The sequence below is a fragment of the Oncorhynchus gorbuscha genome, linkage group LG26, assembly GCF_021184085.1.
Source record: "Oncorhynchus gorbuscha isolate QuinsamMale2020 ecotype Even-year linkage group LG26, OgorEven_v1.0, whole genome shotgun sequence".
NCBI lineage: Eukaryota > Metazoa > Chordata > Actinopteri > Salmoniformes > Salmonidae > Oncorhynchus > Oncorhynchus gorbuscha.
Window position 1 is genome coordinate 14591808 of NC_060198.1, and position 60948 is coordinate 14652755.

Genomic DNA, 60948 nt, shown 5'->3' on the forward strand with positions numbered 1-60948 from the left:
CAGTCCCTCAGACAGGCTGGGAACCAGGGCTGCTACAGCCAACACCACCAGCAGCTCCAGCTTCATGTTGTCTTTGGGTGATCTGTTTAGAATGGTATGGAAAGATATAGGATACAAATATACATGATTATCCTACAAAGAGAAGCTGTAAGGCTGTTCTGAAGAGTTGAAGAGTTCCATTCCAAAACACTATACAACACATTCGGAAAGTACTCAGACCCCTTCCCTTTTTCCACATTTTGTTACAGCCTTTCCCTCAATCTATACACAATAACCCATAATGCCAAAGCGAAAACAAGTTTTTAGACATTTTTGCAAATGTATTATAAATAATAAACAGCAATACCTTATTTACATAAGTATTCTGACCCTTTGCTATGAGACTCTAAATTGAGCTCAGGTGCATCCTGTTTACATTGATTATCCTTGAAATGTTTCTACAACTTGATTGGAGTCCACCTATGGGAAATTCAATCAATTGGACATGATTTGGAAAGACACACACCTGTCTATATAAGATCTCACAGTTGACAGTGCATGTTAGAGCAAAAACAATAAACCATGAGGTCGAAGGAATTGTCCGTAGAGCGCCGAGACAGGATTGTGTGGAGGCACAGATCTGGTAAATGGTACCAAAAAATGTCTGCAGCATTGAAGGTCCCCAAGACCACAGTGGCCTCGATCATTCTTAAATGGAAGAAGTTTGTAACCACCAAGACCCTTCCTAGAGCTGGCCGCCCTGCCCAACTGAGCAATCGGGGAGAAGGGCCTTGGTCAGGGATGTGACCAAGAACCCGATGGTCACTCTGACAGATCCCCAGAGTTCCTCTGTGATGGGAGACGTCTGGAGGAAACCAGGCACCGCAAATCACCTGGCCAATACCATCCCTAAGGTGAAGCATGGTGGTGGAAGCATCATGCTGTGGGGATGTTTTTCAGCAGCAGGGGCTGGCGGACTAGTCAGGATCGAGGGAAAAATGAATGGAGTAAAGTACAGAGAGATCCTTGATGAAAACGTGCTCCAGAGCGCTCAGGACCTCAGACTGGGGCGAAGGTTCACCTTCCAACACGACAACGACCCTAAGCACACAGTCAAGACAACGCAGGAGTGGCTTCGGGACAAGTCTCTGAATGTCCTTGAGTGGCCCAGTCAAGAGCCCGGACTTGAACCCGATCAGACATCTCTGGAGAGACCTGAAAATCACTGTGCAGCGACACTCCCCATCTAGCTTGATAGAGCTTGAGAGGATCTGTAGAGAAGAATGTGAGAAACTCACCAAATACAGGTGTGCCAAGCCTGTAACGTCATATCCAAGAAGACTCGAGGCTGTAATGGCTGCCAAAGGTGCTTCAAAAAGTACTGAGTAAAATGTTCTGAATATTTATGTAAATGTGATTTTTCCATTTTTAGTTTTTGTATCAATTTCTAAAACCTGTTTTTGCTTAGTCATTAGAACAAGGCTGTTAACCTAACAAAATGTGTAAAGTCAAGGGATCTGAATACTTTCCGAATGCACTGTATAAACCAATTCTTCACATTTGTGTTTTTTCATCAGAAATTATTGCTTACAGTATATCCATTTTCGGAAATGTTGGTAAATGAGCTTTTATTGTTTTAAAGAACTTATGAAAAAGATGGATGTTTTTTCACCGTCTAATCATGGTGCGGTGTTCAATGACAGACGTGTATTTGTTTGAAATCTATCACTTGACGGTTTCATTTCAGAGAGGCAAATAATCATCTTTTGTTGCAAAATGCTATATATCCTTCTCACAGGAATAAGTAGTACTGCTGGGGTTTTACACAGTCAAATGTGATAAATAACTACATTTAAAAAAAATAAAGATCTGTACAAATTATATATTTGTGACGTCAATATATAAAACAAACTTAATAAATATGATAATAGGAGATCTGTATGTAAAATATTTACATTTCACCATTTAGCAGATGTTCTCATCCAGAGCGACTTACAGTTAGTGCATTCATCTTAATTAAGATAACTAGGGGAGACAACCACGCAACACAGTCAAATATACAGGATACAAACATTCAATTCCAGCTTAACAGTATGTAGCATTTTTGCAACAAAACCCATTTGAATACACATCTCAAATCTATTAATAAAACATCTGAGAACAGTAATATTTTACACACACACACATGAAGGTACCTACAGGATATAATTTTGGAATGAAACTCTTCAAGTTCACGAGACGCTTTACGTTGTTGTAGGCAAATAAGATGAAACCTGAGCAGATAATTTGAGGATTTTTCAACCGACACTCCTGTATGTTTCAAAATGTATTGTCAATTGTACGCATAGTGTATTCCCCATAACCAATGTATTTCAAAGCTATCACCGCGAGGGATGAAAACATGTACCTTTTCATTTATTCTTGTATTTACATTCTAAAATGTATATTTATTTAGGTATTTACGTTTGTATATATCTGAGCTAGCAAATCGGCGATGTTGTGAGAGACCTCAATTACCAAAACACACATTTTCTCAAAGTATTTCCATATTTCTCAAAGTACCTCTACAACCATAATATTTACTTTTTTTTCACTGAACATTCAACATACAATAACTCAATACAGGTCAAAACAATGAGTCCGTTCAATAAAAATGCCCTTACCAGTCGTTCAGGTAAGCGAGGAACAGTGTTCAGTGGAAAATAACACAGCTGATCAAGCTGTACCTACTCCTCTGTGTCTGACAGACAACACATCAGAGTTTTTATACGGGAAGGATGGGTAAAGCAGGACGGGTAGCCAGGTGAGCCAATTCTTCACATTTTGTTCTCAGGCCATTGGGTAATAACCCATCACGTCAGCAAAGTCATGGAAAGTACAGTATGTACACAGACACTGTAGATCTTAATTACAAAGGTGGGAGTGAAGCTTAGGCATTAAAGGGCAAGTCTGCGTTAGCATAATGAATGAGGAGAACAATGACATGAAGATGATGCAAACTCTAACCATCACTTTAAACCAGGATTGGTAAGCAGTAGTGGGCTACACCTGACAGGATTCTTGTCATAATTGACATTACTATCCATCTGTGTTTGTGGTTTAGGTTACTAACACTTTGGTCCATCCAAGACCAACTGTGACCTGTTCAAATGAACTTCACACAATCAAACATTCCACAAACACATGATCCGATGATAGTACTGTGTATTACACAACTGAACACAATGAAAACACATGTTTGCAATGTGTACCACACTAAGCATACATGGTTAACCAGTTAGCTGGCATTTCAATTTTTTTGTATAGTCATTGTGATCACCTGATTATGTCAATTACTGTGGGTGTCGAGATGAGAACTCAAGACTGAAGCTATAACAACGTGTAAAATGAGCCCCATCCTTCCTGCCATTTAACTCACAATACCATGAATGGAAAGCATAACCAATCAAGCAAGTACTTAAGATGCCATCCTCTTTTCTTTGTCTTTCTTTGCGTTTTATCAACAAAGCGTTGAGAAATGTGATTCTGTATGCAGTAACCAAACACTATGGCCCCCCTACACACTCAGATTGTACAAATGATGTGTAACTCACTTGAGACAACGGGTGTGTAAACATTTTTGTGCGGACAAACTCTCCATTGTATCACAAACACACTGTCTCAAACGCGTTGTACAATCTGTGTGTACACGGCCTATTTTTCAGACAATCCAGGCTCATGTCTTCCTATCAGGTTCACTGGGTTTGCGTAATGTCCTGAGCTGATCAGAGGATTTCGGTAGTCGCTTAATAAAGGCACATATGTCACGTTTGCTTGTTGAATAGTTTCAGTCTTTGTTGTTACTCCATTCTTTTTTTAAAGTGCCAAACATTCAATGGCCCAAGGGCCATAACATTGTACTTCCTTATAGTTTTGATCTTTTGTTTCACACCAGTATCATCCCTCCAAATAATGATTGTTGCCCTAAATGAGTACCCGAAGAAACTTTGCAATGACAGGAATGTTTCGTTTTGTGACAACTTTGATTTGCTGTGGGAGCAACTAGCACTTTTTAAAAGAGACAAGATTCACCCTAACCGCAGGGCTTCCAGGATTATTTCCAGCAACATCGCAAACTGTTTTAGAGACTGACAGACAGGGTCTGGTAGTGCTCCACCCTAAGCAACATCAAACTGTTTTAGAGACTGACAGACAGGGTCTGGTAGTGCTCCACCCCAAGCAACATCAAACTGTTTTAGAGACTGACAGACAGGGTCTGGTAGTGCTCCAGTCCTCCCTGGCAGACTAAGCAACAGAACTTGGAAACCATATCAACTCCCGTAGAAATGGCTCTATAGTTATTGTGAGCAGTGGCGGATTTAGGTATAGGCGACATGGGCATCTTGCCGGGGGTGGCAGGGGGCGCCCACACAAAAAAAATTGGAATGGTGTCATTTACGCCATCGGTTTTCTATCGCTCATTTGCGCGTCACGTCAATGATATCATGTTACCGTGTGGGACTGTGGGTCAATTAACCTTGTCGGAGTGGGCACCCTGATTCTAGTTTGTGAGCTAGGCAGGCTACTGCCTGGGAAGATCTCCCACTCAGAAGTACAAGATGGGGGGGGGGGTTGACCTCAGGTCACCCCACTGGAAGCCCGAGGTAGGGAGAGTGGGGGCATCTATCTAACACAGTACTAATGCAATTACTCTGGCTCCCCAATGGTGGAACAAACTCCCTAACAATTTGTACAGTACTAATGCAATTTAGTCAAAGTGGTTGTTCCACTGGATGTCACACTACGAAATGCTACCAAATAAACCACAATTCATTCATAATACTGTGAATATATAGTTTCACAGACATATAGCTTTTTCTGGTTTGTGCCGAAATCATTAAGAATAATATAAAACCAGTCAGCACACCACCAAGGTAAATTGGTTTCGTCTTGGGAGGGAGCCATGCAAGCTAGAACCGCCACTGATTGTGATTAACCTCAAATCAAATCAAATCAAATTTTATTTGTCACATACACATGGTTAGCAGATGTTAATGCGAGTGTAGCGAAATGCTTGTGCTTCTAGTTCCGACAATGCAGTGATAACCAACAAGTAATCTAACTAACAATTCCAAAACTACTGTCTTATACACAGTGTAAGGGGATAAGGAACATGTACATAAGGATATATGAATGAGTGATGGTACAGAGCAGCATACAGTAGATGGTATCGAGTACAGTATATACATATGAGATGAGTGTGTAGACAAAGTAAACAAAGTGGCATAGTTAAAGTGGCTAGTGATACATGTGTTACATAAGGATGCAGTCGATGTTGTAGAGTACAGTATATACATATGCATATGAGATGAATAATGTAGGGTAAGTAACATTATATAAGGTAGCATTGTTTAAAGTGGCTAGTGATATATTATGTTCCTCTAAATCCGCCTTCTACAGAGTTTATACAAACTGTCATCTTCTACCATTCTGATAGATTGGAGACTTTCAGAAAACATGGTTGTAACGTTAATTTATTTGTCGTTCCGTTGGTTACCTTGAGACTGATGCCCTAGTGGCAGAGTGGCCCACACATTGAATATGGCGCTTTTAAATGTTAGAGCAATCACTCGAAAACCATTATTGTGAATGACCTCATTACTGAGTGCAAAGTTCATTGCATGTTTCTCACTGAAACATATGAGTCTTCAGATTGTAGTGCCGCCCTTAATTGAAGCCTCCCCCGGACTACAGCTTTTCATACTCAGAAAAGGGAAAAAGGGTGGGGAGACAGCCACTATTTTCACTAATGCTCTCAGCTGCAAGGACATTTAGTTTGGCGACCGAGTCTTTTGAGTATCATGCCGGCTGAATGCATGACGCGGGATGGGAGCCTGTTGAGCCAACCGAGGAAAGAAAACCTCTCGAGCCAGCGAAGGCGTGGAAGCCTGACGAGCCAGCTGAGGCATCCCCGGTTCCTTAGGCAGCCGGACCCGACGTCACCAAACAAAAACACTGGGAGAAGAGAAGCAATTATAGAGAGTGAACATGTAATGGGCACAAAACAAAACACAGACAGCATCTGGACCGGGAAACAAAGCATTAATGCGGACACAGGGATCAAACTGAGGAACAGAGAGGGGTCAATCAACAAAGTGAAGGAGTCCAGGTGAGTCCAATGAAGCACTGATGCGCGTAACGATGGGCAGCCTGGCGAGGGGGAGCGGGAACAGGCGTGTCACTGATGAACATTGCCAAGGTGCAGCTGTTTCTCTCAGGCTGATACAGAGACACTCATATATGCCTTCATCACAAGTCGGCTTGACTACTGTGATGCTTTCCGGTCTGGGTGCCGTTGAGTTTTAAAATACATTCTAAGATTCTATTTGGTTTCGAAATTAATCCACGATTGTGCACCCCAATACATGCCAGTTATGTACCCAGTAGGTCCTTGATGTCATCTGGCACTGGTCTTTTAACTATCCCAAAGCCAAGTACCAAGAGACATGGTGAGGCAGCCTTTAGTTGCTATGCCCCCAGCCTCTGGAATAGCCTGCCAGAGGACCTGATGTGGCTGAAACTGAACATATTTAAAGGGGATCTATAAACATATTTTGGTTCTACTTTTCATCCTTTAGTTTTGGTTAGTCTTTAGTTTATCCTCTTGTGTAGTAAATATTTATGTTTTTAATTTTTTTTTTTTTTCTGTTAAGCACAATGTGCTGCATTCATGTCTGAAATGTGTTTTATAAATAAAGATTGATTTGATTAACGTTTGCTGAGATTTTGGGATTTAATTACACTTTCATAAATGTACTGACACCTACTCATTCAAGGGTTTCTTTATTTTTGACATTGTAGAATAATAGTGAAGATATCAAAACTATGAAATAACATATGGAATCATGCAGTAACCAAAAAAAGTGTTAATTTTCTTCAAAGTAGCCACCCTTTGCCTTGATGACAGCTTTGCACACTCTTGGCATTCTCTCAACCAACTTCTTGAGGTAGTCACCTGGAATCCATTACACTCTGATGTAAAGGACCAAATCAAGAGATGAAAAGAGAGGTAGTGAAGTAGCTCTAGTCGAGTGTGTTACGTGTGGGTTGCTGATTCTGAGATTCTAAAGCATAAGCAAACCTCACGTAACACCATGGTCCAGAGCTAGTAGTGAAGCAGCACTGAAGGTAGAGGTGGAATGTCTGGAGGTCGAAACTCCTCGGGTAGTCTTCATAGTGTTCACGGTAAGGCTCCGGAGAGTAATCCAAGGATGCAAACCTTACTCTGCTGGGTAAAAACAGATGTGACAGAATGGAATAGAGTAACAGAGTTCAGTGTTTTGAATAAGACGCCTCTAGTTGCTTTACATAGAACCATATACCACTGCCTTCAAAATAGATTTACACCCCTTGACTTTCACACAAACGTGTTACAGCCGGAATTTAAAAGGATTAAGATGATATTATAGGCATGTTTGTAAATTCAATCTGGAGTGCCAGAGTGCACTCAGGACATTTGTAAATTGAGAGCTTTTTTCTCTCGGAGCGTTCAGAGAGCACACTGGACGCTCTGGCTGAGGAGTAGAGTTGGTCCAAACGTTCTGACCCCACAACGGTAGTCAAGCACCCAAGCTAACTGGCTAACGTTGGCTACCTTGGTAGTTACTTTCAGACACAAATGCTAGAACACCTCACTCACCCTAGCAGAGCTGGTTTCGGCTGTTTTCATGTTATCCAGAGCGTTGGTGACTAACTGTGCTGCTGGCAATAGTTTAATTACGCTTTTTTGCGCCATTTACTAACAGGCCATATTCAACGGGTGTTGAGCCTTTGTAAAATCATTCGTTATGGCAAGGCTAAAGAAGTTCAGAAGTAAAAATGTGCTGAACAAATCACATAATAAGTTGCATGGACTCACTGTGTGCAATAATAGTGTTTAGCATGATTTTTGAATCACTACCTCATCTCTGTACCCCCCCCCCACACACAGTTATCTATAAGGTCCCTCAGTCGATCAGTGAATTTGAAACAGATTCAACCACATAGACCAAGGAGGTTTTCCAATGCCTCGCAAAGGGCACCTATTGGTAAATGGGTAAAACAAAAAAACAGACATATATCCCTTTGAGCATGGTGAAGTTGTTTATTACATTTTGGATGGTGCATCAATACACCCATCCACTACAACTAGTCACTTGCCAGCGAGGAAGGACACTGCTCAGGGATTTCACCATGAGGCCAATGGTGACTTTAAAACAGTTCGAGTTTAACGGCTGTGATAGGATATAACTGAGGATGGATCAACAACAGTGTAGTTACTCCATAATACTAAGCTAAATGACAGAGTGAAAATGAAGCCTGTACAGAATACAAATATTTCAAAACATGCATCCTGTTTGCAGTAAGGCACAATAAAACTGAAAAAACATGGGCAAAGAAATTAACTTATTGTCCTGAATATAAAGTGTTATGTTTGGGACAAATCCAACACGTCATCGAGAACAACTCTTTAAGGACTTGGGGGTATTTTAGGATAAAAAGAAAAGGAATAGAGCTAGGCACAGGGAAAATCCTAGAGGAAAACCTTGTTCAGTCTGCTATCCAACAGACACATTCACCTTTCAGCTGGACAATAACATGAAACATAAAGCCAAATATACACTGGAGTTGCTTACCAAGACGACAATAAAAGTTCCTGAGTGGCCTAGTTACAGTTTTAAACTAAATAGGCTTGAAAATCTATGGCGAGACTTGAAAATGGCTGTCTAGCAATGATCAACAACCAACTTGACAGTTTAATTTGTTTTATTTATTTCACCTTTATTTAACCAGGTAGGCTAGTTGAGAACAAGTTCTCATTTACAACTGTGACCTGGCCAAGATAAAGCGTAGCAGTGTGAACAGACAACACAGAGTTACACATGGAGTAAACAATAAACAAGTCAATAACACAGTAGAAAAAAAGGAGTCTATATACATTGTGTGCAAAAGGCATGAGAAGGTAGGAGAATAATTACAATTTTAGCAGATTAACACTGGAGTGATAAATGATCAGATGGTAATGTGCAGGTAGAGATACTGGTGTGCAAAAGAGCAGAAAAGTAAATAAATAAAAACAGTATGGGGATGAGGTAGGTAAATTGAGTGTGCTATTTACTGAAGGACGATGTACAGCTGCAGCGATCGGTTAGCTGCTCAGATAGCAGATGTTTAAAGTTGTTGAGGGAGATAAAAGTCTCCAACTTCAACGATTTTTGCAATTCGTTCCAGTCACAGGCAGCAGAGAACTGGAAGGAAAGGCGGCCAAATTAGGTGTTGGCTTTAAGGATGATCAGTGAGATACACCTGCTGGAGCGCGTGCTATGGGTGGGTGTTGCCATCGTGACCACTGAACTGAGATAAGGCGGAGCTTTACCTAGCATGGACTTGTAGATGACCTGGAGCCAGTGGGTCTGGCAACGAATATGTAGCGAGGGCCAGCCGACTAGAGCATACAGGTTGCAGTGGTGGGTGGTATAAGGAGCTTTGGTAACAAAACGGCTGGCACTGTGATAAACCTCATCCAGTTTGCTGAGTAGAGTGTTGGAAGCCATTTTGTAGATGACATCGTCAAAGTCGAGGATCGGTAGGAGTCATTTTTACTAGGGTAAGTTTGGCAGCGTGAGTGAAGGAGGCTTTGTTGCAAAATAGAAAGCTGATTCTAGATTTGATTTTGGATTGGAGATGTTTGATATGAGTCTGGAAGGAGAGTTTACAGTCTAGCCAGACACCTAGGTACTTATAGATGTCCACATATTCTAGGTCGGAACCATCCAGGGTGGTGATGCTAGTCGGGCGTGTGGGTGCCGGCAGCGAACGGTTGAAAAGCATGCATTTGGTTTTACTAGCGTTTAAGAGCAGTTGGAGGCCACAGAAGGAGTGTTGTATGGCGTTGAAGCTCGTTTGGAGGTTAGATAGCACAGTGTCCAAGGAAGGGCCAGAAGTATACAGAATGGTGTCGTCTGCGTAGAGGTGGATCAGGGAATCGCCCGCAGCAAGAGCAACATCATTGATATATACAGAGAAAATTGTCAGCCCGAGAACTGAACCCTGTGGCACCCCCATAGAGACAGCTAGAGGACCGGACAACATGCCCTCCGATTTGACACACTGAACTCCATCTGCAAAGTAGTTGGTGAACCAGGCAAGGCAGTCATTAGAAAAACCGATGCTACTGAGTCGGCCGATAAGAATATGGTGATTGACAGAGTCGAAAGCCTTGGCCAGGTCGATGAAGACGGCTGCACAGTACTGTCTTTTATCGATGGTGGATATGATATCGTTTAGTACCTTGAGCGTGGCTGAGGTGCACCCGTGACCGGCTCGGAAACCAGATTGCACAGCGGAGAAGGTACAGTGGGATTCGAGATGGTCAGTGATCTGTTTGTTGACTTGGCTTTCGAAGACCTTAGATAGGCAGGGCAGGATGGATATAGGTCTGTAACAGTTTGGGTCCAGGGTGTCTCCCCCTTTGAAGAGGGGGATGACCGCGGCAGCTTTCCAGTCCTTGGGGATCCCAGACGCTATGAAAGAGAGGTTGAACAGGCTGCTAATAGGGGTTGCGACAATAGCGGTGGATAGTTTCAGAAATAGAGGGTCCAGATTGTCAATCCCAGCTGATTTGTACAGGTCCAGGTTTTGCAGCTCTTTCAGAACATCTGCTATCTGGATTTGGGTAAAGGAGAAGCTGGGGAGGCTTGGGCGAGTAGCTGCGGGGGGGGGTGGAGGTGGAGCTGTTGGACGAGGTTGGAGTAGCCAGGAGGAAGGCATGACCAGCCGTTGACAAATGCTTGTTGAAGTTTTCGATTATCATGGATTTATCGGTGGTGACCGTGTTACCTAGCCATAGTGCAGTGAGCAGCTGGGAGGAGGTGCTCTTGAGGGATTTCTTAAATAATGTGTAGGTATTGTACAATCCAGGTGTGTAAAACTCTTAGACATACCCAGAAAGACTCACAGCTGTAATCGCTGCCAAAGATGATTCTACTTATGTGAATTACACATTTCTGTATTTCCTTTTCAATACATTTGCTAAAAAAAGGACGTTTTCACTATGTTGTTGTGTGTAGATGGGTGAGAAAAAAATATCTGTAATCCATTTTGAATTCAGGCTGTAACACCACAAAACATGGAATAAGTCAAGGGTATGAATACTTTCTGAGGGCACTGTAGAGCCTATACATTCAAGTTGCTAGCCACAGTATATACTGTATGTAGTAGGCTACATTACTTGTACAGTTTATTATGTAGCTACACAATTTACCGGAAATCTTTACACAGTGTCTTTGTTTATAAACCTAACACCGAGCCAACACACTTGTTATTCTGAAAAGTGATGAAAGCATATCGACGTGGAGAGTCTACCTGCTAGTAGGCTAGTTGTAGATATTCATATAGTACCACTACCCAATAGCAGTCCGAGTTAATGGTTGTGTCCCAAATGGCACCCCTTTCCCTGGTTGGGCCCTTGTCAAAAGTGGTGCAATATTAGGGATTTTTTTTTTTAAAGCCTACTTGTTAGAAGTTATATCAAATATTTAATGTAAATGAAAAATTAATGTAAATATTTTTTGGTACAATTTGTGGTTGTATTGTTTCTACAACTTAAAGCAATTAAACATATTGCTGCCAGTTGTACAGTGTCTTGTTGAAAAAGAGTAAAACCATTCTCTCTCTCACCTCAGTGTTGCTCCAGGTTGTCTTTTAAACGAGCCAGTCCCCCTACATTGTGTCTACCACCCTCAACCCTGCCACCCTCAACCCTGCCACCCTCAACCCTACCACCCTCAACCCTGCCACCCTCAACCCTACCACCCTCAACCCTGCCACCTCAACCCTACCACCCTCAACCCTGCCACCCTCAACCCTGCCACCTTCAACCCTGCCACCCTCAACCCTACCACCCACAACCCTGCCACCCTCAACCCTACCACCCTCAACCCTACCACCCTCAACCCTGCTATCCAAGAGATGCTATAGCGGTTGATTGTATTCACAAAAATCAGCTACTAGGCATTTTAGAACTTTGGCTAGAACTCTTGAATCAACACAATTCTAAAGACGGTCAATGGAATTTTGAAACCAACAGTAAGAAGTAGATGGTCAAAAAAGTAATAAATACAAAATAAACTTCTATATTGACCGGAAAACAAATTCATTATTCCACAACTGTTTTAACATAATCAGAATGAATCTAAATGTACATGTTCAATACAGGTTAGGTCTCTATCAACTGGTTATGTTAAATAGTGGTTAGGCCTATAATCATTTGTATTCCCTCCTATTAATGTAACGGTTCCGTAACCACAGACGCTGGGAGATGGGAAGCAAGTACAGGATGAGGATTTAATAATAAACAGCCATGAAACTAAACAAGAACAGAGTCTGGACAAGAGAAACAAAACAACATCAACACCAACAGGGAAGTGAAACTGAGAAAGTGACAGATGTAGGGAAGGCAATCAATGATGTGATGGAGTCCAGGTGAGTCCGATGAAGCCCTGGTGGGCGTAAAGGTGGTGACAGGTGTGCGTAATGATGAGCAGCCTGGCAACCTCGAGTGCCAGAGGGGGAGCGGGAGCAGACTTAAATACTATCAGTCTTACCTGGTCCTTTAGGGGTCAGAGAGTGATAAGATGTGCTGCTCAATCTGTGTTCATATCAGAGCCCTCGGTCCTCTCTCTTCATATGGTAATGACTATATCCCAAATGGCATCCTATTCCTTATAAATGGCTTTTGACCAAGGTCAGTAGGGCTCTGGTCAAAAGTAGTGTGCTTTATAGGGAATAGGCTGCCATTGGGATGCACATCATGCATACTGACTTGGCAGGGGACCCACATTCTGCTTTAGTTACCAGGAGAGAGAAACCCAACCTTGCAGCAAACCAATGGCACTCAGCAAACTGACGCTGGGAGAAAGGGTCAACTCATTTACCACTTTAAGAGTGAGAGGTTTCACGGAAACCAGTACAACTCGTAACCTACAAGTAATTGGATGAAAACTAATCTAGGCTGGTCTGCGTCCAAACTGACACCCAATTCCCTATATACTGTAGTGCTATATAAAACGATGTACATGTTTTTATTTCATTAGTCCACTGTTAATACAGACCCAAAATATTTTGCATTGTCAGCAGTCAAGTTTTCAAGATATTGGACTTTCAAGAAGCAGTGTCACTTGCCATTATCACCATGATGTATTTTGCATCATATGAAAGCAACTTTGAAATCTACTTGCAATGAAAAGTGCTTATATACAACATTCCGGTTACTAGTCCAACACTCTAACCACTAGGCTACCCTGCCGCCCCAAATATGATTATATGACTGTATAGGGATTATGGGATCTGGTCAAAATGTGTGTACCATATAGGAATTTGGTGCCTTTTCAGGAAGTGCATCAAAAAGTTGTATGGTTGACAATCTGAATGGCAACAGAAAAGCAAATGAATCAAGTTGATCAGGGTGACCATGACAACTTGCAGTAATTTAAACAGGTTTGACCATGCCTTCATAACTTCATGCTTTATGGTTAGGGTAGTGTAGTTAGTAGGCTATGGGGTGCTCAGTTGGGGGTGAGAGGGTTCTCTCGTGTTGGATTCCTTCAGTTTTCCTTTAATAACACTAGAGGGTGGTGTTTCTCTTGAAACATCACCTCTGTCTCCTCTGTACAAGTAGCCGACTCTAAAGTCAATACTGTCTCCTTTTTTATTTGGGTGGAGGCACCACACCCTAAGTGCTATCAGTCAGGCCAAAATAGAAAAGTTTTGCTAATCTTAAAATGTTGGCAGAATGCAAACACACCCATAGTCCAACATCACTGCTACCCTACATCAGACATGATCAGACAATGGCATATTATTTCCAAACATGAGATGGAGATGGATATATATATACATTTTTTTATAGTTCAAATTGTCGGCAAATACAACAACCTATTTGAATGGATTCGTTGCAGGATCTTGTGATCTTGCTGTACCAGGAGTTGCATGTGTTCCTTGTCATGCTCCCATGAAGTAAGGCTAGACTGGTATGAGAATCTTTAAACAAAGCCCCCATTCAGATAGTGAAAGATATGACCTGAATTAATAGGATTCCAAATGAATTCATTGGAAATAACAAATCCCTAACGTTTTATCAACAATAATCACAAATTCATCTCACTGGTTTGAACACTGTCGAATGTCTGAATGGCCTACCGGCATTGTCATGACCAAGTGTAAACCTATACTGGATTGCATCTGTTTATACAAACGTTACAAGCGAAGGGGGAAGAGGGACCAACAAAAGCGAATGGATGCGGTGGGGAGAGGGAAGTCGTCCGAAATCTGGCTACATGTGACGTCACGAGATTTCCTTAGACCAAGCGGCAGCTGCTGAAGCTAGTCACAGAGCCGGGAGGACTGTCGCAGCAATTTCTGTCTACAAATGATTATTTTCGGATATTATAATTGGACGTAGCATCAGCAGCAATGGATACATCCCGGTTTTTCTTCCATTTTTATCACTGACTGACTGTTCTTTCCAAATATTTTGCTGCGTTGGGAAGCACGCAAGCGCTCGAAGGGGGGGTGTCCCTAGCTATCATTATTCGACTTGCCAGGTAAAATACGTCAAATGTAACGAAATACTCATTTTAAAAAGAAAATCAGAAAGGGTTTAAGAAGCGCTGGGGTTGTTGTTCAATGTTTTATTGGGCCTGTGGAAGCATTTTCAACGTAAAATGGATGGAAACAATCGTTAGCCTGTAGCGGGCTAGCTAGCATGAATGCACGTAATTTGCAAGTTTGGGATGTGATGCTGCTTGGATGCTGCAACGGGAGGGCTCGGGCATTCTCAAGCGTGAGCTACAATGATGGGCTGGTTACTGCCTTATGTTTATTGAAACAACGCCATGATATATATATATATATAACGCCAACAACCTAGGAAGAAATGTAGGGAGTCGTACAAAAAGGTAAAACGTCAAGAGTACACTGTCAGCTAGCTAATGTTTACTACGTTCGTTAGCCGCGTTCAGTGGCTAGTTAGCTCGATTTACAATTTATATCCCCCAATCACTTGACATTTTATCCATTTGCTGGGCACGTGAACATTGTTTAAAAATCATCCTTACCCAGTAATGACTTTGCCTGTTGTTATTATTGTATAATTAAGCGTGTAATGTTATATGGCAGGCGGATGTTATTATGTAAGCGCAAATGACACCACACGCCCTTGAAACAAAAGCTGTTGTTTCAATATTTGCTTATTTTTGTATGCGGTGCAAGGCCTAGCCATGTCTTGTACATTGATGGCAGAGACTCTTATTGCGGAAAAGGTTTGCACATGTGACCTGTAATGGCTTCTAAAATGGAAAGTCTGGTCATGTCAGCCATTGTTTTTGTTGTCATTGGATTTATTCCATTTATTTTCAATCCCAGTGCCAGGTCTTTCACATCAGTCGGCCGCTTTTGACAGGCGTCCAATCTCTGACAAAAAACACTATACTGCATGTAAGACAGTTTTCTCCTAGTACTGTAGTAGTGCTTCACTTTGAACAAAAATAAACTAATGGGTTGTCACATGCAGTTTGGCCTCTTTTGGCACCCTTGTATCACTGGTTACTAGAGATAAGGAAATGGTAATACATTTTTATCTCTCAACAAAGGACATGAATTTAACCACAGAAGCTGTTCCTGAACTTGAATATGATTGTGGACCCAGAATTAAATCCTTTTATTAAAAAGGTACACATCCTTTACGGCTACCTTGTGTCTATTCTGGTACCAATGGATTATTCTAAGTTGTCTATTAGGATATGCACAAACAACGTCAGAGACTGTGGCAAGGTCAGGGCTGCGTATTAGGACCACGCAAGACTTTGCCGCTTTTAATTGAGATGTTTTGATCTACTACACTGTTAGATAATGTGTGCCTTGAGAACTCTACACAAACTTTGTTTGATTGAGCAACATATGCACTTTGATGGGAATAAAAGAACCAAATAGCCTCGATCTAGCAGCAGCATACCATCCTGCATCCCACTACTGTCATAACTCTAATGCTAAGCAGGGTTGGTTCAAGTCGGTCTCTGGATGGGAGACCAGATGCTGCTGGAAGTGGTGTTGGAGGGCCAGTAAGGAGGAACACTTTCCCCTGGTCAAAAAAAAAAAATCCCATTCCCCCAGGTCAGTGATTGGGGACTGCCCTGTGTAAGGTGGTGTCTTTCGGATGGGATGTTAAACGGGTGTCCTGACTCTCTGTGGTCACTAAAGATCTCATAGCACTTATGTATGAGTAGGGGTCTTAACGCCAGTGTCTAAATTCCCAATCTGGCCCTCATACCATCATGGCCAGCTAATCATTCCCAGCTTCCAATTGGCTTATTCCTCTCCCCTATAACTATTCCCCAGGTTGTTGCTGTAAATTATAACGTGTTCTCAGTCCACGTACCTGGTTAAATTAAAGATATACAGTCAAAAGTTGACATACCCTTTGAAGTTTTTAAAAACTATTTTCTGATAGTGAAGACATCAAACCTACAAAGTAACGCCTATGGAATCATGTAGTAACCAAAACAAGTGTTAAACAAATCCAAAATATATTTTTTATTTGAGATTCTTCAAAGTAGCCACCCTTTGCCTTGATGACAGCTTTGCACACTTGACATTCTCTCAACCAGCTTCACCTAGAATGCTTTTTCAACATGCGGAGCACTTGTTGGCCTCTACCTTCACTCCAACTCATCCCAAACCATCTCAATTGGGTTGAGGTCAGGTGATTGTGGAGGCCAGGTCATCTAGTGCAGCACTCCATCACTCTCGTTCTTGGTCAAATAGCCTGTAGGTGTGTTTTGGGTCATTGTCCTGTTGAAAGATAACTGATTGTCCCACGAAGCACAAACCAGATGGGATGGCATATCACTGCAGAATGCTGTGGTAGCCATGCTGGTTAAGTGTTCTAAATAAATAATTGATAGTGTCACCAGCAAAGCACCCGCACACCACCTCCTCCATGCTTCACGGTGCGAACCACACACAGAGATCAACTGTCTCTGAGTCTCACAAAGACATACTGGTTGGAACCAAAAATCAAACATTTGGACTCATCAGACCAAAGGACAGATTTCCACCGGTCGAATGTCCATTGCTCATGTTTCTTGGCCCAAGTCCCTTCTTATTGATGTCCTTTAGTAGTGGCAATTTGACCATGAAGGCCTGATTCACACAGTCTCCTATGAACAGTTGATGTTGAGATGTGTTTTTTACTTGAACTCTGTGAAGCATTTATTTGGGCTCCAATTTCTGAGGCTGGTAACTCTAATGAACTAATGAACTCTGCAGCAAAGGTAACTCTGAGTCTTTCTTTCCTGTGGCGGTCCTCTTTAGAACCAGTTTCATAATCGCGCTTGATGGTTACTGCAACTGCACTTGAAGAAACTTTAAAAGTCTTTGAAATGTTCCAGATTTACTAACCTTCATGTCTTAAAGTAATGATGGACTGTCATTTATTTTTGCTTATTTAAGCTGTTCTTGCCATAATATGGACTTGGTATTTTAACTTATACCACCCCTACCTTGTCACAACACTGATTGGCTCAAACACATTAAGAAGAAAATACATTTAATAAATTCCACAAATTAACAAGGCACACCCGTTAATTGAAATGCATTCTAGGTGACTACCTCATGAAGCTGGTTGAGAGAATGCCAAGAGTGCAAAACTGTCATCAGTGCAAAGAGTGGCTATTTGAAGAACCTCAAATATAAAATATTTTTAGATTTGTTTAACACTTTATTGGTTACTAGATGATTCCATGTGTTATTTCATAGTTTTGATGTTTTCACTATTATTCTATAATGTAGAAAATATTAAAAATAAAGAAAAACCCTGGAATGAGTAGGCGTGTCCAAACTTTTGACTGGTACTGTATATAACTTGAATCCCAACCTGGCCAGTCTGATATCTCTAAAAGCATTGATCTTCAGTTACTTTCCACTGTGTATATTTAGTCACATCTAACTATATTGGCTATTGGCTACAATGATGACATCATTAGCACGGACCTCAGTCAATCACTCCAAATCCCAATTGGAGATCAATGGGAAAAGCATCCAGTATGTCAAAAGCATTATGTAGGCCTACTCTAGAAAATCTGGTCAATGGCGCTGTATAAGCAGTATTTGGCCCGCCAAAGAGCAGAGAGAGGGAGGAAAGGGGACAAATCTGCCGGTGGGAGGGGACGGGAAGCGCATTCTGGGTCTTAACAATGACCCCAGTTCTCACGTAGGTGTTTGTAAAGGAACGAGAGGGGGTGGGGATGTAGTGTGTGTATGTGTGTGTGGAGCAATCCATGGACCTTTCCCCCCCTCCTTTCTCTCTCCCCTGCTTCCTTCCAGGCTGAGTCACCGCTGGAGTGCCTTAAGAGAGAGAGCGAAGGAAGACGTGGAGAGAAAGGTAGTGTGAGAGAGAGAGACGGCTAGGGGAGTAAAGACAGAGAGTGAGAGGAAAACGAGTGGCGAGGAGGTAGCAGAAAGGAGAAGAGAGAGCCAAGGGAGTTGGGGAAAAAGATGGAGTAAGGGAGAGAGAGAGACAACACACAGAGACTGAGTGAGGAGAGTGGGCGTGTATCTGTGAGAAAGAGACAGCAAGGTCAGGACTGCTGAACTCCCCCCACCCACCCCCTTGGGTCTGAGCGCTGGGCTGACGGTCAAGGCGACGCCACTATGAGTGACCAAAACGTTGTCAAGGAAGGCTGGGTTCAGAAGAGAGGTGAGTCGATTTGATTGATTGATGATCGGTGATGTTTACTGTCTTGGAATTTGTTTAGTTTTTTCAGAGTTCACATCAAAAACAAACACCCCCCGGGTCCCCAAATACCTGTATATACATAAACATGGAACCAACAGGGAAGGGAATCAATGGAATATTGTATTATGATATCCAGGGGTTGGAACCAAAATTATTTTCTAATTGTTTTGTTCTGAACAGAACCATTATTTTTCCCGTTCTGACAACAAAATAAAGTTCTGAACCATTTCGAACCAAAAACGTACTCTTTATATCGTTCCTTTTTAAACCTCTGAAAACGTTTTATTTAAAAAAAAATTCATTCAGCATTAAATTACTTCACCAATCAGTGGGGATAGAGCAGGGCGCAAGATGCGACTGAAAATTTTCAGGCGAGAGAAGATGGAGGAGGCTTGGCTTGACGCGCTGGTCATCTTATGACATGCATTATCTGAATTAGGCCCACAGAACTATACCTACAGAGAAGCAGCTTCTATGAATTTCTGAGATTTTTGTGGGACCGTAAAAAAATGCCCGGAACATAAAATAACGTTATTAACTGGTTCCCATGAGTTTAATATAATGGTTCTGTTCCGGAACAGTTTAGATCACTTTTGTTTAATTTTGTTATTTTCCGGTTTTCGGATCTGTTTCCTGAACCGGTTCCAACCCCTGATTTATAGCTAGTATGCACAGCATGTGGTATGGATGATTTTAAGCTGTGTTGACTGGTTGAACACATGGAGTGTGTGTGGTTATTTATTTAGCCTCAGGCTGTGACACTGCCACAGACAAATTTGAGTTCTCGGAGGATGGCTTAACTCCCCAGTTCCTTCCTTTCAGAGCCCGGGAGCCACTGAATTGTTACAGGCACTTTTGTGCTGGGTACAAAATCCAGTTAGTCTTCTAAACACTGAATGGTAGCTAGTGGTTTAGAGTTAAACTAGTAGCAAACAATCAGTTTTATACTTGTATTAAATTGTCATTACATAGTCGTTTACTGCATTTTTTTGTACACACTGTCACTTGTGGTAAAAGAAAAGTTAAATAATACCATGTAGGCTATTAGCAAAATGGAGCTCCTCTACAACAAGGTCCGCATGGAGATCTTGCAAGCAAACAGAAGCATGGACCGTCATATTAAGTAATTATGTATTAACCTTCTTGAACCATGATGAATCATCCTGCCATGCTGTTAAATGAAAATGCACTTCCTTAAAGCTGTACATAGGGGTACATCCCAGATGACATCTCATTCCCTTTTATAATACACTACTTTTGTCAAGGGCCCATAGCCCTGGAACTATAATGAGAAGAGTGCCATTTAGGATGCAGTGAAGGTCTGACCACTGCTGCAGCCAGCCAGTCAGTCAGTAACTATAAAAACTGATAGGCTAAGTTTCCAGTATGAACCAATTCCTGCTGGACTTGTTGCAGGTGAGTACATAAAGAACTGGAGGCCGCGCTACTTCCTGCTGAAGACAGACGGATCCTTCATCGGCTACAAAGACAAACCCCAGGACGCAGACCTGGCCTATCCCCTCAATAACTTCTCTGTAGCAAGTAGGTTCTCCTCGCCATTATCAGTCCCCATTTTAAACCATTTGGGGGCGGTTTCTCAGACACAGATTAAGCCTAGTCCTGGACTAAAAAGCAAGCTCAATGGAGAATCTCAATTGAAAATGATTGAGTCCAGGACTAGGTTTAATCTGTCCCAGGAAACCGCTTCTTAGTGTGTTGGGTATAATGTATTACAATATACAGTGTCTTCGGACAGTATTCAGACCCCTTGACTTTTTCCACATTTTTATTCGAAAATTGATTAAATATTTTTTTAAATCCTCAGCAATCTACACACAATACCCCCGTAATGACAAAGTGAAAACAGGTTGTTAAAATCCTTTGGAAATGTATTAAAAATAACAAACAGATACCTTATTTACATAAGCATTCAGACCCTTCGCTATGAGACTCGAAGTTGAGCTCTGTTGCATCCTGTTTCCATTGATCATTCTTGAGATGTTTCTACAACTTGATTGGAGTCAACCTGTGGTAAATTAAATTGAATAGACATGATTTGGAAAGGCACACACCTGTCTATATAAGGTTCCACAGTTGACAGTGCATGTCAGAGCAAAAACCAAGCCATGGGGTCGAAGGAATTGTCCGTAGAGCCTCGAGACAGGATTGTGTGGAGGCACAGATCTGAGGACAGGTACCAAAACATTTCTGCAGCATTGAAGGTCCCCAAGAACAGAGGCCTCCATTATTCTTAACTGGAAGAAATTTTGAACCACCAAGACTTCCTAGAGCTTGCCGCCCTGCCAAACTGATCAATCGGGTAGAAGGGCCTGGGTCAGGGAGGTGACCAAGAACCAGATGGTCACTCTGACAGAGCTCTAGAGTTCCTCTGTGGAGTTGGGAGAACCTTCCAGAAGGACAACCATCTATGCAGCACTCCACCAATCAGGCCTTTATGATAGAGTGGCCAGACAGAAGCCACTCCTCAGTAAACAGCACATGACAGCCCACTTGGAGTTAGCCAAAGGGCACCTAAAGACTCAGACCATGAGAAACAAGATTCTCTGGTCTGATGAAACCAAGATCGAACTCTTTGGCCTGAATGCCAAGTGTCAAGCCTGGAGGAAACCTGGCACCATCCCTATGGTGAAACGTGGTGGCAGGATCATGCTGTGGGGATGTTTTTCAGCAGCAGGGACTGGGAGACTAGTCAGGATAGAAGGAAAGTGAATGGAGCAAAGTACAGAGAGATCCTTGATGAAATCCTACTCCAGAGCGCTCAGGACCTCAGACTGGGGTGAATGTTCAACTTGCAACAGGACAACGACCTTAAGCACACAGCCAAGACAACGCTGGAGTGGATTCTGGATAGGTCTCTGAATGTCCTTGAGTGGCCAGCCAGAGCCCGGACTTGGACCCTATCGAGCATCTCTGGATAGACCTGAAAATATCTCTGCAGCAACACTCCCCATCCAACCTGATAGAGCTTGAGAAGATCTGCAGAGAAGAATGGGAGAAACTTCCCAAATACAGGTGTGCCAAGCCTGTAGCGTCATACTCAAGAAGACTCGAGGCTGTAATCGTTGCCAAAGGTGCTTCAATCATGTAAATGTTATATTTCAGTTTTTTGTATTTTTAATAAATTAGCAAAAATGTCTTAACCTGTTTTTGCTTTGTCAATATAGGGTATTGCGTGTAGATTGAGGGGGGGGGCTGTTTAATCAAATTTAGATTAAGGCTGTAACAAATCAAAATATGGAAAAAGTAAAGCTGTCTGAAGACTTTCCTAAGGCATTGTGCTACAATTACCTTAATTTTAAAATATCATTAAAGGTTCCCATTTTAGGCAGTGTGCATTCCCAAGAGCCAATGTGTCTCTGTCAAACGTTCAGAGTTAAATTAGTGCTACTTGAGTATAGTACAACACTATGTTGCCACCGTTATCTCCTGAAACAGTAGTGAGTGCAAATGTTTATTCTGTGATGCTTTGTCAACCTCCATGGTATGAAGGATTTATTCAATCACTCGTTCATCACCCCACTCATTTTATTTTTACCTTCTTGCTCTCTCCCACCTCCTCTCTCTCTCCCTCTTTCGTCCCTCTCTTTCCTTCCCGACACACCCTCTATTTCTCCCCCCTCTTTCTCCCTCTCCTCAGAATGTCAGCTGATGAAGACAGAGCGGCCAAAGCCCAACACGTTCATCATCCGCTGTTTGCAGTGGACAACGGTTATTGAGAGGACATTCCACGTGGACACGCCCGATGAGAGGTGGGTCACCCTCTCTCTCACTCCCTCCTCTCTCTCTCTTCCTCTACTACAGCCTTGCCTCCTCATCTCTCGCCTTTAGGGAAAACGCTATTGAAAATTGAAGAAGAATACCTATACACTGTTTAGATGCTGCTAAAACATGTTATTCTAAGCATAAAACTTCCACAGCAGCAGTTGCATGTTTTGATGTAACTAGTTTTAGCAAACCACAGGAGCATCCAGACAGAATGGGGGTATGTCTCTAGATTTCTCCATGAAATTTATTTTGTACCCTGCACTTTTCGAAATGTGTGCTTTCCTCAGCATACATATACACGCACACATACACACGCAGTAAAGCAGTGTATTAAAGTGAGCTGCTGTTGGTTGGTTCCAGGGATGAGTGGGCCGAGGCCATCCAGATGGTGGCCGACTCCCTGGCCAAGCAGGAGGAGGAGGGGATCCTGTGCAGCCCCACGTCGCAGATCGAGAATGAGGTCAACGAGGAGGAGATGGACACCTCCACCAGCCAACACAAACGGAAGGTGAGCCGCTCTGGGGACTGAGCGCAGGTCATGCATTGGTAGATGGGCACATAAACACCAAGCAAGATTGTTTCTCTCATCTCAATGAAGGCTTCTACTCTTCTCGTTTCTTTTTTTCTCCTCTACTTTCCTCTTCTCTCTGACAGACAATGAATGACTTTGACTATCTGAAACTACTGGGAAAAGGCACTTTTGGGAAAGTCATTCTGGTGAAGGAGAAGGCGAGTGGAACTTATTATGCCATGAAGATCCTGAAGAAAGAAGTTATCATCGCCAAGGTACTGGCTGGTTTTAAAGCAGTTTCTCTCAACCTTTTTTAGTCTAGGGATCAAATCAACCAAATAAAATGTTATGTCACATGCGGCGAATACAACAGACCTTACAGTGAAATGCTTACTTACAAGCCCTTAACCAACAATGCAGTTTTAAGAAAAATAAGTGTTATGTAAAAAATAGATAAGTACATTTTTTAAAATAAAAGTAACAAATAATTCAAGAGCAGCAGTAAAATAACAGTAGCGAGGCTATATACAGGGGGTACTGGTAAAGAGTTAATGTTCTGGGGTACAGGTTAGTAGAGGTAATATGTACATCAGCAAACTAGAACTGTTTTTTCCTGCTTGGAAGTACATTTCAACTAAACTAACATGATAGAACTGACTAAATGAGTGTCTGGGACCATCCCACAGACCGGCGGTCGAAACACTGGTAGAAAGAACTGAGCCCTGTTGGAATGGATCCAGATATCACCATTTGGCGCCTTGTACCTTCTACATCCTAACATTCTGTCTTTCTCTCCCACTCTCTTTCCCTCTCTCTCTACCGCCGTTTCTGGATTTTCCTCTCTTTCCTTGTAACTCAGGATGAAGTTGCTCACACCCTCACAGAAAGCAGAGTGTTGAAAAACACCCGGCATCCATTCCTAACAGTGAGTACTGTTTAGCAAAGACTTGAATGCAAACTTTATACTGTAAGCCTGTATTATTCACTTGGAGGCCATGTCTCAAATGGCACCCATATGGCTCTGGTCAAAAGTAGTGCACTATATAGGGAATAGGTTGCCACTTGGGATGCATCCACAGACTCTGTCAAAAGCAAAGTCTGATTGAATAAACATTTAAGCTGATCTACTGTTGCACGTGTAATTAGATATGAATTCACAAGATAATTGAACGTCTGTTTGTGTGGATGTAAAGAAACAAAACAACAATGATGGTGCAACTCTTGTTATTTTTCTCTAGTCTCTGAAGTACTCCTTTCAGACCAAGGACCGGTTGTGCTTTGTCATGGAGTATGTGAACGGAGGAGAGGTAAGAGATGCCTGTGCTACCTGAGATACCTGGGGAAAGATTAGCCTTTTTTTAATTTTTTACAGACACTAGGTGTGTTGATGAGGATTCCCTGAGACAGGTGCACCTTCCTCTTCCACCATACAGAATTCTTTCCAGGAGCCGAAATAATTATTTCCAGGGACCGTCTCAGATTAGGAATGCTGATCTAGGATCAAGTCCCTCTCCTATTCATTCTGATTTTAAATGCAAAACTGATCTTAGATCAGCACTCCTACTCTGAGACAATTTGTGAATATGGGCCCATAACATGTTTTTTAGAGAGCTATTAGTGAATGGAACTATATCTTTTTATATGCAGATGTGTAAATACATATTTTTCCTCGCAGCTGTTTTTCCATTTGTCAAGAGAGCGAGTGTTTTCTGAGGACCGCACCCGATTCTACGGAGCTGAGATCGTCTCCGCTTTAGACTACCTTCACTCTGCCAAGATAGTGTACCGCGATCTGAAGGTACGTTCATTCATATAGCAATGACTGTCCAACAGTTTGGCTAATATCTGTCATAACACCATGTGTAGACTTCTCTTAGAAGCGAATCCTTACTTCCAATCCTAACTAAGTCCAATGGGAGACAAAGTGAAGATTTTGACTTAAAACGTGTAAAAAGAGCATTCTGTTGAGGATGGATATATTATAGGGAGTATATTCAAGATATAACATGATATTTATTCTCATTGGCAGCTGGAGAACTTGATGCTGGATAAAGACGGGCACGTCAAGATCACGGACTTCGGCCTCTGCAAAGAGGGCATCACCGACACGGCCACCATGAAGACCTTCTGCGGCACGCCAGAGTACCTGGCTCCAGAGGTCAGCGCTCACACTGATGTACACTACCCAGAATGCCATGTTGTGAGATCTATCCATGTTTTCTTATGGGAAGAAATATTCTAGATGTCTAATATACTAACCACATCAGTGTACTGAGTAAAGCAGAGCTCTACTGCCAAGAGACAAAAGCCCTTGCACGGAAAAGAGTCAGGTGTAGAGAAGAACGGTATGAATGCCGTATGCTCCCAAGGGGGCCAAGAGGATACAGTCAGGTCACATACTAATAAAATCTAATGTTATTGGTCACATACACATTTTACAAATGTTATTGCAGGTGCAGCGAAATGTTTGTTCCGAACTCCATCAGTGTGGTAATACCTAACAATACACAGAAATCCACAAAATAAAGAAGAAATATCAGAACGAGCAATGTCAGTCCAAAATATATATGTATATGGTGGTGTGTATAGACATTATGGACAATAAATGTGCAGTAGTTATATAGGATGAGCCTAGACTAGAATTAGAGGTCGACTGATTTTGATTTTTCAACGCCGATACTTTTTATTGGAGGCCAAAAAAAGCAGGTGCCGATTTGTATTTATTTATTTGTAATAATGACAATTACAACAATACTGAATGAACAATGAACACTTTTATTTTAACTTAATATAATACATAAATAAATACATTTAATCTCAAATAATGAAACATGTTCAATTTGGTTTAAATAATGCAAAAAACTGCGTTGGACAAGAAAGTAAAAGTGCAATATGTGCCATGTAAAAAAGCTAAAGTTTAAGTTACTAGCTCAAAACATATGCTAAAAGGAACCACCAGCTTTCATGGGTCTTTCATGTTCTCAGTTAAGAAGTTTTAGGTTGTACTGCAAAGAGCAGAGCTTGTCTGCATGGTCCCCTGTCAGTCTGCTCCTCCGCTTCTCATAAATTATCCCCACCTCACTGAACACTCTAGCTTGGGACTGAAGAAGGTGGGGGACAGAGAAACTTCTTTGCCAACGGAGCAAGTGATTGAAGTCTGTCCTCATTCTGCTTCCACCACTCAAAAGGCAAGCCGCTCTTTCTGTCAATGACAGGCGCTGTGAGTTAACACTCCAACTCAATTTCAAAACTTCATCCCTGCCCTCTTAGCTTTCCGAGGATTCTAGCGTAGAGGTTGTCCACCGGACTGGGTGGCTGATCTACCCAGATTCTGCCTTTTTGCGCCTGGATCTGGGTCATCCTCTTCACTTGTCCCATCTGCTGTGGCTCTTGGATTTGGTTTCCTTAGTAGGTCAGACTCCTCCTTCAGCCACTGTGCTGTCCCTGAGGTGAAGGCATAGCTCTTGTAACATGGATCCAGGACAGTTTCCAGCACCAGGGAACTTTAGGTTTGAGACCATGTCCCACTGTGCAGCAGACAAACTGCTGATGTGTCCGTATTCGCCTGCATACTCATTCAGTGCACGCCTCTGTTCAAACATCCTCTGCAACATGTGTAGTGTGGAGTTCCAGCGAGTTTGAACTGCTTGGATGATGCTGTGTTTGGGAAGGCCAAGCTCTTCCTGAATGGCCCTCAGCCTCTGTTTGGCTAGAACAGAGTGGTCGAAGTGAGTTGCACAGCTCTTCAACATGGCAATAATGTCTAGCATAGCTCTCTGACTGGATTGGCCATCATTGATTATAAGCTGTAGGGTGTGTGCTCTGTAGCTGAAGTCTGGAAGCTCTGCCAGTCTCATACCTTTCACCATGTTTGCCCCACTGTCCCTGAGGACCAGCACTACACGTTCTGTGTGGATTTCCCAGTATTCCAACATGGTCAAAAACATCTCTCTGGCGTAGTTTCCTATCTGTGATCCATTCATAGTCTTGACATTCAGCACAACCTGCTTTCTTGTCCAGACATTGTCAAAGAAATGTCCAGTAGGACGCATCAGGGACTCTGTAGTGCCTGACCAGCAGTCAGTTGTAAATGCCATGTGTGGAGCGTCCACTGGTGCCACCAGATTCTTCACTTTCATCACAACTCTTTCATGTGTTTTATCTAGCATTTCGGTGCAAAATCATTTATATTTTGATCCTGTACCGGGGTTCAGCAAGAGTAATCAGCTGCTGAAAACCAACGTCAGACACCACTGTGAATGGCTGGTTGTCAATGGCAATCATCTCAATAATTGCTTCATCCATCTTCCTGGCCCTTGGGTCTTTGTCCTGCCATTTTGATTTTTTATTAAAAAGATTTTAGCCTGCGATGTCTGTATTCTTCCTTGTGAAGAATTTGCGTTTGCTTTTTTTTTCATAATTTGCTTCCTTTTGGGCTTTTGGATGGGGGATTTTTAAGGTGATTCCACAGTTTGGTGGTATTTTTTGATTTAGCAGTTGCTGACCCCATGCTTACATCTTCATCACAAATAAGACACCTTGCTTTCCCTGGTGCCAATTCAATGTAATAGTCCCACAGTGGTGCTCTGCTTTTCTCTGCCATCTGTAAAATTAATATATTTGTGTACATACACACAGAGCTCTCTGAAGTGACAATGATACTGAAGAGTCTGCTTAGGAGACACAAATACTCTCAACTGTTTGAATAATAAAAATAGAGTTACCTGTGATGAATGTTGAAAACAAAAACTGTCATTTCTATATGCAGGAAATCCTATTTTAATAATGGGCATGGTAAGAATTGACTACCAAAGTGTGAGTCATAATCTCCATGACACCTTCCAGAAAAATCTGAAAAGCGGTTCCTTCATTCATTTATTTCACAGGACATTTTTTAGATTGGCTTCAAATAAGGTCTGTGTTTCGTGTAGGCTTATACCACCTTGCCAATTTGATAACTGTGTAGATATCCATAGGACAAGGTAACTCTGATCAATATTGGATAAATAAATTCAGTACAAAAAGAAGCGTCCTCTCACTGTCAACTGCGTTTATTTTCAGCAAATTTAACATGTATAAATATTTGTATGAATATAAGATTCAACAACTGAGACAAACTGAACATGGCGCCGGAAGAAATGGCAGCAGTTTTACGGCCGCCCAACCAATTGTGTTTTTTTCCACGTTGTTTGTAAATGATTTTGTACATAATGTGTGTGCAACCGATCTTATGGGAAAAAGGAGCTTCTGGATATCAGGACAGTGATCACTCACTTCGGATTAGACAAAGATTGTTTCTTCAACAAACAAGACGCACAAGACATTCTTCAAACACCCAACCAGGCCGGCATCCTCGCTATTTTCAAGAGGAAGCGACACAGGTGCATGGTCAGGACCCGGAAAAGGCGAGTGAGAAAGCTGCCATTACCGTCAATACTACTCGCCAAAGTGCAATCATTGGACAATAAACTAGACGAGTTACAATCACAAATATCCTACCAACGGGACATCAACTGTAATATCCTATGTTTCACGGAGACGTGGCTGAATGACATGGATATTCAGTTAGCGGGATACACGCTGCACTGGCAAGATCGTACAGCACACTCCGGTAAGTCGAGGGGGGCGGTCTGTGCATATTTATAAACAACAGCTGGTGCGCAAAATCTAAGGAAGTCTCTAGATGTTGCTTGCCTGAAGTAGAGTATATTGTGAGAAATTGCAGGCCACACTACTTGCCTAGAGAGTTTTCAGCTATACTTTTCGTGGCTGTTTATGTACCACCACAGACTGGTACTAAGACCGCACTCAGTCAGCTGTATAAGGAAATAAGCAAACAGGAAACCACTCACCTAGTGGCCGGAGACTTTAATGCAGGGAAACTTCAATCAGTTCTACCAAATTCCCATCAACATTTTAAATGTGCAACCAGAGGGAAACAAATTCTAGATCACCTGTACTCCACACACAGAGACGCGTACAAAGCTCTCCCTCGCCCTCCATTTGGTAAATCTGACCACAACTCTATCCTGATTCCTGCTTACAAGCAAAAATGAAAGCAGGAAGCACCAGTGACTCTGTCTATAAAAAAGTGGTCAGATAAAGCAGATGCTAAACTACAGGAGTGTTTTGATATCACAGACTGGAACATGTTCTGGGATTCTTCCGATGGCATTGAGGAGTACACCACATCAGTCACTGGCTTTATCAATAAGTGCATCGAGGACGTTGTCCCCACAGTGACTGTACGTACATACCCCAACTAGAAGCCATGGATTACAGGCAACATTTGCACTGAGCTAAAGGGTAGAGCTGCCGCTTTCAAGTTGCAGGACTCTAACCCGGAAGCTTAAAAGAAATCATGTTATGCCCTGTGATGAACCATAAAACAGGCAAAGCATCAATACAGGGCTAAGATTGAATCATACTACACCGGCTCCGACGCTCTTCGGATGTGGCAGGGCTTGCAAACTATTACAGACTTCAAAGGGATGCAAAGCCGCGAGCTGCCCAGTGACACGAGCCTACCAGATGAGCTAATTCACTTCTATGCTCGCTTCGAGGCAAGCAACACTGAGGCATGCATGAGCGCATCAGCTGTTCCAGATGACTGTCTGATCACGCTCTCCGTAGCCGAAGTGAGTAAGACCTTTAAACAGGTCAATATACACAAGGCTGAGGGGCCAGACGGATTACCAGGACTTGTGCTCCGGGCACGTGCTGACCAACTGGCAGGTGTCTTCACTGACATTTTCAACATGTCCCTGATTGAGTGTAATACCAACATGTTTCAAGCAGACCACCATTGTCCCTGTGCACAAGAACAGAAAGGCAACCTGCCTAAAGACTACAGACCCGTAGCACTCAGCACATGAAGTGCTTTGAAAGGTTGGTAATGGCTCACATCAACACCATTATCCCAGAAACCCTAGACCTACTCCAATTTGCATACCGCCAAAACAGATCCACAGATGATGCAATATCTATTGCACTCCACACTGCCCTTTCCCACGTGGACAAAACACTTATGTGAGAATGCTATTCATTGACTACAGCTCAGCATTCAACACCATAGTACCTTCAAAGCTCATCACTAAGCTAAGGATCCTGGGACTAAACACCTCCCTCTGCAACTGGATCCTGGACTTCCTGACGGGCCGCCCCCCTTTCAAGTTGAGCCGCAAGTTATTATAGGAATTATGAGGCATCGACTATTTCTCTCTCTACCATTTGTATTCCATATACCTTTGACTATTGGATGTTCTTATAGGCACTTTAGTATTGCCAGCCTAATCTCGGGAGTTGATAGGCTTGAAGTGCTTCAAGCATTGCGAATGTAACAGTATAGCTTCCGTTTCTCTCCTCGCCCCTACCTGGGCTTGAACCAGGGACCTTCTGCACACATAAACAACTGACACCCAAGAAGCATTGTTACCCATCACGCCACAAAAGCCACGGCCCATGCAGAGCAAGGGGAACCACTACTTCAAGGTCTCAGAGCGAGTGACGTCACCGATTGAAACACTATTAGCGCGCACCACCGCTAACTAGCTAGCCATTTCACATCGGTTACACGAAGAGCTGCTGGCAAACACAGGAAAGTGCTGTTAGATTGAATGCTTAGGAGCCTGCTGCTGCCTACCACCGCTCAGTCAGCATGCTTCATCAAATCTTAGACTTAATTATAATATAATAAACACACAGAAATACGAGCCTAATGTCATTAATACGGTCAAATCTGGAAACTTTAATTTCGAAAACAAGATGTTTTTCTTTCAGTGAATTACGGAACCGTTACATATTTTATCGAACGGGTGGCAACCCTAAGTCTAAATATTGCTGTTACATTGCACAACCTTCAGTGTTATGTCATAATTCCGTAAAATTCTGGCAAATTAGTTCGCAATGAACCAGGCGGTCCAAACTGTTGCATATACCCTGACTCTACGTGCAATGAATGCAAGAGAAGTGACACAATTTCCATAGTTAATATTGCTTGTTAACATGAATGTCTTTTAACTAAATATGCAGGTTTAAAAAAATATACTTCTGTGTATTGATTTTAAATAAGGCATTGATGTTTATGGTTAGGTACATTTGTGCAAAGGTTGTGCTTTTGTTAAATCATCACCCGTTTGGAGAAGTAGGCTGTGATTCGATGACAAATTACCGCATTGATACCGCATTGATTATATGCAACGCTGGACAACCTTGTTAACCTAGTAATATCATTAACCATGTGTAGTTAACTAGTGAATATGTGAAGATTGATTGTTTTTTATAAGATAAGTTTAATGCTAGCTAGCAACTTAACTTTGCTCCTTGCTGCACTTGCGTAACAGGTGGTCAGCCTGCCACGCAGTTTCCTCGTGGAATGCAATGTAATCAGCATGTATTTTTTTTATTACTTGAAATCGTCCCGAATTAATCGGTAAAAATTGAATGCATTATATACATATGAAGTGGGTAAAACATACTGTATTATGTCATGATGTCCCTATGCTAGGTGCTGGAGGACAATGACTACGGCCGGGCGGTGGACTGGTGGGGTCTGGGCGTGGTCATGTATGAGATGATGTGCGGTCGGCTGCCCTTCTACAACCAGGACCACGAGAAGCTGTTTGAGCTGATCCTCATGGAGGAGATCAAGTTTCCACGCACGCTCTCCTCCGACTCCAAGTCCCTGCTCTCCGGCCTGCTCATCAAGGACCCCAACAAACGGTACAGAGAGATAGAAACAGACGCTCGGGCACACACACAGACAGACATGCATGTATTGAAGCAAGAGAGATGTATACACAGAGGCACAGGTATGCAGACAGACGAACGAACACACACACACACACACACACACACACACACACACACACACACACACACACACACACACACACACACACACACACACACACACACACACACACACACACACACACACACACACACACACACACACACACACACACACACACACACACACACACACACACCAAGGCTCCAGTGGGGGATTATACGAAGCTGGGTCAGTGATCAGCCAACAAACAAACAGCCAAATAGTTTTGACACAACACATTTCCTTCTTCGTAACAGATCAACTTGAAGTGGATTATTGACTCATGCTAATCAGCTAACCAGCCCTCAACTGTAACTTCCCATCATTTAGTCTTTTTTGTATAGGAGTTACTGGCTCACTCATTGATCCTGCTTTATGAAATACTAGCTCATCACAATTTTGCATTTGTTTATTGTTCTGCTACAAAGCCGTTTTGTCACTAAAAGCTTGAGGCAGGTAGGTTAGTGGTAAACCCAAGGGAGAACATTCTTTCATTCACCCCTTGATGTTATTCCAGGATTTGCACCTAGCTCATGTTGTCTTGTTTCTTGACAGGTTTTCTAGAAAGTGTTCACATTTGTACTTTTCTTTATTTACGACAGACTCGGTGGCGGTCCAGACGATGCGAAGGAGATAATGCGCCACAGTTTCTTTGTGGCTATAGACTGGCAAGACGTCTACGACAAAAAGGTGAGTCTCCTCTTCTACACCTGATCACTTAGGATTTCATTAAAACAGTTCTCTGCCCTCCCACCGGAATATTCCACGCAGGTGAAAATGACTGCCATTTTCCCAGTCAAATATGCTAATATTGACGTCACACACAAGCCACGGACATCAGTGTGTAACATGTCACTGGTCCTGTGTGGCTCAGTTGATAAAGCATGATGTCAAGATCTTGGGTTTGACTCCTCATGCCACCGATTTGTGGATACAAAAATGTATCCACAAACTACTGTAAGTGGCTTTGGATAAAAGCGTCTGCTAAATGGCATATAAATTATATATTTACATGTGACAACGGTGTCCCCTCTCTCTCCCCTACAGTTGGTCCCCCCCTTCATGCCACAGGTCTCGTCAGAGACAGACACCCGGTATTTCGATGAGGAGTTCACGGCACAGACGATCACCATCACTCCCCCGGAGAAATGTAAGTATCCATCGGATCCCTCTGCACGGTTCGGCCCACTTCTTTGGAATAGGTGTTTCCTGCCATAGACTCTGCCATAGGATGATTAGTCTGTTGAATTGTTGGGGGTGTTGTGCTGTGGTACTGGCTTTTATTTAGTGATTATTCTAAGGTAACACTGTTACTCAAGTGACCTTAAGTTTATTTATTTTTTATTTCACATTTATTTAACCAGGTAGGCTAGTCTCATTTACAACTGCGACCTGGCCATGATAAAGTAAAGCAGTTTGACACATACAACAACAGAGTTACACATGGAATAAACAAACATAGTCAATAATACAGTATAAAAAAGTATATATACAGTGTGTGCAAATGAGATAAGGGCGGTAAAGGCAATATATAGGCCATGGTGGCGAAGTAATTGCAATATAGCAATTAAACACTGGAATGGTAGATGTGCAGAAGATGAATGTGCAAGTAGAGATACTGGGGTGCAAAGAAGCAAGATAAATGAATAAATACAGTATGGGGATGAGGTAGTTGGATAGGCTATTTACAGATGGGCTATGTGCAGTGATCTGTGAGCTGCTCTGACAGCTTGTGCTTAAAGCTAGTGAGGGAGATATGAGTCTCCAGCTTCAGTGATTTTTGCAGTTCGTTCCAGTCATTGGTAGCTGAGAACTGGAAGGAAAGGCAGCCAAAGGAAGAATTGGCTTTGGGGGTGACCAGTGAAATATACCTGCTGGAGCGCGTGCTGTGGGTGGGTGCTGCTATGGTGACCAGTGAGCTGAGATAAGGTGGGGCTTTACCTAGCAGAGACTTGTTAATGACCTGGATCCAGTGAGTTTGGCGACGAATATGAAGCGAGGGCCAGCTATCGAGAGCATACAGGTCGCAGTGGTGGGCAGTATATGGGGCTTTGGTGACAAAACGGATGCCACTGTGATAGACTGCATCCAATTTGCTGAGTAGAGTGTTGGAGGATATTTTGGAAATGACATCGCCGAAGTCGAGGATCGGTAGGATGGTCAGTTTAACAAGGGTATGTTTGGCAGCATGAGTGAAGGATGCTTTGTTGCGAAATAGGAAGCTGATTCTAGATTTAATTTTGGATTGGAGATGTTTAATGTGAGTCTGGAAGGAGAGTTTACAGTCTAACCAGACACCTAGGTATTTGTAGTTGTCCACATATTCTAAGTCAGAACCGTCCAGAGTAGTGATGCTGGACAGGCGGGAGGGTGCGGGCAGCGATCGGTTGAAGAGCATGCGTTTAGTTTTACTTGCATTTAAGAGCAGTTGGAGGCCATGGAAGGAGAGTTGTATGGCATTGAAGCTTTTCTAGAGGTTAACACAGTGTCCAAAGAAGGGCCAGAGGTATACAGAATGGTGTCGTCTGCGTAGAGGTGGATCAGAGAATCACCAGCAGCAAGAGCGACATCATTGATGTATACAGAGAAGAGAGTCGGCCTGAGAATCTAACCCTGTGACACCGCCATAGAGACTGGCAGTGGTCCGGACAACAGGCCCTCCGATTTGACACACTGAACTCTGTCTGAGAAGTAGTTGGTGAACCAGGTCGAGGCAGTCATTTGAGAAACCAAGGCTGTTGAGTCTGCCAATAAGAATTTGGTGATTGACAGAATCGAAAGCCTTGGCCAGGTCGATGAATACGGCTGCATAGTATTGTCTCTTATTGATGGCAGTTATATCGTTTAGGACCTTGAGCGTGGCTGAGGTGCACCCATGACCAGCTCTGAAACCAGATTGCATAGCGGAGGTACAGTGGGATTCGAAATGGTCTGTAATCTGTTTGTTAACTTGCCTTTCAAAGACCTTAGATAGGCAGGGTAGGATAGATATAGGTCTGTGGCAGCTTTCCAATCTTTGGGAATCTCAGACGATACGAAAGAGAGGTTGAACAGGCTAGTAAAAGGGGTTGCAATAATTTTGGCAGATCATTTTAGAAAGATGGGGTCCAGATTGTATTGCCTGGCTGATTTGTAGGGGTACAAATTTTGCAGCTCTTTCAGAACATCAGCTATCTGGGTTTGGGTGAAGGAGAAATGGGGGAGGCATGGGCGAGTTGCTGTGGGGGGTGCAGGGCTGTTGACTGGGGTAGGGGTAGCCAGGTGGAAAGCATGGCCAGCCGTAGAAAAATGCTTATTGAAATTCTCAATAATAGAAGATTTATTGGTGGTTACAGTGTTTCCTAGCCTCAGTGCAGTGGGCATCTGGAAGGAGGTGCTCTTATTCTCCATGGACTTTACAGTGTCCCAGGACTTTTGGGAGTTTGTGCTACAGGATATAAATTTCCTAAATTTCCTCACTGCCTGTGTATATTGGTTCCTAACTTCCCTGAAAAGTTGGCATGTCATGGGGGCTATTCGATGCTAATGCAGTACGCCACAGAATGTTTTTGTGCTGGTCAAGGGCAGTCAGGTCTGGAGAGAACCAGGGCTATATCTGTTCCTGGTTCAACATTTTGTGAATGGAGCATGCTTATTTAAGATGGTGAGGAAGGCACTTTTAAAGAATAACCAGGCATCTTCTACTGACGGGATGAGGTCAATATCCTTCCAGGATACCCGGGCCAAGTCGATTAGAATGGCCTGCTCGCTGAAGTGTTTTAGGGAGCGTTTGACAGTGATGAGGGGTGGTCATTTGACCGCAGACCCATTACGGATGCAGGCAATGAGGCAGTGATTGCTGAGATCTTGGTTGAAAACAGCAGAGGTGTATTTTGAGGGTAGGTTGGTTAGGATGATATCTATGAGGGTGCCTGTGTTTACAGATTTGGGGTTGTACCTGGTGGGTTCTTTGATCATTTGTGTGAGATTGAGGGCATCAAGCTTAGATTGTAGGATGTCCGGGGTGTTAAGCATGTCCCAGTTTAGGTTACCTAGCAGCACGAGCTCTAAAGATAGATGGGGGGCAATCAATTCACATATGGTGTCCAGGGCACAGCTGGGGGCAGACGGTGGTCTATAGCAAGCGGCAACGATGAGAGACTTAAGTAATGACAGTTAACTCATGCAGGTTATAGTTTGTTATTGAGCCCAGACCTACCTTTTCACTCTCCTCTCTCGCTGTCTCTGTCTCTTTCTACAGACGATGAAGACGGGATGGGTGAGGGTGACAGCGAACGGAGGCCTCATTTCCCACAATTCTCGTATTCGGCCAGCGGACGAGAGTGAAGGTCATTGCCAGCCAGTATTGCCCCCCCCGCGTCCGTTTCGAGGAAAACACGTAGCCATTTTAGGAAAAGTCTCCCCTCTTTTCTCCTTCTCTGTATTCGAGTGCAGACTGGGAGAAGTTGTCTTTTTAGGGACTGTAAAAGGGGTTTTGCACAGTGGGATAGACTCAAGCTGGTCTCTCCACACAAAAAAAAGTATCTTACATTTTCAACGCTATATACTGCAGAAGGCAATGTTTTTGTTATTTATTTTTATCCGTCAATATTGGGTTGTCGACCTGTTACGTTCTTTGTCTTTTTTAAATTTTAGTTTGAACTTTTTTGCACTTGGTTTGGAAGAGCCGTTCTAGGGAACAAAACCAAAAATGTTGCCTTATGTGTGCAGATGTTTCGTATCATACAGACAGGGTTTAGGTCGGGGGGGCTCGTGGTTCATTCAAACAATTATTTTTCTCATATACAATGCCATGGCGGTGCACATTCTCCAATCCCATGGCAACGAGAGTCACTATCTGCTAAAAACAACAAAAAAGACAGAACTGACCGTTTCTTTCATTCCAATTTCATTGTCAGTGTTATTACTTTTCATTCTTTTTTACCTTTTCATTTTCTGCCAGAGATTTCTACTTGGTTATTGTTTGACAGAAACACTAAACTGCCAGATACTGCACGGTTCACTCAGGCAACACAGAGCACAACCGCATTCAACTCAGCTACCAGTTTAGCTTTACACACCCATCAGGGAAAAGCTATTATGAATATATATACAAGCCTTTTTTGCGTCTTTTTTCCACAGTCATTTGATTAATAACTTATTTTCATAGCTATAGAAAAAATAGTGGTATAGATGTTTACACAAGGAATGTGGCTCACACACACACACTCTAACATCAGAGCCAGCTCTGAGCTCTGCTGATATGGCTTGTGACAGACTATGAAATCTGTATCTGTAAAAAAAGTAGAATCTTCCCAAAGCGACAAGGTGGGCGGAAGGCATCACTAACCATGTCGGGTCACAGATCACGTGTAACTGAGCCATGAATATACTTGTGTATGATGATATGATGAGGACTGTGAGAATGGAGAGAGAAAAGGAAAGCAGTTCCCCCACGTTTTTTGATGTAAATATGCAATGCCTTTTTTTGTTCTTAGTGGCATCTTGGCCAGACATGAACTTTTGTGTGTGACTGTACTTCAAGCTTGCAGAGGAGAATCAAGACCGGAGGAAAAGGAAGACTGAGAATGACGTTTTGGGTTAAAACAATGTAAACTACAACGTTGAAGAATGACTGGACACTCCCATTTTGTGACTGGTGTCAGCGTCGCCTCGACCTGTCTTTCCAGAAGAGGTTTCCATGGAGACGAGACCCTTTTTCGCTTTTGGTCAAATTAATTGACACCCACTGTAATGTTTTCTTTTACCCGTTCAATTGGGACCATGGTCAATTCTGCAGTGATATGTGGTTACATCAGGTCGTTATCATTCCCTTCCTTTTTTGTACCATAGTACTAGATTTATTTATGTTTGTGTCATTCTAGGCAGTGTTACCCAGTTTTGTTCAGAGTCAAAGAGGAACCTCTCTTTAAGCCGCTGAAGGATGATATTGTTGGATGCATTACTAAAGTCTGTTTTTTATCCAATTGTTTTTTGGATTGTTTGCTTGTTTGTTTTCTTACCAAAACATTAGGGCAAGAAACCAATAGTGAACTTGCAATGCCGTGGTAGTATTTATTTTGAATTAAATTAAAGGATACATTTCAGGGTTTTTCATGGCGTAAGTCAGTGTTTTATTTTAATCCCCCGTCTGATATTTCAATGAGTGTGTACCCTTTGGAAAGCATTACCCTAAACAATATTCAGCAAGGGTCTCATCCAGGGTCATGTTCATTAGGAACCAAATAAAACCGGGAGGAAGAAACTACTGGCGCATTCCCACTGGTATGTTTTTGGGTAAAACACTGAGGTAAATCTATTTTTCCATCTACGTGGGCCGGCACCCGTGTCTCACTGGGCCATTGCTCCGACGGACATGCTCTGGCTTGGAGCCAAGGCACTGGGTCCTTTTTAGCTTGAATTTACAAAGATGGTTAACTCTGAACTTTTACACCTCAAAAAGCAACAGTCTTGAATGATGCAGAGGTTTTGATTCTGCTTGCCACAAGTCTTTAGTGTCACACACCTGATGGACAGAACACTAGAGCTTACATTAAAGGGACACATCAGGATTTTGGCAATGAGGCCCTTTATCTACTTTCCCAGAGTCACATAAACTTGTGGATACAATTGTCTCTGTGTCCAATATGAAGGAAGCTAGAGGTAGTTTCACGAGAAAATGCTAACTAGCGTTAGTGCAATGACAAGGTCTGTGGGTATCTGCTACCCATAGACCTCCAGTCATTGCGCTAACGCTAGTTAGTAATTGCAGTATCAATGGTTAGCAACTCCCTTCAAACTACACGCAGCGACATAAAATGGTAGGCATGAGTTCCTGTGACTCCGGGGAAGTAGATTGCCTCACGTTTCCCTTTAACATAAAACATCGGTGTTGGGGTAAGTCAAAATGGCAAAGAACCATACCTGGACTTATGAAATAAATTTTTTGGTTTTCTGTTCCAATTTTTTTTCTCCATTGTGTGCACAACTGAACATGTCCCAGGCCTTTATATGGATGGGATTTACAATGAGGGAACATGATACTGATGGGAGACATCATGGTCCTTCATCATGGTCCTTCTGTAGCTCAGTTGGTAGAGCATGGCGCTTGTAACGCCAGGGTAGTGGGTTCGATCCCCGGGACCACCTATACGTAGAATGTATGCACACATGACTGTAAGTCGCTTTGGATAAAAGCGTCTGCTAAATGGCATATATTATTATATTACATCACATTAAAATATTTTCATTCATACAAAAAAAAAAGTATAGCATTGCTCTCCTTTTGCCTATGGGACAATCCACAGGTAAACAATTTATTTTAAGGCTGAACATAAACCTCTGTAAATCAATTGAGGGAAAAACACAAAATACTGACCATATACTACCCTTATGCTCTATAGAAGGGCTGTTCAATGTCTGTCCTGGAGGGCCGAAACACTTCTGGTTTTCATCCTCTCCTAATAGGAGACTAATTCAGACTTGGGACACCAGGTGAGTGCAATTAACTTGGATTTTAGTTCTTTCCGTCAGCAGTGCCATTCACACCCAGTCCCTGCTACGGCTCTCAAAGACATGTATATCTAAGATCAGTTCAAGAGCTCAGCGCATGTGCTGTACAGATTCAGTCATTTCAACATAATCTATTGAAAGAAAAACAAATATATTGACACTATCCATATCATCTAGAGATCAGTGGAACGGAGCCCAATAGGTGACAGTATGGCCCATCAGAAAGAACTAGGGCTCCTTTTGGCATCCTCAACAGCATCAGTGAGACGAGGCTCACTCGGGGATGGAAGGTGGCCAGTCCACATCTACAGACTGAGGAACGCACAGAGAGAGAAATTCTAAACTCATCAGAATACTTTTGATTCACCTGCATGTTCAATCATAGTCCAGCAATGTTCTATATTTGTTTCCTTAGCTTGAAAGAACAGACTGATTTCAAGGTAAGGAAACAAATATTGAAATATGCTTAACTATCCCTTTATATTATGAATTAACTTTTCAACTGTGTCTCGCAATTTTTTTATACAATAATCACTGTGCACTGTGTCTTATTTTAATATCCCACAAAAAAGTAGATGCATTTATGGCAACTTAAAAAAAATACCCACATCAACGTCCAGCTCTAGGATATCCGTCTCAGTCTTCAGCAGATCACACAGATTGGGCTTGGTGCGACCAAAGTCTCTGTGGACAAACTCCTTGATGTAACTGGGAACAGTTAAGGTACTGACATTGGGTGACTCGTTGATGATAAAAAAAAAACATTAATTTGTTATCGTGTGTGTGTGTGTAAGTATTTCACTGTGAATGTCTCTCAACCTTAATACCTCCCTTTGTGTGTACGTGGGTTTGTGTATCTCACTGTTTTGCTTCTCTCTGTATAAAGGATACGTCCCTGCCTGCGTGCGCAGCTTCAGGTGGAAGTGATGCGTGTCCAGAAAGCATGTACTCATGGTGTGGATGACGCGCTCCCTGACGGCCAGCGGCCTGCGACGCAACACTCTTAGTGGCGTCTTCTGAGCTAGCTTCAACTCCTATATGACCGAGCCGAAGATTATCAACACGCATACCATAAAATATACTACAACCAAGAAGTTTAACCACTGTGATTTTATATGAAAATATAATGCTGTTTAAAGATAGCACTGAACACTCACCTTGGTTTCCTCTAAGAACGTGATATCGTCTTTGTCGATAGCTTTCTGGGTCCATATGAGGGCGGTGTACGACTTGGTCTTGTCCTCCTCACCCTCCTTCATGTGGCCCATAGCATCTCTACGCACACACACAAACAAACACACAGAATATGACAGCATCATTCTTAGGTCTCTGGACAGAAATGAGACACATTTCTCTACTGCGTTGCTCACCTGCTTACAATCTGTAGATCTCGTACTCTGATTTTGTCTGAGGACTGGTTGATGGTCTGTGAGAAGAAAAGATCGGGCTGTGCTCAAATTCGTGTGTGTGTGTGTGTGTGTGTGTGTGTGTGTGTGTGTGTGTGCGCCTCCTGCAGCTGTCTGACCTCTGCCTTATTGAACCTGGCTCTGTGAGGATTTAGCAGCTCCAGTGCAAACGGACGACCTGCGAATGGGGATAGAGACACCTCCTTACACCTCGCATTGATGGAAACGAGGGCTGGGGATGTGCAAACATACATGTATGTTGTGCGTCTGACCATTTCCAAGCGTCCGCACATCCACGTCCTCCCTCCCTGAGGAGGAGAAATTAAACCCTGCAAAGACCAGAGGGGAAAAGAGGAGAAAGACATTACTTGAGATACCAGATTCATTCACCAGTGTAGATCGGTCTTTCTTTTGGATCTGTCTTTCTCATTGACTTAGATAGACATTGGATCATTGCATCTGTCCCATTATGGCATCTGTGAGAGCATGGGCAGTGCCATTTAGGCCATCTCCTTTGAATTAGTACGCTTTCTTTTTCTACTACTTCTATGAATTGGCAAACGAACCGAAAGGGTGCATACTGCTACCTGCAGTGTGTTTGAACAGGTCTGAAGCCAAGGTTGCCGATTTCCTGCCACCTGAAGTTATGGCATGTTTGCTCACAAGTATAATTCATTGGCTGATCCCTCCTGATGACCTGGATGGAATCATGTGATTCTTCATTAACCCATAGGAAGTCTCACCCAGTTGACTACTTCAAAATGGTGAAAGTCCTCAATGGTGCTGCCCATGCTAAAACAGGCTTTTGGGCCCTCTTATCTATGGTCTATCTATCCCTAAGTAATAATGTGTAGAGCCTATGAGGTTCAGTAGGGAGAAAACATTTAGAAACAGAGTGAAACGAGGAGGTTCTACCTGAACTCATCCAATAAGAACACGGATTTTTGTTTCCCCATTGCTACAGTGTGCCCTTCTGAACACCACAGTATACGCTCACCCTCAGCCCGGAAAGAGGAGAAGAGGGGTGCGGCGATTAGCTCCTCCACCGACGACTCCATCCTCCTCTCTCCGTCAATCACCCAGGGGGTCTGGGGCAGCGTGCGGGAGAACTTGTTGTACCTCCCTAAAAAGAAACGGGGACAAACATAAAGGAGTCAAGTCAAACCCTTAAAACATTTTTTTTTTTTTTATATAACTGAAAAATCCCAAGGCATGAAAAAAATCGAATCAAATTGTATTCGTCACATGCGCCAAATACAACAGGTGTACACCTTACAGTGAAATGCTTACTTACGCTAACCATGAAGGGTGAATCCTAACTTTTCCCTAAGTCCAACTTTTACATTGCATTGATGTCAACGGAGAAATAAGTGAAAATTCGACTTACCTAAGAGGATGTTAGTATTCGCCCCCAACTGAATACATTCCCGAAGTGAAATGACCCCACTTGATCATCTCAAAGCCCTCCTTTGGTTCAAATCATCCAAGGATGTCATAAACAACCTTACCCGCCACAAATACAGAAACGTGAAGACACTGGACGTCTTGAGCGATGCATTTCCTCGCTGGCCGTGTAGGGGGACAGGGGAACTTTCTAGAGAGAGAAAAGTTAGATTGTAGGGTTTCTCAAAAGAGTGAAGACAGAGAAACAGAAACTAAAAGCGAGAATAACGTGACCACCTACTTTAGAAACTTCTTATTGGAATCCTTCTCGAGGGCTTTGACCACGGCCATTCTAGTGAAGACATTCTGTTGTGAGACAAACTAGAGATCAGAGAAAGGACCGTAACACCGAGAGACATGGAACGACAAAGAATGAGCAGCATGTCGCCATTGGTGACAAAAACATTTATGGAACTTATCAAAACCATTTATACCAATGACCCATTTTGTTCAAATGTCATGTGACATGGCTCCAATTGGCTTGTTCACTCACCTGTTTGTTCTTAGTTGGTCTGAAGCAGTCTGAACAGATGCCAGCCCTGAATGCAAGAATAAAGCAGAGAAGTAGAAAGTAGTTACATACAAATGCTACATTACATTCAATATTATATGTATTTTGCTGGTACTCCATGCCTTTGCACCTATAAAATCTATCCATCAATCTGTCAGTCAAACAGTCCTTCCACACATCCATCCATCCATCCATCTGGCTGTCTAGTCAATCTATTCATCTGGTCTATACCCGGAGGAGAAGTGTGCTTGGAGAACTTACAAGAAGTGGCAGTCTGAGTCCGTCTCTGGATGTGTGAACCCCACGCCCACCTCAAACTGTTCAGTTTGTCGACTGATCTGTGGGATAAAGAGGAAAATAAAATAGGAATAAAATAAATAAATTTTTAAAATTTTAAAAATAAAATCAAGAATAAAAATACTTTTCAGGAATAAATAAAATTTTGTCACTTACATTTGCTCTATTTGCCTTCATTTTACCGGGGTAAATTTACTAAGAGAACACTTCTCACATTACTAGCCTGAGTGCAAATCTGTTTGTGCCGCAATGTCAACTCCCGGTCATGTTTTTCTTGTCAATGATAGCAATTGACTTGACAAGGCCACAAACAGATCTGGAACCAGGCTAGCTCATTACAGGTTATTGCTATAGATACAGTTACTCTACAAGGCACTACTTGTATGATAAGTATTTTTCAACAGTGGTGTCCGACCCATCAGCATGTGAGGCCACTGGATGGCTACTTCCGGGTCACTGGTCACTGACCTTGGTCACTACAGGTACGCCACAGGTACGCCACCAAGCTCTTTGGACATCAGACCCTGCATGGTCCACTTGAAGGCCTCCTTCACCTGGATGACATCATCCTTATCGAGGCATATAGACTTCTCCCTGTTTGGTATTAATTCAACGTAATTCAAGTATTAAAAACCCCTAAGGTAGATATCTGCGCCCTCGTGGAAATCTAATTAGCATAATACAAACATCCCCATAAAAGTCTGTTTAACCTAGAGAGTTTTTTTCTGCATTGGATGAGTCTCGATCCACCGCTTCTGCGGTGAAATGTGACTGAACCAGAGCTGTGTTTGTCACACCATGAGACTCACGTCTTCCCACAAAATAGTCTGAACGGTTTATTACTCTATGAAAAGATGAGACTCTCACGAACACGATGGTGTTCTCCGTTTTTCTCTACAACCCCCCCCACAAGTGTCTTGGGACTCGTCTGAAGTCGTTACAGCAACTTCTGTCTGTAGCATCCGAACCGTTTGGGTTACACACTAATATGGGCGAGACTGTCACAAACACATACATGTCAGTTGTTTTGCTCTAGGATGTCCACAGGCCTCACAAGACTTGTCTGAAGGTCCGCCGTACAATTTGAAAACAATGAATGGAAGTATACACCATTGTTCAAAAGTTTGGGGTCACTTAGAAATGTCCTTGCACATTTTTTTTGTCCATTAAAATAACATCAAATTGGTCAGAAGACAGAGTTGCAAAGAAAACGCCATCTCAGACTGGCCAATAAAAATAAAAGACTAAGATGGGAAAAAGAAGACCAGCATCCTGGAGTCGCCTCTTCACGTTGAGTCTGGTGTTTTGCGGGTACTATTTAACGAAGCTGCCAGTTGAGCACTTGCGAGGCGTCTGTTTCTCAAACTAGACACTCTAATGGACTTGTCCTCTTGCTCAGTTGTGCACCGGGCCTCCCTCTCCTATTCTGGTTAGAGCCAGTTTGCTCTGTTCTGTGAAGGGAGTAGTACACAGTGCTGTACGAGATCTTCAGTTTCTTGGCAATTTCTCAAATGGAATAGTCTTCATTTCTCAGAACAAGAATAGACTGACGAGTTTCAGAAGAAAGTCCTTTGTTTCTGGCCAATTTGAGCCTGTAATCGAACCCACAAATGCTGATTCTCCACATACTCAACTAGTCTAAAAAATGCCAGTTTTATTGCTTCTTTAATCAGAACAACAGTTTTCAGCTATGCTAACATAATTGCAAAATGGTTTTCTAATGATCAATTAGCCTTTTAAAATTATCAACTTGGATTAGCTAACACAACGTGCCATTGGAATACAGGAGTGATGGTTGCTGATAATGGGCCTCTGTACGCCCATATAGATATTCCATACAAAAATCTGCCATTTCCAGCTGCAATAGTAATTTACAACATTAACAATGTCTACATTGTATTTCTGATCAAGTTGATGTTATTTTAATGGGCAAAAAATTTGCTTTTCTTTAAAAAACAAGGACATTTCTAAGTGACCCCCAACATTTTGAAAAGGAGTGCATATGGAGACTGTTTAGTGCCAAAATTAACACATTAAAAAAAATGCTGCCTGACCCTTTCTTATCTCTCTCAGATACTGGACAGACTTCAGAACAAACTTCCATTACATTTTTTTTTTTGGGGGGGGGATTATCTGTTGTTTCATGTAGTGAATCTGTTATTCAATGCGTTTGTATGTGCTAATAGCAGTAAGGCTAAATAACATTTTACATTGAATAAATGTGTTAATATATTGTTGCGATACTTCAAGGGGTCTTTAAAATTCAAAATCAAATAGCTAAATGATCCTTGGTATGACCTCCTTAAGACAATTCCATATAGCTTAGTAGAACCCCGCCCTCCCCTCCCCCGACTTAGACTCTTATGGGTTAAGACATGACATGTTAGAAAAGGTAAAGATGTGTGTTCATAATATAGTAATGAACACTGTAATATTTCAATGTTTTGGAGTGATGATACTTTGGGATTAGAATTATTTATTTAACGGAAAGAAATCAGGGTAGATAGATGGACGCCACTCTGGTGAAGCGAACTTACCTCACTTCCTTCTTTACATGCAGCCAACAAGAGTGCTGTAGGGGTGTGGCAGAGAGAGAGGAGGGTACATGTTCAGAAACGTCCTGAGTAACATCCTGTCTGTTTACAAGCATCCGTCATGCACACCCTAATGGGAATGCCACATCTGTAGAAACAATGGCTTTCACGATTGCATTTTAGTCTACTCTAGTCTCTATACTAGACAGAAGCAGTACCACTAACTATGAGGTAACTATGCCCTCTAATGGCCAACGCAGGGACAAGATACTGCATTATTGACTGTAAAGTAGTCTCGCACTGCCACACATCACACTGAATAGAACGACTGTGGTCCAGGCTATACTGATCGTGTGGCTATGACAGAATCAACTGAGCTTGAAATAATCATACTTTTCTATTGAATGGAAGTTGTTTCGAGACAAACCATTTGAATATACTGTAAGCCAACACTTCCTTTGGCCGCCTTTCCTTCCAGTTCTCTGCTGCCAATGACTGGACAAATTGAAAAAAAAAATCACTGAAGCTGGAGTCTTATATCTCCCTCTCTAACTTCAAGCTTCAGCTGTCAGAGCAGCTTACCGATCACTGTACCTGTACGCAGCCAATCTGTAAATAGCACACCCAACTACCTCATCCCCATATTGTTATTTATCCTCCTGCTCTTTTGCACCCCAGTATCTCTACATGCACATCATCATCTGCACATCTATCACTCCAATGTTAATGCAAAATTGTAATTATTTCACCTCTATGGCCTATTTATTGCCTTACCTCCCTACGGATGTGAAACGCTAGCTTAGTTAGCGGTGGTGCGCGCTAAATAGTGTTTCAATCGGTGACGTCACTTGCTCTGAGACCTTGAAGTAGTAGTTCCTCTTGCTCTGCAAGGGCCGCGGCTTTTGTGGAGCGATGGGTAACGATGCTTCGTGGGTGACTGTTGTTGATGATGTGTGCAGAGGGTCCCTGGTTCGCGCCCGAGTATGGGCGAGGGGACGGTCTAAAGTTATACTGTTACATGTACATAGATTTTTCTATTGTGTTATTGACTGTACGTTTGTTTATGTGTAACTCTGTGTTGGTCGCACTGCTCTATCTTGGCCAGGTCGCAGTTGTAAATGAGAACTTGTTCTCAACTGGCCTACCTGGTTAAATAAAGGTGAAATAAAAAAATAAAAAAGCTGATAGCTACACAATTGCGTGACATCAGTTATCAGCTAAGGCCGACAATGTAACCACTGACCTCTCTGACAGACAGCTGGGCCGGCAGGGAGACGGACAGTACCATTGTGTCAAACTGGTAGTTTTTTGCCTTCACCACATCCGATATCTGCACACATAAAAACAGTGTCATGAATCCCCCCAAATTCCATTGTTGGTTCAGTCCTCCTAGGCCTCAAGCTGTGGTAATTGAGGTAGATTCTGGTAGACTGGAGCATTGATTTTATGATGATGGAGTATTTGATCACTAGGCAGATACAAAGGTCTTTGTTATTTTAATCTTCAACGTTGTATCCTAAACGGTACCCTATTTTCTATATAGTGCACTACTTTTGACCAGGGTGTCATTTGGAATGCACCTAAAGACATACTTAGTCATAGGTATCATGTAAAACAACAGTGGCTCCAAATTCAATAGGATTAATAGTGACCAAACACACCTTTATGGCATAGGCTTCATCACAGAACTCCTGTAGAACTCCCAGGCACACCGCACACATGTCTGAGTCCGTCGGCTTGGCGTCGCCTTCCTCCATCACCGCGGGAACCACGGCAGAGTCGCCGTCTGATTGGACGTCCGTCTCCGCCACATCCATCTTAATTTTTTTACGAGGGGGGTCTTCTGTGTGCTGCTCCAGCACGGCTGCATCTTGGGATTTGTTATTCTCTGAATCACTGATGAAAGCACAAAGCTCCTTTGCTGTATCCTGATCAGGACAAACAGAAAAACATTATTCAGCATCCAAAAAATATATTCAAATGTCTGCCAGCAGTTCAGTTCACCCAATATATGACCGCAAGTTAGATCACGGGCACAATTATTCTAAAGGAGAATACTTAGGTTACCTACAAAGTAGCGTCTGCCACAGGCTTTCACGCAAAGCCTTAAGCCGAGACTACCTACAAAGAAGAATGTTGGAGCTACTTAACTGTATTTGCACTTGAATCTCTGAAATGTCTGTATGTCTGTCCCTGCTTTAAGTGCAAAGACAATCCATTGCAGCAAAAGCACTGACCTCATAAGACTGGCGGTAGGCTGACTGCACACCCAAGCAGCAGAACCTCAGGACACAGCGGGCACAGCATCCAGCTTCCAGCAGCTTCTTCACTATTGGTCGATCTTTCTCCTTCAGGGGCAACATAATACAGCTGTAAAATGGACAGAGATCACCGATGAATGAGATCAATAAGAAAGATGAAAGTACACTTATGTCTGGCAAACCTACTACAAGTTAGCTGACAGAGTTAAGTAGAATCAGTACTACTGTAGGTTATCTAAGAGTAATATAATATGCACATCACAATGCTAATAACATATCACACACTGTAGGGTGAGGTTACAATTATTGGTAGCTGAAGCAAAGCTTGCATGCACACTTTGCATTACAAAGATAGATATGGGGGCTATAATCCCTGAACTCAGAAGTAAAATCTCATGTGTACTACAGTACAATACTGGAAAAGGCTGCTTGCTCTGAGACCTGTCTACACATTGCTAGCACTAGGTGACACTCGCAGCCCTGTGTGGATGTTGATGCATTTGATGTTATGATGTGCTGCTAGTTCTTAAGGTAGCTAGTTAGCTTTATCTGAGAACACAAATAAGCACAAGCTTACGAACCTACTCATATAACCTACCTTGAATGGCAAATTAATTGCAGTATTTGTACGATAATCAAATGTCTATGTAGAGCAAGAACACAGTTCAGTCAAAGATGGTTTCGAAACTCTGTGGTTCAGTCATTTGGTTCTCAGCATGCAGCAAATGGTACAGGAACATGACTTCATCAGAAGTAGACACAACTAGTCGAATCAGATAGATTAATATATTGATGAGGGTGGATATTATAATTTTGATCAACACCACAGGTCCCTTTAATTGTATACAATATCACTACCAGTACCTTTATACACAGTGACCTACTAGCCTTGTCTCGTCCCAACATATAAACCGCAAGGCAAATTGTTGGACATCTAAAACGTCATAACAAGGCGCCCTCGAAGTTGACAGGAGGGTCCTTTTTCTACAAGAGTCGAAACCGGTGGCTCTGGAAGGTTCTAGTCAGAGCGGGAGATAAATCTGAATCTCAACCCATCTGAAGTCGAGCAGCCGATTTTGTGTTTTGGGTTACAGCTGTCCCCATCATAAGTATTTTAGTCAAATATTCCGACGAAAATAAGCAATGGCTGCACCAAAGATGCCAAGTGGTGGGATGAAAAACAAAGGACGAGGGGCATATGTAGACCGTGACAAGCCAGCACAGATTCGGTTCAGTAACATCTCCGCAGGAAAAGGTAAACTACAAATACAGCATTCGTATTGCGTTGTTGGACGAATAACTGACCCTGGCGGTTGTTTGCCACAGTGAGTTGCCATAGCATCAGCTGCTGCGACACTCCCTTTGCTAATGAATGGATGCTACTGCTGGCTCAGTATGGGCAGTGTAACCGTTAGCCACAAGTTGGTACCCAGTTAGCTAGCATGACTCCACAAGAATCTGTTACAGAGCTAATCATTATTCTTTACACCCTTCATGTAGCACCAAACACTATTGTGATTGACATTAGTGCACTAGCTAAACTAGCCATCAGTTGCTTAGATTTGTTGGGATCAAGAATTGACCAAATGAACTGTCATGAACATCCATGTATGTATGTGCTCTTTAACCAATAGTCGTTTGGGGTCCTCTTGTCTGCCTCAGTAGTCAAGCAGTAAACATTTTCTATAAAAGGTATCCTACTGTTAGATGGGTAGGTATTCTTTGTGAACGTAACACCTCTTTTTGGGTTGACAGCTGTCGCTGAATGCATCAGAACCAGCCTTGGCCCCAAGGGCATGGACAAAATGGTAATTAAATGTAACCCTTTCCATCAACTTCTCATCACCATCTCAAGGTTTGGTCATTTTGTCTGTAACTAAAAGAGGAATTGATTCTTACAGATTCAGGATGGGAAGGGTGACGTGACCATCACCAACGATGGGGCCACCATCCTGAAACAGATGCAGGTGCTGCACCCTGCAGCCAAGATGGTAAGGTTTGAGAGAAAGGAGCTGGGGATATGTTTCTGTGCTGTTCTCTACAATTTGTTGGGCCTCTGTCAATATAAAAATTTCAAAAAATACTGCTCTAGCCATCACTAGCCGGCTACCAGCCGGTTACTCAACCCTGCACCTTAGAGGCTGCTACCCTATATACTGCTGCCTTTCAGAAAGTATTCAGACCCCTTGACTTTTTCCACATTTTGTTATGTTACAGCCTTATTCTAAAATTGATTAAATATATATTGTTTTCAGCAGTCTACACACAATACCCCGAAATGACAAAGCGAAAACAGGTTTTTAGAAATGTTTGCAAATGTATTAAAAATAAACCAATACCTTATTCAAACCCTTTTCTATGATACTCACAATTAATTTCAGGTGCACCCTGTTTCCATTGAGCATCCATGAGATGTTAATACAACTTGGAGTCCACCTGTTGTAAATTAATTGGACATGATTTGGAAAAGCATATACCTGTCTATATAAGGTCCCACAGTTGACAGTGCATGTCCAAGCAAAAACCAAGCCATGAGGTTCGAAGGAATTGTCATTTGGAGCTCGCTGAGAAAGGATTGTGTCGAGGCACAGATATGGGGAAAGGTACCAACAAAAATTCTGCTGCATTGAAGGTTCCCAAGAACACAGTGGCCTTCATCATTCTTAAATGGAAGAAGTTTGGGAGATATTAGTTAAATCCCAACATTGGTATCGGCCGATATCTAATTTTAATTTTAACGGCTGTTGATAATGGGATATGTAGATAGGGCGAGTCGGTTCGATAGGGCGAGTCGATTCGGACAAGGTGGTCAATTATGTGACAAGCGACAGTTTATTCAGAGTAAAGATATCTGGTACAACGTATACGGGCTCATTCATTTGGCTCACAAGGAACCAGCAGAAAGAAGCCCCGATAACAGATTGCAAGCATGTTATGTACAGTACAGAAAGTAGGTTGAGTCTGGAAGTCACGGTCTTTTGGTTGGCCACAGTTGAGGTGTTGTCTTCTTGGATTGGTCCTGTTGAGCCGTCCGTCGTTCCTCCGGGTCTCGTCGGGCTGTTCTCAGTCACACAATGTTCGGCTAGGAAGGAGATTGTGTGTGTGTGCTTGTGTCTGCAAGTCAAGGCTGTGTCTCTTCCTCCCAATGTGTGGGTGTATGTCTTATCTGTGTGTCCTCGGCAGTTGTGTGTGTGTGTGTGTGTGTGTGTGTGTGTGTGTGTGTGTGTGTGTGTGTGTGTGTGGGAGCTATCTGTAGGGGACCCAACATGCTTTACTGTGAAAATACATTGCTATGTGTTGTCTCAGTTATAACAATGCAATAGCAGTAATGTCACCTACATAAGAATTAGCAGTCCTCTACACGGCTGATGTGCAAAACCGATGTCAAAGCTGTCGTGCATACCTATATGATGTAATGACGGCAAGTAAAATGTTGCACTATACATACAACACAGCATTCCTAAACTAGCACACAATGTCTGCTGTGTGGATCGAGCAGTCAACAAGTTGCGCAGTCATTTGAAAGATTAAGAACATTTCAGCGAAACAACTCAAAGGCAAAATCTCTTAAAGCCTAGATAATGGAATTCATTGTCGTTGACAATCAACCGTTTTGTCGTGCGTGAAGTTGGCTTTCGCCGACTGGTCAAGCACCCGTACACACTAAGTGCGCTGTTTTTCAGATGTTGCCCAACCGGAGTTACACAGTAATAGCTTCACGACATGTATACCATGGAACACCATTTGGGTCTTTTGCGTGTCACAAAATATATAGTAACACTGTCTAAGCTGTACAAAAAAAGTCTGCAAACACCGGCCACAAACAATGTTTACAATACCATGTTGGTAATAAAGCATCATTTGTTCGACCGCAACCTCTGGGGTAGCTAGCTTTAGCTTAGTACCTAGCTAGCACCCATACAACCAGCCTGAAAACATTTACATTACATTTAAGTCATTTAGCAGACGCTCTTGTCCAGAGCGACTTACAAATTGGTGCATTCACCTTATGACATCCAGTGGAACAGCCACTTTACAATAGTGCATCTAAATATTTTAAGGGGGGGTGAGAAGGATTACTTTATCCTATCCTAGGTATTCCTTAAAGAGGTGGGGTTTCAGGTGTCTCCGGAAGGTGGTGATTGACTCCGCTGTCCTGGCGTCGTGAGGGAGTTTGTTCCACCATTGGGGGGCCAGAGCAGCGAACAGTTTTGACTGGGCTGAGCAGGAACTGTACTTCCTCAGTGGTAGGGAGGCGAGCAGGCCAGAGGTGGATGAACGTAGTGCCCTTATTTGGGTGTAGGGCCTGATCAGAGCCTGGAGGTACTGAGGTGCCGTTCCCCTCACAGCTCCGTAGGCAAGCACCATGGTCTTGTAGCGGATGCGAGCTTCAACTGGAAGCCAGTGGAGAGAGCGGAGGAGCGGGGTGACGTGAGAGAACTTGGGAAGGTTGAACACTAGACGGGCTGCGGCGTTCTGGATGAGTTGTAGGGGTTTAATGGCACAGGCAGGGAGCCCAGCCAACAGCGAGTTGCAGTAATCCAGACGGGAGATGACAAGTGCCTGGATTAGGACCTGCGCCGCTTCCTGTGTGAGGCAGGGTCGTACTCTGCGGATATTGTAGAGCATGAACCTACAGGAACGGGCCACCGCCTTGATGTTAGTTGAGAACGACAGGGTGTTGTCCAGGATCACGCCAAGGTTCTTAGCGCTCTGGGAGGAGGACACAATGGAGTTGTCAACCGTGATGGCGAGATCATGGAACGGGCAGTCCTTCCCCGGGAGGAAGAGCAGTTCCGTCTTGCCGAAGTTCAGCTTGAGGTGGTGATCCGTCATCCACACTGATATGTCTGCCAGACATGCAGAGATGCGATTCGCCACCTGGTCATCAGAAGGGGGAAAGGAGAAGATTAATTGTGTGTCGTCTGCAAAACAATGACCAGTAGAAACTGCAGTAATTTTCATTTATTCTTAGCAATGATTTAGAAATCCTTGTAAGTATTAGCTAGGTTGCCACTTGTTGTTCACCTATTGAACTTCAATTAATTGAAAATAAATAGCTAGCCAGCTACTTAACACTGTTGCCCAAAGCTAGCTAACGTTATAAGCAGCCAGCTAGCTTCATCTGACTAGTGAGGCTCGACCAGACCGGGTTATGTGTTGTGAAGCTAGCCACAAGGATTGGAATTTGCGTTTTGCCATTGGAACACAGGAGTGTTGGTTGCTGATAATGGGCCTCTGTTCGCCTATGTAGATATTCCATACAAAAATCTGCCGTTTAAGGCTACAATGGTCATTTACAACATTAACTATGTCTACACTATTTCTGATCAATTTGATGTTATTTTAATGGACAAAAAATTGCGCCCCTCTCAAAAACAAGGACATTTCTAAGTGACCCCAAACTTTTGAACAGTAGTGTATGACTATCATCTGCATATAGATAGAACTTTGCTGGTTGCATCCCATTTCCCAAATCATTAATAAAAAGTAAGAACACAGGTGCTAAAATGGAACTCTGGGGCACACTTCTATTAATCTCCAGAAAGCTGGACTTGTGATTGTCAGTATATACCCATTGTGTTCTGTCATAAAGATAGTTTCTAAACCAATTTACTGCCTCTTCACCGAGACCGACGTTTGAGTCTAGCTAGCAACAATTCATGGTCAACTGAATCAAATGCCTTTGTGGATTATTATCAAACAGAGCAGCGCAGTGTTGCTTTTTATCTAGTGCATTAATGATGTAATTTGCCACTGTCATAGCTGCAGTTGTGGTGCTGTGCCCCAAACTAAAGCCAGACTGAACCCCACTCAGTATGTTCTTTTCACATTAGAAGATTAACCGAGTTCACTAGGAATTCATAGACTTTGGCCAGGGTAGGTAGTTTAGAGGGAGGACGATAGTTATTAGCATCTGAGGGATCTCCAACCTTTTAGCGGTGGGAGGGCATAAGCTGATTTCCAAATGCTGGGTACGGAATTGGTCAAGAGACAAGTTGAAAATGTGAGCCACAGTTTAGGAAATAATACCAGCTGTTATCTTTAAGAGGTAGGGGTCCAGGTTGTCTGGACCTGCAGACTTTTGTGTCTAACCTTTTTAGTGCTTTATAGACCTCCTGTATAAGGAACAGGTAAGAACAGTATTATAAATTAGGGGAAAAATGTGTGTCGGTGCATAACTATTCTGAATACTTCTCAAATGCACTGTAGACATAAAATCACTAGCCACTTTAATAATCAAATTTGTTTTGGTCACATACAGATGTTGTAGTGAAGTGTTTGTGAAATAACACAGGAGAGAAAATACTGTAGCGTGCTGGTCACTAACGTTTACATACTGCTTTACTAATTTCGTATGCATTATATTCTACTGTGTTTTAGTCAATGCCACCCCGACATTGCTCGTCCTAATATTTATATATAGTAATTCCATTCTTTTACTTTTAGAACTGTTAGATACTACAGCACTGTTGGCGCTAGGAACACAAGCATTTCGCTACACCCACAATGACATCTAAGTATGCGACCAATAAAATGTTATTTGAACATCCAGCAAGGGACTGTCATTTGCGCTAAAATTCAACATTTCTTAAAGGTTATTAATGAAAGGCATCTTTGGGGACTTTCCTTTCTAGCTTCTATCCCTTTTAAGAGATCACCAATATCAGGAGTTTGACACTGTGTTTTGCCTGTTTGTCTTTCAGATGGTGGAGCTGTCCAAAGCACAGGATATTGAGGCTGGTGACGGCACAACCTCGGTGGTGGTGATTGCTGGTGCCCTGCTTGACGCATGCGGCAAGTTGCTTCAGAAGGGTAAGTGACGTGGAACCAATGGCATCGTTGGCGATCTCCAGGACCAGGCTTGCTGACTCCTGGATTACCCAATAAACTCCTAGGCCAGAATCTGTTCTGAGTCCCTGCTTCCTAAAGCTTGAATACTAAATGCCTGTTCTCTGCTTATCCCCCAGGTATCCACCCCACCACTATCTCTGAGTCGTTCCAGAAGGCGGTGGACAAGGGCGTCGAGGTGCTGACGGGCATGAGCCAGCCGGTACTCCTGAGCGACCGCGAGACACTGCTGAACAGTGCCACCACCTCTCTGTGCTCCAAGGTGGTGTCGCAGTACTCCAGCCTGCTAGCGCCCATGAGCGTGGACGCCGTGATGCGCGTCATCGACCCGGCCACCGCCACTGGCGTGGACCTGCACGATATCCACATTGTCAAGAAGCTGGGGTGAGGAGGGAAGGGAAGGCTGGTGGGTCCAGATTATGTGCTCACTACTGTAAATTGTTCTGGATAAGAACGTCTGCAAAAGGACTTAAATGTTAGGATTACAAACCGGGTTGTTCCCTATTTTGACTTCTGGGTCATGTTTATTAGGGCACGAACATTTTGCAATGGAAAATTTGCTTTTCTTATTAGAAAAGTCTAGATAGTCCCTCCTTTCGCAGTTCCTTTTCTGCCATTAGGTGTGTAATGAACATGATCCAGCAGTAGACCCTAGGCTACTAATGTAGGATCAGTGTTGTACTAATACCATACCTTTCCTAAAGCTTTTGACAGCTTCCTACAGTTGAAAGTCAGTTTGGATAGGCACATTTTCACTCCCCAGTTCTCTCTCTGTGGGGACGTGGACATGTCTGATGTGCCAGATCAATCTCAGGCGGTCAATTAGCAGAATGGCTCCACTTTGCTTTCCCTGCCAGTCACCTTCTGACAAGCTATCGCAAAAAAGAAATGTCATTGAGTAAATGGCAACAAAACCATACTGATGTCCTTCTTGAGTGTTTTTCCTTGTGCATGGACGGACACACATTTATCTCATCTTAATCGACAACGCAAATGATTGCGTTTAAAGAACAACATTTAATTAATTATTTTGCCTTATGGTCAAAATAACCTTTGTTTGGAATCAGCCAGGTAGAAACTGCTGCCCTTAGACAGATGTTCTACCCATAATGACCTAATGTGTGTTTCTCTGCAGTGGGACCATTGATGACTGTGAGCTGGTGGATGGCCTGGTGCTGACCCAGAAGGTGGTCAACTCCAGCGTGTCCCGTGTGGAGAAGGCCAAGATCGCCCTCATCCAGTTCTGCTTGTCCCCGCCCAAAACTGACGTAAGTCCATCACAATCGCTGACTGATTATCTCCGTGAAATTGGCTTCCATGTTTGTCAATGTCCCTGACGTTATGGTGGACGATTCGTTTTTGTCTGTTACCTTTCTTACCCCTCAATCTTCACATTTTCTTACAATTGTGTTGTTATTCTTTCTCCGTATTATTAATATTATTATTTTATTTTTATGTCCCTCATGTCGTAATCCAGATGGACAACCAGATAGTAGTGTCAGACTATGCCCAGATGGACCGTGTGCTGCGCGAGGAGCGCGCCTACATCCTCAACCTGGTCAAACAGATCAAGAAGGCGGGCTGCAACGTCCTGCTCATCCAGAAGTCCATCCTCAGGTAACACCCGACGCATCATCACCGTCATGTCATCGATTCACTTTGTCCAATTGCTCTCACAATGTCTAGAAACTTATTTGAGTGTAATCAGAAAGGCAGGTATTAGCACTGTTACCATGGGTTCCTCTGTATATTATACTCTTCCCATAGGTGGACCTCCTGTCTGCATGCTATCTTGATCACTGGATGACATGGTTTAAAAAAATAGTTCCGTACTTCTTTCAGAGATGCTCTGAGCGATTTGGCCCTCCACTTCCTGAACAAGATGAAGATCATGGTGGTCAAGGAGATCGAGAGGGAGGATATTGAATTCATTTGCAAGGTGTTTTAAAAAATAATTTAAATAACATTATTGCTCTTTACTTTGTAGTTCATGATATTATGTTATAGCCAAAGGCTGACTGTTGAATCTGAATTCACTTTTCACCCCTACAGACCATTGGCACCAAGCCCATCGCCCACATTGATCAGTTCCTTCCCGAGATGATGGGCACCGCCGAGCTGGCAGAGGAGGTCAGCCTGGATGGCTCTGGCAAGCTGGTCAAGGTATGCTAATTCACTTAAACTAATCTCAATCTTTCCCAGGCTTGGATACAAGACTGCTTTCTTGCTGCCATCACAACTATGCGAGAAAAGACTCTTGTTCTAATGCTAATACCCTTGGAATGTGTTAAGTGGTCATTGAAAACAGTGATGATTTTAGGCATTGCATGTAGCCTATGTGTATTCCAACCTCCATGAATGAAAAAATGTTAAAGTTCTTTGCTGTAAATGTTCATTGTAATTTTGTTTTTTAAGTTTTTAGAAAAGCATATTCTAAGATGACTTTGGCATGTGTCTGATCGCTGTTTCCCATTGTAAGTCAATTAATGCGGTTTCCCTCTGGCCTGTTCGTCTCCATAGATCACAGGCTGCACCAGCCCTGGTAAGACGGTGAGCATCGTGGTGCGCGGATCCAACAAGCTGGTGATTGAGGAGGCGGAGCGCTCCATCCACGACGCTCTGTGTGTCATCCGCTGTCTGGTGAAGAAGAGGTATGGTGCTGCAGCCACTCTGGTCAGCTGTCTGAGCAACAATAGCCTCTGTAGATGCATGCCGTGATAATGTGGAATAATTACATAGATAAGTAAGCACAAGTCCCTCTAAGCTTTGCCCACTCGTGGCTGTCCATGTCACAAGTGGCCATTTCCGGGGGACAGAGCAACCCTCTCTTCAACCTGGGTCAGGGGCTTCACCTCTGGCTCTGGACCTGTTGAGAGGAACATAATACTCGGAACGACTGCAACTACAACTAAAATGGCTGTGAAGGATGTGCACTTTGTCCTATTTAAAGAGCTTAGCAGACCTTGTGATCCCAATAGATCTTGAAACCAAACATTGATATTTCTGTTTTGATATCAACCATTTTTGTCAGATCTAAAATGCCCTCTTTTATAATAGAAGGGGGGCCACACCAGTATCCAGCTTACCAGTCATTTGCAATAAACTATTTTCTATGCAGTCATTAAATTCCTTGTTTGTGTAACTTACGTACAGTACCATTCAGACATTTGGACTCATTCAAGGGTTCTTTATTTTTACAATTTTTTACGTGGTAGAATAATAGTGAAGACATCAACTACGAAATAACACATATGGAATCATCTAGTAACCAAGAAAGGGAATCTCTGAATAATTTTTTTAACAAAGTAGCCACCCTTTGCCTTGACAGCTTTGCGCACTCTTGGGATTCTCTCAACCAGCTTCGTGAGGTAGTCACCTGGAATGCATTTCAATTAACAGGTGTGCCTTGTTCGTTTGTGGAATTTCCTTCCTTAATGTGTTTGAGCCAATCAGTTGTGTTGTGACAAGGTAGGGGTGGTATAAAGAAGAAAAAAGACCAAGTCCATATTATGGCAAGAACAGCTCAAATAAGCAAAGAGAAACGACAGTCCACCATTACTTCAAGACATGAAGGTCAGTCGATGCAAAAAAATTCAAGAACTTTTAACGTTTCTTCAAGTTCAGTTGCAAAAACCATCAAGCGCTATGATGAAGCTGGCTCTTATGAGTACTGCCACACGGAAGGAAGTGAGTTACCTCTGCTGCAGAGGATAAGTTCATTAGAGTTACCAGCCTCAGAAATCGGCAATGAAATGCACCTCAGATTGCAGCCCCAAAAAATGCTTCACAGAGTTCAAGTAACAGACTCATCTCAACATCAACTGTTCAGAGGAGACTGTGAATCAGGTCAAATTGTTGCAAAGAATCCACTACTAAAGGACACCAATAAGAAGACTTGCTTGGGCCAAGAAACACAAGCAATGGACATTAGACCGGTGGAAATCTGTCCTTTGGTCTGAGTCCAAATTTGAGGTTTTTGGTTCTAACTGCCATGCCATTGTTAGACGCAGAGTAGGTGAACGGATGATCTCTGTATGTGTGGTTCCCACTGTGAAGCGTGGAGGTGGTGTGGTGGTGCTTTGCTGGTGACACTCAGTGATTTTTCTTTTGAAGACTTCACCAGCATGGCTACCACAGCATTCTGCAGTGTTACGCCATCCCATCTGGTTTGGGCCTAGTGGGGACTATCATTTGTTTTTCAACGGGACAATGACCCAACACGCTTCCATTTGGTTCACTATTTTGGTTACTACATGATTCCATATGTGTTATTTCATAGTTTTGATGTCTTCAGTATTCTACAATGAAGAAAATAGTTTAAAAAATAACTCTTGAATGAATAGGTGTGTCTAAACTTCTGAATGGTTCTATATATCAGTGGGGTGCATCTCAATCCCTGTATCCTTCACTCAATCTGCACCTATCTGAAAATGTAGGTTATGTTAGCACTATAGCCTAGAGCTGGGATGATAAACCAAAAATGCTACAATGTTTAAACTATCAGTTTTAAAGGGGTTATACAGACTGCAGTTCACATAATGTTGTACATTTATCATTAAATATTAATAGTCAATTTATTGCAATATGGATTTTTGTCCATATCACCCAGCTCGACTACAGCCTAATTGATATTTGCTGTCACTAGTTTAACATCAGAATGGAGCAAAAGTCATTTTGTTTTCTCTTTCCCCTGACTGATGCCTTTTCTCTCCCTCCCAGGGCTCTGATCGCCGGTGGCGGCGCTCCTGAGATCGAGCTGGCCCTGCGTCTGGCTGAGTACTCCCGCACGCTGCCAGGCATGGAGGCATACTGCGTGAGGGCCTACGCAGACGCCCTGGAGGTAGTGCCGTCCACACTGGCCGAGAACGCCGGCCTCAACCCCATCTCCACTGTCACAGAGCTCCGCAATAGGCACGCCCAAGGCGAGAAGACTGCCGGGATCAATGTCCGCAAGGTATGGCCCTGCCACTCTCTCCTGGATTCTGTTTTGTTTTATGCCTATTTTCACCCTGCCGTAGTTTGTTCTCAGGATGCAATGTTGAACATTCAGATTTAGAACAAATGTGATTGTCTCGTGAGGCTAGAGTCACGCTGTGACAACACCTCATTGTCCTGGTGTGCTTGCAGTAAACTTATTTGCCTATTCATCGACTGTAGTCTCTTGTGGCCCAGCCATTCACCAGCTCGATACAGAACCTCCGTTTTGACAGTTTGTCATGAAGATTTACATTAATGCAGTTGCATACCATAAATGCGATTGTCTATCATGTAGAATAGGGAATTGACTCGTCTCCCCATTCCTCTCCCTCTCTCAGGGCGGTATCTCCAACATTCTAGAGGAGCTGGTGGTGCAGCCTCTGCTGGTGTCTGTCAGCGCTCTGACCCTCGCCACTGAGACGGTCCGCAGCATCCTCAAGATTGACGACGTGGTAAGAGACCAGACAACCCTCTGGTGTCACTAGTGGAGATCTGCCCTCTCATTCAACCTGCATTACATCTTGTATGCCCATTTTTAGTATGGAACACAGCACCAGAAAAAAATGCACAACACTATAGGGGCGGCAGCGTAGCCTAGTGGTTAGAGCGTTGGACTAGTAACCGGAAGGTTGCGAGTTCAAACCCCCAAGCTGACTAGGCTCAAATCTGTCGTTCTGCCCCTGAACTGTTCCCAGGCCGTCATTGAAAATAAGAATGTGTTCTTAACTGACTTGCCTGGTTAAATAAAGGTTTAAAATATATATATTTAAAATATATATATATAAATTGCTCTAATAATTGAACGCCCCCCTCCTTTCACTTAAACTGTGTCCTTATATGGTAATAAGATTTTCCCCTTTCTTGCAGGTGAACACCCGATAAGGAGTTACGAGGAGATTTGTCGATGTAGCAAGAACCCAGCCTGTGTTACTGCACGTGCTTGTGCCACAAGGAGTCATAGGACCGGCAGCTTGCTAAGACCTGTATGTCCAGAAGTCCTCTGTAGTTGATGCAGTCTGTAATTTAATAAAACAGTTGTTTTTTGACACTCCATGTTTTTGTTGTGTACTTCCTCCTTGGGCTCCCTCAGTGACCGACCCCACCAGCAGTTAATCTTTCAATCTCAGGCTTGTGTCATGACACCAACGGAATGGTGTTAACGGCAACTTTCCCCATATACACTACTGTTCAAAAGTTTGGGGTCACTAAGAAATGACATTGTTTGAAAGAAAAGCAAAAATTGTCCATTTTAAAAT

At 42.9% G+C, this 60948-nt stretch overlaps 4 protein-coding genes across 4 annotated transcripts in view; 2 read left to right on the forward strand and 2 right to left on the reverse strand.

Annotated features, from left to right (window-relative positions):
• LOC124016502 overlaps positions 1-2799 on the reverse strand; it is a 5801-nt gene extending 3002 nt beyond the window's left edge. The window contains exons 1-2 of the mRNA XM_046332071.1: positions 2643-2799; positions 1-82 (exon numbers count right to left, since the gene is read on the reverse strand). The exon at positions 1-82 is cut by the window's left edge and continues 112 nt beyond it. Coding sequence (XP_046188027.1) covers positions 1-66 — 66 coding nt within the window. The 5' untranslated portion in view covers positions 67-82; positions 2643-2799. The remainder of the gene's footprint in view (positions 83-2642) is intronic.
• Positions 2800-14324: 11525 nt separating this feature from the next.
• LOC124015998 (RAC-gamma serine/threonine-protein kinase-like) lies at positions 14325-38011 on the forward strand. The gene is made up of 14 exons (XM_046331515.1): positions 14325-14600; positions 18379-18751; positions 20207-20332; positions 22449-22560; positions 22937-23084; positions 23231-23362; positions 23947-24012; positions 24326-24394; positions 24763-24885; positions 25117-25245; positions 31594-31808; positions 32523-32610; positions 32968-33070; positions 36161-38011. Exons 2-14 carry the CDS (start codon positions 18706-18708, stop codon positions 36244-36246), a joined length of 1443 nt encoding a protein of 480 aa, XP_046187471.1. The 5' UTR covers positions 14325-14600; positions 18379-18705; the 3' UTR covers positions 36247-38011.
• On the reverse strand, positions 37996-48761 carry LOC124015999 (tRNA pseudouridine synthase Pus10-like). The gene is made up of 19 exons (XM_046331516.1): positions 48462-48761; positions 47840-47972; positions 47264-47530; positions 46846-46932; positions 45606-45640; positions 43555-43662; positions 43504-43513; positions 43033-43088; positions 42754-42799; positions 42502-42566; positions 42326-42411; positions 41815-41940; positions 41090-41146; positions 40919-40995; positions 40782-40837; positions 40569-40686; positions 40303-40445; positions 40020-40119; positions 37996-39723 (listed from the first exon to the last, which is right to left on the reverse strand). The coding sequence occupies exons 2-19, from the start codon at positions 47963-47965 to the stop codon at positions 39685-39687; spliced, it is 1602 nt and encodes a 533-aa protein (XP_046187472.1). The 5' UTR covers positions 47966-47972; positions 48462-48761; the 3' UTR covers positions 37996-39684.
• A 60-nt stretch (positions 48762-48821) lies between these two features.
• Positions 48822-60743, forward strand: LOC124015997 (T-complex protein 1 subunit delta). Its single transcript, XM_046331514.1, has 13 exons — positions 48822-49118; positions 49619-49671; positions 49765-49854; positions 54571-54679; positions 54835-55099; positions 55851-55983; positions 56193-56332; positions 56558-56654; positions 56768-56878; positions 57236-57366; positions 59435-59669; positions 60031-60144; positions 60560-60743. The coding sequence occupies exons 1-13, from the start codon at positions 49007-49009 to the stop codon at positions 60572-60574; spliced, it is 1605 nt and encodes a 534-aa protein (XP_046187470.1). The 5' UTR covers positions 48822-49006; the 3' UTR covers positions 60575-60743.
• Positions 60744-60948: the final 205 nt, after the last annotated feature.

Coding starts and splice junctions, on each gene's coding strand:
- LOC124015998 (XM_046331515.1), top strand. CDS start 18,706: ATGAGTGACCAAAACGTTGTCAAGGAAGGCTGGGTTCAGAAGAGAG. Junction 22,561..22,936: donor GTGGACACGCCCGATGAGAG/GTGGGTCACCCT, acceptor GGTTGGTTCCAG/GGATGAGTGGGCCGAGGCCA. Junction 31,809..32,522: donor ATCAAGGACCCCAACAAACG/GTACAGAGAGAT, acceptor TATTTACGACAG/ACTCGGTGGCGGTCCAGACG.
- LOC124015999 (XM_046331516.1), bottom strand. CDS start 47,965: ATGTTGCCCCTGAAGGAGAAAGATCGACCAATAGTGAAGAAGCTGCTG. Junction 41,941..42,325: donor CGTTTCTGTATTTGTGGCGG/GTAAGGTTGTTT, acceptor GTTTCTTTTTAG/GGAGGTACAACAAGTTCTCC. Junction 40,996..41,089: donor TGTGCGGACGCTTGGAAATG/GTCAGACGCACA, acceptor CCCCATTCGCAG/GTCGTCCGTTTGCACTGGAG.
- LOC124015997 (XM_046331514.1), top strand. CDS start 49,007: ATGGCTGCACCAAAGATGCCAAGTGGTGGGATGAAAAACAAAGGACGA. Junction 49,119..49,618: donor TAACATCTCCGCAGGAAAAG/GTAAACTACAAA, acceptor TTGGGTTGACAG/CTGTCGCTGAATGCATCAGA. Junction 49,672..49,764: donor CCAAGGGCATGGACAAAATG/GTAATTAAATGT, acceptor TGATTCTTACAG/ATTCAGGATGGGAAGGGTGA.